This window comes from Cherax quadricarinatus, chromosome 49, assembly GCF_038502225.1.
Source record: "Cherax quadricarinatus isolate ZL_2023a chromosome 49, ASM3850222v1, whole genome shotgun sequence".
NCBI classification, from domain to species: domain Eukaryota; kingdom Metazoa; phylum Arthropoda; class Malacostraca; order Decapoda; family Parastacidae; genus Cherax; species Cherax quadricarinatus.
The window spans coordinates 9052925-9122924 of record NC_091340.1 but is presented as its reverse complement, the minus strand read 5'-3'; the positions used below and the strand labels follow the sequence as shown (position 1 = coordinate 9122924).

The 70000-nt window shown below is 40.8% G+C and overlaps 1 protein-coding gene across 1 annotated transcript; it reads right to left on the bottom strand.

Annotated features, from left to right (window-relative positions):
- Positions 1-28695: 28695 nt before the first annotated feature.
- LOC128704581 (uncharacterized) lies at positions 28696-41357 on the bottom strand. The gene is made up of 6 exons (XM_053799701.2): positions 41264-41357; positions 36860-37004; positions 35483-35667; positions 34324-34494; positions 33857-33947; positions 28696-29829 (listed from the first exon to the last, which is right to left on the bottom strand). Exons 1-6 carry the CDS (start codon positions 41348-41350, stop codon positions 29747-29749), a joined length of 762 nt encoding a protein of 253 aa, XP_053655676.1. The 5' UTR covers positions 41351-41357; the 3' UTR covers positions 28696-29746.
- Between the last annotated feature and the right edge of the window lie 28643 nt (positions 41358-70000).

The following is a 70000-nucleotide window of genomic DNA, read 5'->3' as shown; positions in this document are numbered from 1 at the left end:
CATCCATGACAAGAACATTACATCCATGACAAGAACAGTACATCCATGACAAGAACAGTACATCCATGACAAGAACATTACATCCATGACAAGAACATTACATCCATGACAAGAACAGTACATCCATGACAAGAACATTACATCCATGACAAGAACAGTACATCCATGACAAGAACAGTACATCCATGACAAGAACAGTACATCCATGACAAGAACAGTACATCCATGACAAGAACAGTACATCCATGACAAGAACAGTACATCCATGACAAGAACATTATATCCATGACAAGAACATTACATCCATGAGAAGAACATTACATCCATGACAAGAACAGTACATCCATGACAAGAACAGTACATCCATGACAAGAACATTACATCCATGACAAGAACGTTACATCCATGACAAGAACAGTACATCCATGACAAGAACATTACATCCATGACAAGAACATTACATCCATGACAAGAACAGTACATCCATGACAAAAACAGTACATCCATGACAAGAACAGTACATCCATGACAAGAACATTACATCCATGACAACAACATCACATCCATGACAACAACATCACATCCATAACAACAACATCACATCCATGACAACAACATCACATCCATAACAACAACATTACATCCATGACAAGAACATTACATCCATGACAAGAACATTACATCCATGACAAGAACAGTACATCCATGACAACAACATCACATCCATAACAACAACATCACATCCATAACAACAACATCACATCCATAACAACAACATCACATCCATAACAACAACATTACATCCATAACAACAACAGTACATCCATGACAACAACATCACATCCATAACAACAACAGTACATCCATGACAACAACATCACATCCATAACAACAACATTACATCCATAACAACAACATTACATCCATAACAACAACATTACATCCATAACAACAACATTACATCCATGACAACAACAGTACATCCATGACAACAACATCACATCCATAACAACAACATTACATCCATAACAACAACATCACATCCATGACAACAACATCACATCCATGACAACAACATCACATCCATGACAACAACATCACATCCATGACAAAAACATCACATCCATGACAAGAACATCACATCCATGACAACAACATTACATCCATGACAACAACATCACAACCATGACAACAACATCACATCCATGACAACAACATCACATCCATGACAACAACATCACATCCATGACAACAACATCACATCCATGACAACAACAGTACATCCATGACAACAACATCACATCCATGGCAAAAACATCACATCCATGACAACAACATTACATCCATGACAACAACATTACATCCATGACAAGAACATCACATCCATGACAACAACATTACATCCATGACAACAACATCACATCCATGACAACAACATCACATCCATGACAACAACATTACATCCATGACAACAACATCACATCCATGACAACAACATCACATCCATGACAACAACATCACATCCATGACAACAACATCACATCCATGAGAACAACATCACATCCATGACAACAACATCACATCCATGACAACAACAGTACATCCATGACAAGAACATCACATCCATGACAATAACATCACATCCATGACAACAACATCACATCCATTACAACATCACATCCATGACAACAACATCACATCCATGACAACAACAGTACATCCATGACAACAACATCACATCCATGACAACAACATCACATCCATGACAACAACATCACATCCATGACAACAACAGTACATCCATGACAACAACAGTACATCCATGACAACAACATCACATCCATGACAACAACAGTACATCCATGACAACAACAGTACATCCATGACAACAACATCACATCCATGACAACAACAGTACATCCATGACAACAACAGTACATCCATGACAACAACATCACATCCATGACAACAACAGTACATCCATGACAACAACATCACATCCATGACAACAACATCACATCCATGACAACAACAGTACATCCATGACAACAACAGTGACAACAACATCACATCCATGACAACAACATCACATCCATGACAACAACATCACATCCATGACAACAACAGTACATCCATGACAACAACAGTATCATCAACAACATGACAACAACATCACATCCATGACAACAACATACATCCATGACAACAACATCACATCCATGACAACAACATCACATCCATGACAACAACAGTACATCCATGACAACAACATCACATCCATGACAACAACATCACATCCATGACAACAACAGTCACATCCATGACAACAACAGTACATCCATGACAACAACATCACATCCATGACAACAACAGTCACCATCCATGACAACAACATACATCCATGACAACAACATCACATCCATGACAACAACATCACATCCATGACAACAACAGTACATCCATGACAACAACATCACATCCATGACAACAACATCACATCCATGACAACAACAGTACATCCATGACAACAACATCACATCCATGACAACAACATCACATCCATGACAACAACAGTACATCCATGACAACAACAGTACATCCTTGACAACAACAGTACATCCATGACAACAACATCACATCCATGACAACAACAGCACATCCATGACAACAACATCACATCCATGACAACAACATCACATCCATGACAACAACAGTCACATCCATGACAACAACATCACATCCATGACAACAACAGTACATCATCAACAACATGACAACAACATCACATCCATGACAACAACATCACATCCATGACAACAACATCACATCCATGACAACAACAGTCACATCCATGACAACAACATCACATCCATGTACATCCATGACAACAACATCACATCCATGACAACAACATCACATCCATGACAACAACATCCATGACAACAACAGTACATCCATGACAACAACATCACATCCATGACAACAACATCCATGACATCCCATGACAACAACATCACATCCTTGACAACAACATCACATCCTTGACAACAACATCACATCCATGACAACAACATCACATCCATGACAACAACATCACATCCATGACAACAACATCACATCCTTGACAACAACATCACATCCATGACAACAACATCACATCCATGACAACAACATCACATCCATGACAACAACATCACATCCATGACAACAACATCACATCCATGACAACAACATCACATCCATGACAACAACATCACATCCATGACAACAACATCACATCCATGACAACAACATCACATCCATGACAACAACATCACATCCATGACAACAACATCACATCCATGACAACAACATCACATCCATGACAACAACATCACATCCATGACAACAACATCACATCCATGACAACATCACATCCACAACAACATCCATGACAACAACATCACATACATGACAACAACATCACATCCATGACAACAACATCACATCCTTGACAACAACATCACATCCATGACAACAACATCACATCCATGACAACAACAGTACATCCATGACAACAACATGACAACAACATCACATCCATGACAACAACATCACATCCATGACAACAACATACATCCATGACAACAACATCACATCCATGACAACAACAGTACATCCATGACAACAACATCACATCCATGACAACATCACATCCATGACAACAACATAACATCCATGACAACAACAGTACATCCATGACAACAACATTACATCCATGACAACAACATCACATCCATGACAACAACATCACATCCATGACAACAACATCACATCCATGACAACAACATCACATCCATGACAACAACATCACATCCATGACAACAACATCACATCCATGACAACAACATGACAACAACATCACATCCATGACAACAACATCACATCCATGACAACAACATCACATCCATGACAACAACATCACATCCATGACAACAACATCACATCCATGACAACAACATCACATCCATGACAACAACATCACATCCATGACAACCACATACATCCATGACAACAACATCACATCCATGACAACAACAGTCACATCCATGACAACAACATCACATCCATGACAACAACATCACATCCATGACAACAACATCACATCCATGACAACAACAGTACATCCATGACAACAACATCACATCCATGACAACAACATCACATCCATGACAACAACATCACATCCATGACAACAACATAACATCCATGACAACAACAGTACATCCATGACAACAACATCACATCCATGACAACAACAGCACATCCATGACAACAACAGTACATCCATGACAACAACAGTACATCCATGACAACAACAGTACATCCATGACAACAACATAACATCCATGACAACAACATCATGACATCCATGACAACAACATCACATCCATGACAACAACATCACATCCATGACAACAACATCACATCCATGACAACAACAGTACATCCATGACAACAACATTACATCCATGACAACAACATCACATCCATGACAACAACATCACATCCATGACAACAACAGTACATCCATGACAACAACATCACATCCATGACAACAACATCACATCCATGACAACAACATCACATCCATGACAACAACATCACATCCATGACAACAACAGTACATCCATGACAACAACATCACATCCATGACAACAACATCACATCCATGATCCAACAACATCACATCCATGACAACAACAGTACATCCATGACAACAACAGTACATCCATGACAACAACATCACATCCATGACAACAACATCACATCCATGACAACAACATCACATCCATGACAACAACAGTACATCCATGACAACAACATCACATCCATGACAACAACATCACATCCATGACAACAACAGTACATCCATGACAACAACAGTACATCCATGACAACAACATCACATCCATGACAACAACATCACATCCATGACAACAACAGTACATCCATGACAACAACATCACATCCATGACAACAACATCACATCCATGACAACAACAGTACATCCATGACAACAACATCACATCCATGACAACAACAGTACACATCCATGACAACAACATCACATCCATGACAACAACATCACATCCATGACAACAACAGTACATCCATGACAACAACATCACATCCATGACAACAACATCACATCCATGACAACAACAGTACATCCATGACAACAACATCACATCCATGACAACAACATCACATCCATGACAACAACAGTCATCCTTGACAACATAATAACATCCATGACAACAACATAACATCCATGACAACAACAGTACATCCATGACAACAACATCACATCCATGACAACAACAGTACATCCATGACAACAACATCACATCCATGACAACAACATCCATGACAACAACAGTCACATCCATGACAACAACATCACATCCATGACAACAACAGTACACCATGACAACAACATCACATCCATGACAACAACAGTACATCCATGACAACAACATCACATGACAACAACATCACATCCATGACAACAACAGTACATCCATGACAACATCACATCCATGACAACAACATCACATCCATGACAACAACATCACATCCATGACAACAACATCACATCCTTGACAACAACATCACATCCATGACAACAACATCACATCCATGACAACAACATCACATCCATCCATGACAACAACATTACATCCATGACAACAACATCACATCCATGACAACAGCATCACATCCATGACAACAACATCACATCCATGACAACAACATCACATCCATGACAACAACAGTACATCCATGACAACAACAGAACATCCATGACAACAACATCACATCCATGACAACAACATCACATCCATGACCACAACAGTACATCCATGACAACAACATCCATCCATGACAACAACATCACATCCATGACAACAACAGACAACAACAGTACATCCATGACAACAACATCACATCCATGACAACAACATCACATCCATGACAACAACAGTACATCCATGACAACAACATCACATCCATGACAACAACATCACATCCATGACAACAACATCACATCCATGACAACAACAGTACATACATGACAACATCACATCCATGACAACAACAGTACATCATGACAACAACATCACATCCATGACAACAACATCACATCCATGACAATAACATCACATCCATGACAACAACATCACATCCATGACAACAACAGTACATCCATGACAACAACATCACATCCATGACAACAACATTACATCCATGACAACAACATTACATCCATGACCAGAACATCACATCCATGACAACAACATTACATCCATGACAACAACATCACATCCATGACAACAACATCACATCCATGACAACAACATTACATCCATGACAACAACATCACATCCATGAGAACAACATCACATCCATGACAACAACATCACATCCATGACAACAACATCACATCCATGACAACAACAGTACATCAATGACAAGAACATCACATCCATGACAACAACATTACATCCATAACAACAACAGTACATCCATGACAACAACATCACATCCATAACAACAACATCACATCCATGACAACACCATCACATCCATCACACCAACATCACATCCATGACAACAACATCACATCCATGACAACAACATCACATACATGACAACAACATAACATCGATGACAACAACATCACATCCATGACAACAACATCACATCCATGACAACAACATCATCCATGACAACAACATCACATCCATGACAACAACATCACATTCATGACAACAACATCACATCCATGACAACAACATCACATCCATGACAACAACATCACATCCATGACAACAACACATCCATGACAACAACAGTACATCCATGACAACAACATCACATCCATGACAACAACAGTACATCCATGACAACAACATCACATCCATGACAACAACATCACATCCATGACAACAACATCACATCCATGACAACAACATCACATCCATGACAACAACATACATCCATGACAACAACAGTACATCCATGACAACAACATCACATCCATGACAACAACATCACATCCATGACAACAACAGTACATCCATGACAACAACATCCACATCCATGACAACAACATCACATCCATGACAACAACATCACATCCATGACAACAACAGACACATCCATGACAACAACAGTACATCCATGACAACAACATCACATCCATGACAACAACATCACATCCATGACAACAACATCACATCCATGACAACAACATCACATCCATGACAACAACATCACATCCATGACACATCCATGACAACAACATCACATCCATGACAACAACATCACATCCATGACAACAACAGTACATCCATGACAACAACAGACAACAACATCACATCCATGACAACAACAGTACATCATCCATGACAACAACATCACATGACAACATGACAACAACAGTCACATCCATGACAACAACATCACATCCATGACAACAACATCACATCCATGACAACAACAGTACAACAACATCACATCCATGACAACAACATCATCCATGACAACAACATCACATCCATGACAACAACATCACATCCATGACAACAACAGTACATCCAACATCACATCCATGACAACAACAGTACATCCATGACAACAACATCATCCATGACAACAACATCACATCCATGACAACAACATCACATCCATGACAACAACAGTACATCCATGACAACAACATCACATCCATGACAACAACATCACATCCATGACAACAACAGTCACATCCATGACAACAACATCACATCCATGACAACAACAGTACATCCATGACAACAACATCACATCCATGACAACAACATCACATCCATGACAACAACATCACATCCATGACAACAACATCACATCCATGACAACAACATCACATCCATGACAACAACATCACATCCATGACAACAACATCACATCCATGACAACAACATCCACAACAACATCATCCATGACAACAACATCACATCCATGACAACAACATTACATCCATGACAACAACATCACATCCATGACAACAACATCACATCCATGACAACAACAGTACATCCATGACAACAACATCACATCCATGACAACAACATCACATCCATGACAACAACATCACATCCATGACAACAACATCACATCCATGACAACAACAGTACATCCATGACAACAACATTACATCCATGACAACAACATCAACAACAGTACATCCATGACAACAACATCACATCCATGACAACAACATCACATCCATGACAACAACAGTACATCCATGACAACAACATCACATCCATGACAACAACATCCATGACAACAACAGTACATCCATGACAACAACATGACAACAACATCACATCCATGACAACAACAGTACATCCAGGACAACATCACATCCATGACAACAACATCACATCCATGACAACAACATCACATCCATGACAACAACATCATCCATGACAACAACATACATCCATGACAACAACATCACATCCATGACAACAACATCACATCCATGACAACAACAGTACATCCATGACAACAACATCACATCCATGACAACAACATCACATCCATGACAACAACAGTACATCCATGACAACAACAGTACATCCATGACAACAACATCACATCCATGACAACAACATCACATCCATGACAACAACATCACATCCATGACAAAAACATCACATCCATGACAACAACATCACATCCATGACAACAACATCATCATGACAACAACATGACAACAACAGTACATCCATGACAACAACATCACATCCATGACAACAACATAACATCAACAACATCACATCCATGACAACAACAGTACATCCATGACAACAACATCACATCCATGACAACAACATCACATCCATGACAACAACATCACATCCATGACAACAACATCACATACATGACAACAACATCACATCCATGACAACAACAGTACATCCATGACAACAACATCACATCCATGACAACAACATCACATCCATGACAACAACATCACATCCATGACAACAACATCACATCCATGACAACAACATTACATCATGACAACATGACAACAACATCACATCCATGACAACAACATCACATCCATGACAACATCACATCCATGACAACAACAGTACATCCATGACAACAACATACATCCATGACAACAACATCACATCCATGACAACAACATCACATCCCATGACAACAACATCACATCCATGACAACAACATCACATCCATGACAACAACATCACATCCATGACAACAACATCATCATCCATGACAACAACATCACATCCATGACAACAACATCACATCCATGACAACATCACATCCATGACAACAACATCACATCCATGACAACAACAGTACATCATCATGACAACAACATTACATCCATGACAACAACATCACATCCATGACAACAACATCACATCCATGACAACAACAGTACATCCATGACAACAACATCACCATCCATGACAACAACATCACATCCATGACAACAACATCATCCATGACAACAACATCACATCCATGACAACAACATACATCCATGACAACAACAGTACATCCATGACAACAACATCACATCCATGACAACAACAGAACATCATGACAACAACATCACATCCATGACAACAACATCACATCCATGACAACAACAGTACATCCATGACAACAACAGTACATCCATGACAACAACATCACATCCATGACAACAACATCACATCCATGACAACAACAGTACATCCATGACAACAACATCACATCCATGACAACAACATCACATCCATGACAACAACAGACAACAACATCACATCCATGACAACAACATAACATCCATGACAACAACATCACATCCATGACAACAACATAACATCCATGACAACAACAGTACATCCATGACAACAACATCACATCCATGACAACAACATCATCCATGACAACAACATCACATCCATGACAACAACATCACATCCATGACAACAACAGACAACAACATACATCCATGACAACAACATCACATCCATGACAACAACATCACATCCATGACAACAACATCACATCCATGACAACAACATCACATCCATGACAACAACATCACATCCATGACAACAACAGTACATCCATGACAACAACATCACATCCATGACAACAACATCACATCCATGACAACAACATCACATCCATGACAACAACATCACATCCATGACAACAACAGTACATCCATGACAACAACATCACATCCATGACAACAACAGTACATCCATGACAACAACAGTACATCCATGACAACAACATCACATCCATGACAACAACATCACATCCATGACAACAACATCACATCCATGACAACAACAGTACATCCATGACAACAACAGTACATCCATGACAACAACATCACATCCATGACAACAACATCACATCCATGACAACAACAGTACATCCATGACAACAACATCACATCCATGACAACAACATCACATCCATGACAACAACAGTACATCCATGACAACAACATCACATCCATGACAACAACAGTACATCCATGACAACAACATCACATCCATGACAACAACATCACATCCATGACAACAACATCACATCCATGACAACAACATCACATCCATGACAACAACAGTACATCCATGACAACAACATCACATCCATGACAACAACATCACATCCATGACAACAACAGTACATCCATGACCATGACAACAACATCACATCCATGACAACAACATCACATCCATGACAACAACATCACATCCATGACAACATGACAACAACATCACATCCATGACAACAACATCACATCCATGACAACAACAGTACATCCATGACAACAACATCACATCCATGACAACAACATCACATCCATGACAACAACAGTACATCCATGACAACAACATCACATCCATGACAACAACATCACATCCATGACAACAACAGTACATCCATGACAACAACAGTACATCCATGACAACAACATCACATCCATGACAACAACAGTACATCCATGACAACAACATCACATCCATGACAACAACAGTACATCCATGACAACAACATCACATCCATGACAACAACAGTACATCCATGACAACAACATCACATCCATGACAACAACATCACATCCATGACAACAACATCACATCCATGACAAACAACATCCATGACAACAACATCACATCCATGACAACAACATCCATGACAACATCCATGACAACAACATCACATCCATGACAACAACATCACATCCATGACAACAACAGTACATCCATGACAACAACATCACATCCATGACAACAACATCACATCCATGACAACAACATCACATCCATGACAACAACAGTACATCCATGACAACAACATCACATCCATGACAACAACATCACATCCATGACAACAACAGTACATCCATGACAACAACATCACATCCATGACAACAACAGTACATCCATGACAACAACATCACATCCATGACAACAACATCACATCCATGACAACAACAGTACATCCATGACAACAACATCACATCCATGACAACAACATCACATCCATGACAACAACATCACATCCATGACAACAACAGTACATCCATGACAACAACATCACATCCATGACAACAACATCACATCCATGACAACAACAGTACATCCATGACAACAACATCACATCCATGACAACAACATCACATCCATGACAACAACAGTACATCAACAACATGACAACAACATCACATCCATGACAACAACATCACATCCATGACAACAACATCACATCCAACATGACAACAACAGTACATCCATGACAACAACATCACATCCATGACAACAACATCACATCCATGACAACAACAGTACAGCCATGACAACAACATCACATCCATGACAACAACAGTACATCCATGACAACAACATCACATCCATGACAACAACATCACATCCATGACAACAACAGTACATCCATGACAACAACATCATCCATGACAACAACATCACATCCATGACAACAACATCACATCCATGACAACAACATCACATCCATGACAACAACAGTACATCCATGACAACAACATCACATCCACAACAACATCACATCCATGACAACATGACACAACATCACATCCATGACAACAACATCACATCCATGACAACAACATCACATCCATGACAACATCACATCCATGACAACAACAGTACATCCATGACAACAACATCACATCCATGACAACAACATCACATCCATGACAACAACATCACATCCATGACAACAACAGTACATCCATGACAACAACATCACATCCATGACAACAACATCACATCCATGACAACAACATCACATCCATGACAACATCACATCCATGACAACAACAGTACATCCATGACAACAACATCACATCCATGACAACATCACATCCATGAAAACAATAGTACATCATGACAACAACATCACATCCATGACAACAACATCACATCCATGACAGCAACATCACATCCATGACAACAACAGTACATCCATGACAACAACATCACATCCATGACAACAACATCACATCCATGACAACAACACCACATCCATGACAAGAACATCACATCCATGACAACAACATTACATCCATGACAACAACATTACATCCATAACAACAACATTACATCCATAACAACAACATTACATCCATGACAACAACAGTACATCCATGACAACAACAGGACATCCATGACAACAACATCACATCCATGACAACAACAGTACATCCATGACAACAACAGTCACATCCATGACAACAACATCACATCCATGACAACAACAGTGACAACAACATTACATCCATGACAACAACATCACATCCATGACAACAACATCACATCCATGACAACAACAGTACATCCATGACAACAACATCACATCCATGACAACAACATCACATCCATGACAACAACATCACATCCATGACAACAACATCACAACCATGACAACAACATCACATCCATGACAACAACATCACATCCATGACAACAACATCACATCCATGACAACAACATCACATCCATGACAACAACAGTACATCCATGACAACAACATCACATCCATGACAACAACATCACATCCATGACAACAACATCACATCCATGACAACAACATCACATCCATGACAACAACATCACATCCATGACAACAACATCACATCCATGACAACAACATCACATCCATGACAACAACATTACATCCATGACAACAACATCACATCCATGACAACAACATCACATCCATGACAACAACATTACATCCATGACAACAACATCACATCCATGACAACAACATCACATCCAAGACAACAACATAACATCCATGACAACAACATCACATCCTTGACAACAACATCACATCCATGACAACAACATCACATCCATGACAATAACAACATCACATCCATGACAACAACATCACATCCATGACAACAACATCACATCCATGACAACATCCACATCACATGACAACAACATTACATCCATGACCAGAACATCACATCCATGACAACAACATTACATCCATGACAACAACATCACATCCATGACAACAACATCACATCCATGACAACAACATTACATCCATGACAACAACATCACATCCATGAGAACAACATCACATCCATGACAACAACATCACATCCATGACAACAACAGTACATCATGACAACAACATACATCCATGACAACAACATCACATCCATGACAACAACAGTCCATCCATGACAACAACATCACATCCATGACAACAACATCACATCCATGACAACAACAGTACATCCATGACCATGACAACAACATCACATCCATGACAACAACAGTACATCCATGACAACAACATCACATCCATGACAACAACATCACATCCATGACAACAACAGTACATCCATGACAACAACATCACATCCATGTCAACAACATCACATCCATGACAACAACAGTACATCCATGACAACAACATCACATCCATGACAACAACATCACATCCATGACAACAACAGTACATCCATGACAACAACATCACGTCCATGACAACAACAGAACATCCATGACAACAACATCACATCCATGACAACAACATCACATCCATGACAACAACACCACATCCATGACAAAAACATCACATCCATGACAAGAACATCACATCCATGACAACAACATCACATCCATGACAACAACAGTACATCCATGACAACAACATTACATCCATGACAACAACATCACATCCATGACAACAACATCACATCCATGACAACAACAGACCATCCATGACAACAACATCACATCCATGACAACAACATCACATCCATGACAACAACATCACATCCATGACAACAACATCACATCCATGACAACAACAGTACATCCATGACAACAACATCACATCCATGACAACAACATCACATCCATGACAACAACAGTACATCCATGACAACAACATCACATCCATGACAACAACATCACATCCATGACAACAACATCACATCCATGACAACAACAGCACATCCATGACAACAACAGTACATCCATGACAACAACATCACATCCATGACAACAACAGTACATCCATGACAACAACATCACATCCATGACAACAACATCACATCCATGACAACAACATCACATCCATGACAACAACATCACATCCATGACAACAACAGTGACAACAACAGTACATCCATGACAACAACAGTACATCCATGACAACAACATCACATCCATGACAACAACAGTCACATCCATGACAACAACATCATCCATGACAACAACATCACATCCATGACAACAACAGTACATCCATGACAACAACATCACATCCATGACAACAACATCACATCCATGACAACAACAGTACATCCATGACAACAACATCACATCCATGACAACAACATCACATCCATGACAACAACATCACATCCATGACAACAACATCACATCCATGACAACAACATCACATCCATGACAACAACAGTACATCCATGACAACAACATCACATCCATGACAACAACATCACATCCATGACAACAACAGTACATCCATGACAACAACATCACATCCATGACAACAACAGTACATCCATGACAACAACATCACATCCATGACAACAACATCACATCCATGACAACAACAGTACATCCATGACAACAACATCACATCCATGACAACAACAGTACATCCATGACAACAACATCACATCCATGACAACAACATCACATCCATGACAACAACAGACAAGAACATCACATCCATGACAACAACATTACATCCATGAGAACAACAGCACATCCATGACAAAAACATCACATCCATGACAACAACATACATCCATGACAAACAGTACATCCATGACAACAACATCACATCCATGACAACAACATCACATCCATGACAACAACAGTACATCCATGACAACAACAGCACATCCATGACAGCAACATCACATCCATGACAACAACAGCACATCCATGACAACAACAGTACATCCATGACAACAACATCACATCCATGACAACAACATCACATCCATGACAACAACAGTACATCCATGACAACAACATCACATCCATGACAACAACATCACATCCATGACAACAACAGTACATCCATGACAACAACATCACATCCATGACAACAACAGTACATCCATGACAACAACATCACATCCATGACAACAACATCACATCCATGACAACAACAGTACATCCATGACAACAACAGTACATCCATGACAACAACATCACATCCATGACAACAACATCACATCCATGACAACAACAGTACATCCATGACAACAACATCACATCCATGACAACAACATCACATCCATGACAACAACAGTACATCCATGACAACAACATCACATCCATGACAACAACAGTCACATCCATGACAACAACAGTCACATCCATGACAACAACATCACATCCATGACAACAACATCACATCCATGACAACAACATCCATGACAACAACATCACATCCATGACAACAACATACATCCATGACAACAACAGCACATCCATGACAACAACATCACATCCATGACAACAACAGTACATCCATGACAACAACATCACATCCATGACATCAACAACATCACATGACAACAACAGTGACAACAACATCCATCCATGACAACAACATCACATCCATGACAACATCACATCCATGACAACAACAGTACATCCATGACAACAACATCACATGACAAACAACATCCATGACAACAACATCACATCCATGACAACATCAACAACATCACATCCATGACAACAACAGTACATCCATGACAACAACATCACATCCATGACAACAACATCACATCCATGACAACAACATCACATCCATGACAACATCACATCCATGACAACAACAGTACATCCATGACAACAACATCACATCCATGACAACAACATACATCATCAACATCCATGACAACAACAGTCCATCCATGACAACAAGTACATCCATGACAACAACATCACATCCATGACAACAACAGTACAACCATGACAACAACATCACATCCATGACAACAACATCACATCCATGACAACAACAGTACATCCATGACAACAACATCACATCCATGACAGCAACATCACATCCATGACAACAACATGACATCCATGACAACAACAGTTCATCCATGACAACAACATCACATCCATGACAACAACATCCATGACACATACATCCATGACAACAACATCACATCCATGACAACAACATCACATCCATGACAACAACAGTACATCCATGACAACAACATCACATCCATGACAACAACAGTACATCCATGACAACAACATCACATCCATGACAACAACAGTACATCCATGACAACAACATCACATCCATGACAACAACATCACATCCATGACAACAACATCACATCCATGACAACAACAGTACATCCATGACAACAACAGTACATCCATGACAACAACATCACATCCATGACAACAACATCACATCCATGACAACAACAGTACATCCATGACAACAACATCACATCCATGACAACAACATCACATCCATGACAACAACATCACATCCATGACAACACTACATCCATGACAACAACATCACATCCATGACAGCAACATCACATCCATGACAACAACATGACATCCATGACAACAACAGTTCATCCATGACAACAACATCACATCCATGACAACAACAGTACATCCATGACAACAACATCACATCCATGACAACAACATCACATCCATGACAACAACAGTGACAACAACAGTACATCCATGACAACAACAGTACATCATCCAACATGACAACAACAGTACATCCATGACAACAACATCACATCCATGACAACAACATCACATCCATGACAACAACATCACATCCATGACAACATCACATCCATGACAACAACAGTACATCCATGACAACAACATCACATCCATGACAACAACATCACATCCATGACCACAACAGTACATCCATGACAACAACATCACATCCATGACAACATCACATCCATGAAAACAATAGTACATCCATGACAACAACATCACATCCATGACAACAACATCACATCCATGACAACAACAGTACATCCATGACAACAACAGTGCATCCATGACAACAACATCACATCCATGACAACAACATCACATTCATGACAACAACAGTACATCCATGACAACAACATCACATCCATGACAACAACATCACATCCATGACAACAACAGTACATCCATGACAACAACATCACATCCATGACAACAACAGTACATCCATGACAACAACATCACATCCATGACAACAACATCACATCCATGACAACAACAGTACATCCATGACAACAACAGTACATCCATGACAACAACATCACATCCATGACAACAACATCACATCCATGACAACAACAGTACATCCATGACAACAACATCACATCCATGACAACAACATCACATCCATGACAACAACATCACATCCATGACAACAACATACATCCATGACAATAACAGAACATCCATGACAACAACAGTACATCCATGACAACAACATCACATCCATGACAACAACATCACATCCATGACAACAACAGTACATCCATGACAACAACATCACATCCATGACAACAACATCACATCCATGACAACAACAGACAACAACATCACATCCATGACAACAACATCACATCCATGACAACAACATCCATGACAACAACATCCCATGACAACAACATCACATCCATGACAACAACATCACATCCATGACAACAACAGTACATCCATGACAACAACATCACATCCATGACAACAACATCCATGACAACAACATCACATCCATGACAACAACAGTCACATCCATGACAACAACAGTACATCCATGACAACAACATCATCCATCCAACATGACCATGACAACAACAGTACATCCATGACAACAACAGTACATCCAACAACATGACAACAACATCACATCCATGACAACAACAGTACATCCATGACAACAACATCACATCCATGACAACAACATCACATCCATGACAACAACAGTACATCCATGACAACAACATCACATCCATGACAACAACATCACATCCAAGACAACAACATCACATCCATGACAACAACAGTACATCCATGACAACAACAGTACATCCATGACAACAACATCACATCCATGACAACAACAGTACATCCATGACAACAACAGTACATCCATGACAACAACATCACATCCATGACAACAACATCACATCCATGACAACAACAGTACATCCATGACAACAACATCACATCCATGACAACAACATCACATCCATGACAACAACATCACATCCATGACAACAACATCACATCCATGACAACAACAGTACATCCATGACAACAACATCACATCCATGACAACAACAGTACATCCATGACAACAACATCACATCCATGACAACAACAGTACATCCATGACAACAACATCACATCCATGACAACAACAGTACATCCATGACAACAACATCACATCCATGACAACAACATCACATCCATGACAACAACAGTACATCCATGACAGCAACATCATGACAACAACATCACATCCATGACACAACATCCATGACAACAACATCACATCCATGACAACAACATCACATCCATGACAACAACATCACATCCATGACAACAACATCACATCCATGACAACATCACATCCATGACAACAACAGTACATCCATGACAACAACATCACATCCATGACAGCAACATCACATCCATGACAACAACATGACATCCATGACAACAACAGTTCATCCATGACAACAACACATCCATGACAACAACAGTACATCATGACAACAACATCACATCCATGACAACAACATCACATCCATGACAAAAACATCACATCCATGACAAGAACATCACATCCATGACAACAACATCACATCCATGACAACAACATCACATCCATGACAACAACAGTACATCCATGACAACAACATCACATCCATGACAACATCACATCCATGACAACAACAGTACATCCATGACAACAACATCACATCCATGACAACAACATCACATCCATGACAACAACAGTACATCCATGACAACAACAGTACATCCATGACAACAACAACATCATCATCCATGACAACAACATCACATCCATGACAACAACAGTACATCCATGACAACAACATCACATCCATGACAACAACATCACATCCATGACAACAACAGTACATCCATGACAACAACATCACATCCATGACAACAACATCACATCCATGACAACAACATACATCCATGACAACAACATTACATCCATGACAACAACATCACATCCATGACAACAACATCACATCCATGACAACAACATCACATCCATGACAACAACATCACATCCATGACAACAACATCACATCCATGACAACAACATACATCCATGACAACATCACATCCATGACAACAACATCACATCCATGACAACAACATCACATCCATGACAACAACATCACATCCATGACAACAGCATCACAACAACATCATCATGACAACAACATCACATCCATGACAACAACATCACATCCATGACAACAACAGTACATCCATGACAACAACAGTACATCCATGACAACAACATCACATCCATGACAACAACAACACAACCATGACAACAACATCACATCCATGACAACAACAGTACATCCATGACAGCAACATCACATCCATGACAACAACATGACATCCATGACAACAACAGTTCATCCATGACAACAACATCACATCCATGACAACAACAGTACATCCATGACAACAACATCACATCCATGACAACAACATCACATCCATGACAACAACAGTACATCCATGACAACAACATTACATCCATGACAACAACATCACATCCATGACAACAACATCACATCCATGACAACAACAGTACATCCATGACAACAACATCACATCCATGACAACAACATCACATCCATGACAACAACAGTACATCCATGACAACAACAGTACATCCATGACAACAACATAATCCAACAACAACAGTACATCCATGACAACAACATGACAACAACATCACATCCATGACAACAACATCACATCCATGACAACAACAGTACATCCATGACAACAACAGTACATCCATGACAACAACATCACATCCATGACAACAACATCACCATGACCAACATCACATCCATGACAACAACAGTACATCCATGACAACAACATCACATCCATGACAACAACATCACATCCATGACAACAACAGTACATCCATGACAACAACATCACATCCATGACAACAACAGAACATCCATGACAACAACATCACATCCATGACAACAACATCACATCCATGACAACAACGGTACATCCTTGACAACAACAGTACATCCATGACAACAACATCACATCCATGACAACAACATCACATCCATGACAACAACAGTACAGCCATATCAAAAACATCACATCCATGACAACAACAGTACATCCATGACAACAACATCACATCCATGACAACAACATCACATCCATGACAACAACAGTACATCCATGACAACAACATCACATCCATGACAACAACAGTACATCCATGACAACAACATCACATCCATGACAACAACATCACATCCATGACAACAACATCACATCCATGACAAACATCACATCCATCAACAACAGTACATCCATGACAACAACATCACATCCATGACAACAACATCACATCCATGACAACAACATCACATCCATGACAACAACAGTACATCCATGACAACAACATCACATCCATGACAACAACATCACATCCATGACAACAACATCACATCCATGACAACAACAGAACATCCATGACAACAACATCACATCCATGACAACAACATCACATCCATGACAACAACAGTCACATCCATGACAACAACAGTACATCCATGACAACAACATCACATCCATGACAACAACATCACATCCATGACAACAACATCACATCCATGACAACAACATCACATCCATGACAACAACATCACATCCATGACAACAACATCACATCCATGACAACAACAGTACATCCATGACAACAACAGTACATCCATGACAACAACATCACATCCATGACAAACAGTACATCCTTGACAACAACAGTACATCCAAGACAACAACATCACATCCATGACAACAACAGTACATCCATGACAACAACAGTACATCCATGACAACAACATCACATCCATGACAACAACAGTACATCCATGACAACAACAGTACATCCATGACAACAACATCACATCCATGACAACAACATCACATCCATGACAACAACAGTACATCCATGACAACAACATCACATCCATGACAACAACATCACATCCATGACAACAACAGTACATCCATGACAACAACATCACATCCATGACAACAACATCACATCCATGACAACAACATCACATCCATGACAACAACATCACATCCATGACAACAACAGTACATCCATGACAACAACATAACATCCATGACAACAACATCACATCCATGACAACAACAGTACATCCATGACAACAACAGTACATCCATGACAACAACATCACATCCATGACAACAACAGTACAACCATGACAACAACATCACATCCATGACAACAACAGTACATCCATGACAACAACATCACATCCATGACAACAACATCACATCCATGACAACAACAGTACATCCATGACAACAACATCACATCCATGACAACAACATCACATCCAAGACAACAACATCACATCCATGACAACAACAGTACATCCATGACAACAACAGTACATCCATGACAACAACAGTACACATCCAACAGTACATCCATGACAACAACATCACATCCATGACAACAACATCACATCCACGACAACAACAGTACATCCATGATAACAACATCACATCCATGACAACAACATCACATCCATGACAACAACATCACATCAATGACAACAACATCACATCCATGACAACAACATCACATCCATGACAACAACATCACATCAATGACAACAACAGTACATCCATGACAACAACAGTACATCCATGACAACAACATCACATCCATGACAACAACATCACATCCATGACAACAACAGTACATCCATGACAACAACATCACATCCATGACAACAACAGAACATCCATGACAACAACATCACATCCATGACAACAACATCACATCCATGACAACAACACCACATCCATGACAAAAACATCACATCCATGACAAGAACATCACATCCATGACAACAACATTACATCCATGACAACAACATTACATCCATAACAACAACATTACATCCATAACAACAACATTACATCCATGACAACAACAGTACATCCATGACAACAACATCACATCCATGACAACAACATCACATCCATGACAACAACATCACATCCATGACAACAACATCACATCCATGACAACAACATCACATCCATGACAACAACATCACATCCATGACAACAACATCACATCCATGACAACAACATCACATCCATGACAACAACATCACATCCATGACAACAACATCACATCCATGACAACAACATCACATCCATGACAACAACATCACATCCATAACAACAACATTACATCCATAACAACAACATCACATCCATGACAACAACATCACATCCATGACAACAACATCACATCCATGACAACAACATCACATCCGTGACAAAAACATCACATCCATGACAAGAACATCACATCCATGACAACAACATTACATCCATGACAACAACATCACAACCATGACAACAACATCACATCCATGACAACAACATCACATCCATGACAACAACATCACATCCATGACAACAACATCACATCCATGACAACAACAGTACATCCATGACAACAACATCACATCCATTGGCAAAAACATCACATCCATGACAACAACATTACATCCATGACAACAACATTACATCCATGACAACAACATTACATCCATGACAACAACATCACATCCATTGGCAAAAACATCACATCCATGACAACAACATTACATCCATGACAACAACATCACATCCATGACAACAACATCACATCCATGACAACAACATCACATCCATGACAACAACATCACATCCATGACAACAACATTACATCCATGACAACAACATCACATCCATGAGAACAACATCACATCCATGACAACAACATCACATCCATGACAACAACAGTACATCAATGACAAGAACATCACATCCATGACAATAACATCACATCCATGACAACAACATCACATCCATGACAACATCACATCCATGACAACAACATTACATCCATGACAAGAACAGTACATCCATGACAACAACATTACATCCATGACAACAACATCACATCCATGACAACAACATCACATCCATGACAACAACAGTACATCCATGACAACAACATCACATCCATGACAACAACATCACATCCATGACAACAACATCACATCCATGACAACGACAGTACATCCATGACAACAACAGTACATCCATGACAACAACATCACATCCATGACAACAACAGTACATCCTTGACAACAACAGTACATCCATGACAACAACATCACATCCATGACAACAACAGTACATCCATGACAACAACAGTACATCCATGACAACAACATCACATCCATGACAACAACAGTACATCCATGACAACAACATCACATCCATGACAACAACATCACATCCATGACAACAACAGTACATCCATGACAACAACATTACATCCATGACAACAACATCACATCCATGACAACAACATCACATCCATGACAACAACAGTACATCCATGACAACAACATCACATCCATGACAACAACATCACATCCATTACAACAACATCACATCCATGACAACAACATCACATCCATGACAACAACAGTACATCCATGACAACAACATCACATCCATGACAACAGCATCACATCCATGACAACAACATCACATCCATGACAACAACATCACATCCATGACAACAACAGTACATCCATGACAACAACAGTACATCCATGACAACAACATCACATCCATGACAACAACAGTACAACCATGACAACAACATCACATCCATGACAACAACAGTACATCCATGACAACAACATCACATCCATGACAACAACATCACATCCATGACAACAACAGTACATCCATGACAACAACATCACATCCATGACAACAACAGTACATCCATGACAACAACATCACATCCATGACAACAACATCACATCCATGACAACAACAGTACATCCATGACAACAACAGTACATCCATGACAACAACATCACATCCATGACAACAACATCACATCCATGACAACAACAGTACATCCATGACAACAACATCACATCCATGACAACAACATCACATCCATGACAACAACAGTACATCCATGATAACAACATCACATCCATGACAACAACATCACATCCATGACAACAACATCACATCCATGACAACAACAGTACATCCATGACAACAACAGTACATCCATGACAACAACATCACATCCATGACAACAACATCACATCCATGACAACAACAGTACATCCATGACAACAACATCACATCCATGACAACAACATCACATCCATGACAACAACAGTACATCCATGACAACAACATCACATCCATGACAACAACAGAACATCCATGACAACAACATCACATCCATGACAACAACATCACATTCATGACAACAACAGTACATCCATGACAACAACAGTACATCCATGACAACAACATCACATCCATGACAACAACATCACATCCATGACAACAACAGTACAGCCATGACAAAAACATCACATCCATGACAACAACAGTACATCCATGACAACAACATCACATCCATGACAACAACATCACATCCATGACAACAACAGTACATCCATGACAACAACATCACATCCATGACAACAACAGTACATCCATGACAACAACATCACATCCATGACAACAACATCACATCCATGACAACAACATCACATCCATGACAACATCACATCCATGACAACAACAGTACATCCATGACAACAACATCACATCCATGACAACAACATCACATCCATGACCACAACAGTACATCCATGACAACAACATCACATCCATGACAACATCACATCCATGAAAACAATAGTACATCCATGACAACAACATCACATCCATGACAACAACATCACATCCATGACAACAACAGTACATCCATGACAACAACATCACATCCATGACAACAACATCACATCCATGACAACAACAATACATCCATGACAACAACAGTACATCCATGACAACAACATCACATCCATGACAACAACATCGCATCCATGACAACAACAGTACATCCATGACAACAACATCACATCCATGACAACAACAGTACATCCATGACAACAACATCACATCCATGACAACAACATCACATCCATGACAACAACATCACATCCATGACAACATCACATCCATGACAACAACAGTACATCATGACAACAACATCACATCCATGACAACAACATCACATCCATGACAACAACATCACATCCATGACAACAACATCACATCCATGACAACAACATCACATCCATGACAACAACAGTACATCCATGACAACAACATCACATCCATGACAACAACATCACATCCATGACAACAACAGTACATCCATGACAACAACAGTACATCCATGACAACAACAGTACATCCATGACAACAACATCACATCCATGACAACAACATCACATCCATGACAACAACAGTACATCCATGACAACAACAGTACATCCATGACAACAACAGTACATCCATGACAACAACATCACATCCATGACAACAACATCACATCCATGACAACAACATCACATCCATGACAACATCACATCCATGACAACAACAGTACATCCATGACAACAACATCACATCCATGACAACAACAGTACATCCATGACAACAACATCACATCCATGACAACAACAGTACATCCATGACAACAACATCACATCCATGACAACAACAGTACATCCATGACAACAACATCACATCCATGACAACAACAGTACATCCATGACAACAACATCACATCCATGACAACAACATCACATCCATGACAACAACATCACATCCATGACAACAACATCACATCCATGACAACAACAGTACATCCATGACAACAACATCACATCCATGACAACAACAGTACATCCTTGACAACAACATCACATCCTTGACAACAACACCACATCCTTGACAACAACAGTACATCCATGACAACAACATCACATCCATGACAACAACAGTACATCCATGACAACAACATCACATCCATGACAACAACAGTACATCCATGACAACAACAGTACATCACATCCATGACAACAACAGTACATCCCTGACAACAACATCACATCCCTGACAACAACAGTACATCCATGACAACAACATCACATCCATGACAACAACATCACATCCATGACAACAACAGTACATCCATGACAACAACATCACATCCATGACAACAACAGTACATCCATGACAACAACATCACATCCATGACAACAACATCACATCCATGACAACAACATCACATCCTTGACAACAACATCACATCCATGACAACAACATCACATCCATGACAACAACATCACATCCTTGACAACAACAGTACATCCATGACAACAACAGTACATCCATGACAACAACATCACATCCATGACAACAACATCACATCCTTGACAACAACATCACATCCATGACAACAACATCACATCCATGACAACAACATCACATCCATGACAACAACAGTACATCCATGACAACAACATCACATCCATGACAACAACATCACATCCTTGACAACAACATCATCCATGACAACAACAGTGACAACAACATCACATCCATGACAACAACATCACATCCTTGACAACAACAGTACATCCATGACAACAACAGTACATCCATGACAACAACATCACATCCATGACAACAACATCACATCCTTGACAACAACATCACATCCTTGACAACAACATCACATCCATGACAACAACATCACATCCATGACAACAACATCACATCCATGACAACAACATCACATCCTTGACAACAACATCACATCCATGACAACAACATCACATCCATGACAACAACATCACATCCTTGACAACAACATCACATCCATGACAACAACATCACATCCATGACAACAACATCCATGACAACAACATCACATCCATGACAACAACAGTACATCCATGACAACAACATCACATCCATGACAACAACAGACAACAACATACATCCATGACAACAACATCACATCCATGACAACAACATCACATCCATGACAACAACAGACAACAACATACATCCATGACAACAACATCACATCCATGACAACAACAGTACATCCATGACAACAACATCACATCCATGACAACAACAGTACATCCATGACAACAACATCACATCCATGACAACAACATCACATCCATGACAACAACAGTACATCCATGACAACAACATCACATCCATGACAACAACAGTACATCCATGACAACAACATCACATCCATGACAACAACAGTACATCCATGACAACAACATCACATCCATGACAACAACATCACATCCATGACAACAACAGTACATCCATGACAACAACAGTACATCCATGACAACAACATCACATCCATGACAACAACATCACATCCATGACAACAACATCACATCCATGACAACAACATCACATCCATCTTACCCTCGTCCTGCAAGAAGAATAACTACTAATATCAGTTATTATCAAGTTAACCATCGCTGCTTCAAGCGTCTCCGAACACTAGTAATTAATAATCAAATTGAAATTTTGGGGTTCCTGTAAAATTATTATTTTTTTTTGAAAAAAAAAATGGATTAATCTAGAGTAAATGTGGCTGATTTTATTATTTTTATTGAAACTGTCACTCACTCATGAATATATATATATATATATATATATATATATATATATATATATATATATATATATATATATATATATATATATATATATAATGTACATTATTGTTGTTATTTTAACATCTGGAACTTGTTCCTTCAGGGACATTGTCTCCTCAAAGGAAGGTGTCTTGATGCCGGAAATGAGGGTCTTGATCCAAGAAAGTGCTGCTTAGCCCCATACTGCTTTAGTGCTTTCCTCACTAATGGAAAAAAACATGCATCGCCACCGTGTAATCTGCAAACAGCGTGAGTCTCGTCGCTTCCACTGCCAACGTTTCGCCCGAATTGTGGGGCCCACTGCGTGGGCGAAACAGTGCTGCATTAACATCTGTCGAGGTGCGTATTGCATGGGAGACAGGACTCAGTTGCTTAGATTCACATGGGAGAGAGGGAAATTTAAAATTTTTAGGAATTACTTAGTGTACCTGAACAGACACATGGCCAGGTGTCTGTTCAGTTAGGCTGTGGTTCCTACGTCGGTTTACGTGCAGCTAGCAATGACAGTCTGGTTGATGAGGTTCTGGTCCGCAGCGAGCCTGGTCATGGACCGGGCCGCGGGGGGCGTTGACCCCCGAAACCACCTCCAGGTATACTCCAGGTACACTCCAAGTATAGTAGGCTGGTTCCTGGTTATTATGTCCTCCCACACTACTCTTAATAACTCTTCATGGAGGGTCGTTAAGAGCCCTGTGAGAGGCTCTTGATCCAAGAAACTGTAGCGACAATTCCCTTCAGTTTTTTCAATGTAAAAATTCGGTATTCTAGTCATTTTCGCAGGTGTTGAGAAGAACACTCAACACCTGTTACATGAACACCTTCCACAGATGTTGAAAGTAGAACCTTCCACAGACACAGGTGTTGAAGGCTGCACTGGTAAATAAGCACCCTCAGACACATGTGTTGAGAGTAGCACCCTACACAGACACAGGTGTTGAGAGTAGCAACCTACACAGACAGGTGTTCCAGGCAGCACTTTCCACAAACACAGGTGTTGAGAGTAGCAACCTACACAGACACAGGTGTTGAGAGTAGCAACCTACACAGACACAGGTGTTGCAGGCAGCACTTTCCACAAACACAGGTGTTGAGAGTATCACCCTACACAGACAGGTGTTCCAGGCAGCACTAGTCATAAATAAGTACCCTGCACAAACACAGGTTACTGCCATCGTTCCTGTAAAACGTGATGTACTGAGCTGTCTTGCCCACTGAAACAAAGACAGTAATAATGTTAGTAACAATCACAATCACATCAATGTTAGTAACAATCACGTCAATGTTAGTAACAATCACGTCAATGTTAGTAACAATCACGTCAATGTTAGTAACAATCACGTCAATGTTAGTAACAATCACGTCAATGTTAGTAACAATCACATTAATGTTAGTAACAATCACGTCAATGTTAGTAACAATCACGTCAATGTTAGTAACAATCACATTAATGTTAGTAACAATCACGTCAATGTTAGTAACAATCACGTCAATGTTAGTAACAATCACGTCAATGTTAGTAACAATCACATAAATGTTAGTAACAATCACGTCAAAGTTAGTAACAATCACGTCAATGTTAGTAACAATCACGTCAATGTTAGTAACAATCACGTCAATGTTAGTAACAATCACATTAATGTTAGTAACAATCACGTCAATGTTAGTAACAATCACATCAATGTTAGTAACAATCACGTCAATGTTAGTAACAATCACATCAATGTTAGTAACAATCACGTCATTGTTAGTAACAATCACGTCAATGTTAGTAACAATCACGTCAATGTTAGTAACAATCACATTAATGTTAGTAACAATCACGTCAATGTTAGTAACAATCACATCAATGTTAGTAACAATCACGTCAATGTTAGTAACAATCACGTCAATGTTAGTAACAATCACATTAATGTTAGTAACAATCACGTCAATGTTAGTAACAATCACGTCAATGTTAGTAACAATCACATTAATGTTAGTAACAATCACGTCAATGTTAGTAACAATCACGTCAATGTTAGTAACAATCACGTCAATGTTAGTAACAATCACGTCAATGTTAGTAACAATCAAATTAATGTTAGTAACAATCACGTCAATGTTAGTAACAATCACGTCAATGTTAGTAACAATCACATTAATGTTAGTAACAATCACATCAATGTTAGTAACAATCACGTCAGTGTTAGTAACAATCACGTCAATGTTAGTAACAATCACGTCAATGTTAGTAACAATCACGTCAATGTTAGTAACAATCACGTCAATGTTAGTAACAATCACGTCAATGTTAGTAACAATCACGTCAATGTTAGTAACAATCACATTAATGTTAGTAACAATCACATTAATGAAAAATCTTAGTCGTCAAATGTTTTAATTGTCACTCTTGTTTAAGATGTCACTGTTTGAGTCAAGAAGACAATTTCAATTAGTTAACCCTTTAATATGGACCAGTTTAAGAAGGGGTAACCATAACAAATAGAATATAACTTTTTTTGCTACATCATTCAGAAGCAAATGAGAATATTAAATCCACTTTTGTTCACCCCTCTGGGAAAATGCTATTTTTGGGCTGGAATGCTAAGTATTACAAAAAGTAAATATGCAACAGAGACTTAAAAAAAAAAGTGAAAACACTGCAAACCTTTAATAACTTTTATGTAAAAAATATGTTTTTATATATACATTTTCTCCTAATATGCTCCAATGTAAACACTTGGTTTCCACATTCCCTAACCTTTATAAAGTCTCCCTCATCGACACCATGCCCAGCCCTTCTAGGGCAGGGTAGGTGCCTGAGCCAGACCTTGTAGCTCATAAGACTGTCATTCCCATTAGCCCCCTTGGGGCGGGGATGGCAGACCAGAGAGGCCTAGCTTGTGGCTAGGCCTGGGGACAGTTGGTTCCAAAGATGAGGAGGTACTTGTGCCTCCTCTCATTAGAGACTTAGGTCTCAGACACTCCCTAGACAGGGAGCCAAGGCCGGGCCACCACTTGGAAAAGGCCCGGGCCGGGAGAATATCGGCGAATCTTTAATAATAATAAGTCTCCTTGTTCATCTGCGATCCTTAATACTTTCAGTAATAGTGTTAGTATACACTTTACCTCTCATGGAGTACATTTGGTGTGTCTTGACTCACGAAATCGTAATGACACGACTTCAAACTACTGTACTTGCCGCGAGTTCAATCCCCACCCGCACCGTGGTTTGTTGTGTCTTGTAAATACACTGAGAAACTTCCTTCTTAATACTTCTTAGTCTTTGCATCCGGTTCGACCCACAATTCCCTTTTACACAAATAACCTGCATAAGTCATATCGATGCGTCGGTCCGACTTTGACCATTTACAAGTCACACTAACACACGAAGGTTAGGAAACCAGTACATGTGCGGGTTATTTGTCTGTTGTTCCAGTCACGGTATTGTGGCTATTGTTCTTTATCTTTTATTTCATTAATTTTCATCCTCGACCTGAATTCTTTTAATTGTGAAGAGTTCCAGAGGGACTGACTACCTCAAAGTCCATCTATCAACTTCCCATTGGACTGGTTCAGCTGCTGGTTGACCGAAATGTTCCCTCAATAAAGATACCCAGGTGTTTCGCTCGTCTCTCCTTCAACTAATTTACTCTATTTGCAACTTTAAATAAAGGACTTAATACCACCTCTCTCTCTCTCTCTCTCTCTCTCTCTCTCCTTTACTAATTATTCTTGTTATTAAAATTCCTCTCTGCCTCACTCCTTGTTTCTGTATTCAAGTCTGGCTTGTTTGTATCTCCGAGAGTCTTTGGCTTGGCTTGCTTCTTACGTGTGTACATACCTGTATAAGCACGTGTGTACATACCTGTATAAGCACGTGTGTACATACCTGTATAAGCAAGTGTGCACATACCTGTATAAGCATGTGTGTACATACCTGTATAAGCACGTGTGTACATACCTGTATAAGCAGGTGTGTATGTACCTGTATAAGCACGTGCGTAAGTACCTTTATAAGCACGTGCATACGTACCTTTATAATGTTGCAACCCCTGAATGGGTTACAATTTATATGATGTATGTATATTACCTTTTTCATATAATTTTATATTGCTTACATTTGCGATAATAGCTAAATCGTGAATATATTGCTTTATAATATTATTTGACTTAGTTATGTTGTTAGGTAGGATGTAACATATTATTATGTGCACAGTTCAAGTCTTGATTGTCTAACTACTGTAATTATCGCTCTTTGCTGAGCTGCAGCTGTCCACGGAGCTATCACGTGATCGAGGGGGGGTGTCCTCACCTCGCCTGAAGTATTCAGTCTGGTCTAGACTCTCTTGGTGGTTGGACGTATTCCTGACAAGTGCCTAAATCTCCCTTATTGGCTCTTGTTGGAAGATCATCTCTGTCTCATTATTATTCTTCTTAGTTCTGGAGACTCTGTTCACAGAACTTTGGATAGACTTAGTGATTTTCGACGTTGTACTTAGGTTGTGTGTCGCTTAGACACTCTGAGTAACTCAGGTCCTGAGCTGCAGCTTCTGACCTAATTTGTACTGGTATCTGTGTACTGTCACAGTCGGGTATTTTCTTATGCTGAACTTAGATTCAGTAGTATGGGAGTTTTGTGACTTTTGTAGAGGATCTGCTGATGGTCCCTACTTAGTGTCGTTATATTATCTCCTTGTTCCTGATCCTGTCGCAGTTGCTTGTAATATTGCTATTGGGCTTAGCATTCTTTTTATTGTTCAAGAAGACTGTTCTGATTGCCAGTTGGTCAAGAAGTTAGTTTATTGGAGGACTTTGTCAGTCACTTGTTTAAGTCTAGTCGAGTCGTGAGACATAGCGAACTACTTAGAGCACTTACACACATACACATAAACTTATTTGTATATTATCTTATTAAATGTTAATGTACCAGACGGTACTTAAGAATTATAAATGTGATATGTGCTTTCAGCACAATAATATTGTACACGAGAGAAGTGATTATTATTATACGCCTAGACAACTTAATAAATTTATTAAATTTTAATTTCTCTAGTTAGTAGCCTACCAGTTGTAATCCTTAAGCACTATTGAATGATACTGAATTCTAATGGATAATTGGACAAGGATACTGACTAATTGTTACGAAAACCCAGTAACAGGCTGGATGCTAGAAGGGCAGTCCTTTCTAGTATTCACTGGAGATCTCTAAGCTTTTAGAATCGCGTTTTATGTAACAATAAGCACGTGTGTACGTACCTGTATAAACACGTGTAGTCTCCACTGAGGTGTAAGGTCTGTTTTCTTGGTAGAGAAGTGGATCAGTGAGACGACTACCAGTGTTTCCCACCTGCAATAGCAAAATTCTTGATCCAAGGCACTGGAGTTACAACCACACCTAGCGTTAAGTAATCTTATTACGTAAATATAATTTCAAACACCTGACAAATGAAAGTATGATTTTCTTGAATAGATGAGATACTAATATAACTCAGTTATTGTTCATATCAGTTATTATTGGTAACACTAATGCACAATTAGGAACTTGATTATCATAATTACTTAAAATATAACGCAATGTAACTGTTACACTGGATAATAACTGGCAGTACCTTGCAGACGTATCCAAATTTTACGGGCGCCTGCCCATTCTCAATTTAACAATCACCTGATTTATGCTTTGCTAAAAAAAATTAATATGGAAAAAACAGGTGGAAAATCCTCACGTAAATCGATATAGAGGTGGAGAGGCTAGAGTAGCTGCTGACGGTGCGATAGACCAGAATTTGACTCATGTACTGAGGTGAGCCCAGGTTGATAGTCACTACCTGGTTAGCCTTGTTCAGAGTGCAGGAACAGTCACTTACTTGCTGCCAGCACCAAATGTTTCCTTGAACCTATAAGAAAATGTTACTGTTATATGCACTGAGTGATTTTATGATATATATATATATATATATATATATATATATATATATATATATATATATATATATATATATATATATGTGTGTGTGTGTGTGTGTGTGTGTGTGTGTGTGTGTGTGTGTGTGTATAAAACCACAAAACAAGTAATTTTGAATTATCAACAGAACTGCGGCTAGCCGGGAATCGATCCTGCGTCACCATGACCACTGATGATATGTTTGTGAACTTTGTTTGGAAACACGGGGTAGAAAAACAGATTGAGGCCTTTCAGTTTCTTAATGAAAACTTTATCAGAAGCTAGTAGGTTCGTTAATTGAAGAATCGTGAGAGCAAGAGTGAGAAGAAGAAAAGAGAGAAAGAGAAGAAAGAAAAAATAACAGGAAAAAAAATTGATAACATTACAAGGGTTATTAACCCAAGAAAACCAAGTCCTGTGATTTATTTACATTGTAGTTCTTGGCCCCTCAAGGGAGGTTCCTTGATGCTAGTGAGGGGCTTTTGATCTATGGAATTGGATTTGTGCTCCAGTTCCCTGAATTAAGCCTGAATACCTTCCATGCCCCCCTTCCACAGGCGCTGTATAATCCCTACGGGTTTAGCGCTCCCCATGATTATAATAATAATAATAATGTGATCCTTGGGTCTTCTTCCCCCGGGATGCGACCCACAACAGTCGACTGACACTCACGTGCCCACTTACTGGTACATAAACAGGAACAACAGGTGTTAAGAAACTGGCTTACTAGTCCCGTCCCAGAATGCTGTCATCAACATGGAAATCTACTGAGGTACCTGAGTAACATGGTTACTGTGGTAACCATACACAATACACAAATTACCCGCTTTTTTCTACTATGTGCGGGTTATATGTGTATTGATCTAGTCAGGGTATTGTGCCTTTTTTGTTGTTTTATATTGAATAGCCTCGGCAAGTAACAAGAAGCCGAGCAGACTCACCAGCGCTGATGCGAAGGTCGGGAAGCCAGGGTAGTCTGTTGTGGCTGTGACTGTGGCTGTGGTCGCGATGTTGACTGGTGGGATAGACTGGCCTGATGATCTGTAAGCTGGGTACACAGAGGGACCACTGGTGTTAACATTGTAACCGCTGGCTAGCACCACTGTGTGTAGCAGACAGGACGCTCCTGCGTGGGCAAGGAAAAGGACCTGAATAACAGCCACATTGCAATAACTGGAACATGCAGACGACACTAAAAAAAAATATGTCGCCTCGTCTCGAGTCTCCGTCATATTTAACCTTCAATTAGTTGGTTAGTTATGACAGAAGAAGAGTTTATCTGAACCCTAATGAGTTATAATAATAATTTTTACTACACGGGGCGCCTCCCTCCAATGTATGAAAGCTATTAAAGGGAAACATTCACCATCATTCTATCCAGAGCTGTCTTACCAGAAGTGTAAAAATGCCGCAGTTCAAACGAACCTCCGAAATACAGTATCCCAACGCCTCTTTCAGAGTGCACGTTCTGTACTTCCAGTTTCCAGGACTCTTGTCCTGCTGACCCGTTTCCCTGAATCCCTTCATAAATGATGCCCCTCGCTTACACTAAACAGCACATCAAATCCTAAATGTCACTTGCCTCCACTCACTCCGATCTAACACGTTCACACAAACCTGTTGGATGATCAAGCCTCTATCACTTAGAACCTCCTTCATATCCTCTCTCAAGCACTTCCCAGGACGAATCCTACTCCTCATTCCCTCCACCCAGGATTTATACGCCTTTCTAGTAATCTCATTCTGCTCCATGCTCTCCAAATACCACCACCATCTTAACCTCTCCTCAGCCCTCCGAATTATACATTTTGTCTTCACATCGTCTTCTGATTTATATGCCCAGAAATCTTTGCATATTTGCTCAACAGATTGCTTTCAAACCTGACATCTCCACTGCCTCCAGTCTTTTCTTTTTCCTTAAATTCCTCCCTTCGGCTTCCATAGATAAACTTGAGTCCACACACCCAGACACACACACCTCAACACTCCGCCTACCTCTTTTTCTTCGTCTGTTCACCTCGTCTTTCATAGACCCATCTGAAGTCATGTTTACTCTCAAACACCTGAACACATTCACTTCCTCCAGTACAAGTGCCAGTCTTTTATTAGACATTTTCTTACTCTCATCACTCTGCTCTTTTCAATGTTTACTTTAATTTCCTTCTTTTACACACATCTTTCCAGATTCGTCCACCAACCTTCACTTCTTATCAGAATCATTATCATTTTATGATGTCAAGATCACAAAGGTGACAGAGGATCACCTGGCACTTACTATCGCACGTAACAGAAGTGACAGTGGTTCATCTGATACTTACCGTCGTACGTAACAAAGTTACAACTGGGATCTGCGGAACACAAGATGATGCAGTACATTATAGGTGACGATTGTGTCCCGTTGCCCATTTGCATCACCCTGGGCAAGCAGTTAGTGAAGACAGACAGTGACGTGTCTACCTGGAACTGTCAATAAAGAATCCCTCTTATGAACATAAGAATGCAGCGAATGGCGAGTAGATAACATATCATTTATGCGACTCACTAGTTGCTTGAAAACCTAGTTATGAGTAAAACACCTAGGAAAACTAGCTATTTTTATTAGCCGATGCGTCGGCTTAGGAAAAAAGGGGTGACCTTCAAGCATGCTAAGACTTTTTTTTGATTACTAAAAGTTTTTTCTAGAAAGACTGACTTTCCTGCACGCATTTCATATTCTTGAGCACAGGGAGAAAGTTACACTGTAGTATGCATGGCACTACTCTTAGGATGCTACTGGGTAACAACCCTCTTTGAAATGATGAGCGGGAGCTAGTTGGGATGAACCAGAGGATGCTTAAACATTTACGGTTCATCATCTGCCAAAGATCCGCGTCAGATGAAACTCTTCCTGGTTCCCTCGACGCCCACAGGAAAAGGTAACAGGAGGCAATTGTTACTTTTGAAATTTCACACTTAAACATATCCGCCCACTGGCCTCACAAGGAATGAAAACATCGCCTATTGTAGGCTATAGTTACTTAACTTTCAGGTAGAGTGGCATGTACTTATTATCTGATGACAACAAGCTAATTTTCCCGTCTGTGAGTGCCTATGGCCACCACCGTCTACCATATTGTTCACAACCAACTAAGTATTAGCTTATAGAGTTCCTCTAAGTGTTTCCTTCATAGTGAACCTCCACAGAAGGCCATAAATTGCAAATAAAATTTAAACTTCTTTTCTGTCCGTCCTGAACCACTATCAAATTACTCGTTTTATAATTGTTCCATCCATTAATAAATATATGAATAGATAAAGTCCCATGTCAGTAAAGCGTTTTTTCTATAAAACTGCTTAAACAACACATTTATACGTATTCTTGTTTATATGTTCTACCAGTGATATACACTGCGGAGGCTGTGATAAAGCGTACGTGGGAGAGCTGCCATGAACGTGGCGCAGCTCACCAGGAAGAATCGATACGAAGAGAGCGTGGGAAATCCACCCAAGTTAAGGTGGTCATCTAATGTAGTGTGTGAGAGGCCAGACACATAATTAAGGAGACCAAGTTGGACCAGACGCAATGGTCGAAGCTGAGGCGAAACGTTGTCGTAAGTTTAAGTCCCCTACGTACGGGTTAGTTGTATAATGAATCGTCAATGACCGACATTCCAATACTGTTGATTTTTTTTTACAATTTTAGCATATCAGACGTACTAGTCATGTCTTTTTTTTATTTTGCGAGCCTGACCAATGCACCATTGACCTGATGCCTTCCACACCTCACTTCTTCGTTCCTTTATATACTTAACCAAGCTGCCTGTGAGCGAAACGTTTCCTAATAAAATATTCCAGTGTTACATATGTGTTTTACTTACATACTGTCAGCATACATAAACCATATTCCTGTGACTTACACCCAGAGGCCTGACACTCTTTCAGGTGACTGCAATAATAATAATAATAATAATAATAATAATAATAATAATAATAATAATAATAATAATAATAATATTTTTTTTTTCAACAAGTCGGCCGTCTCCCACCGAGGCAGGGTGACCCAAAAAAGAAAGAAAATTCCCAAAAAGAAAATACTTTCATCATCATTCAACACTTTCACCACACTCACACATTATCACTGTTTTTGCAGAGGTGCTCAGAATACAACAGTTTAGAAGCATATACGTATAAAGATACACAACATATCCCTCCAAACTGCCAATATCCCAAACCCCTCCTTTAAAGTGCAGGCATTGTACTTCCCATTTCCAGGACTCAAGTCCGACTATATGAAAATAACCGGTTTCTCTGAATCCCTTCACTAAATATTACCCTGCTCACACTCCAACAGATCGTCAGGTCCTAAGTATCATTCGTCTCCATTCACTCCTATCTAACACGCTCATGCACGCTTGCTGGAAATCCAAGCCCCTCGCCCACAAAACCTCCTTTACCCCCTCTTTCCAACCCTTTCGAGGACGACCCCTACCCCTCCTTCCTTCCCCTATAGATTTATATATGCTTTCCATGTCATTCTACTTTGATCCATTCTCTCTAAATGACCAAACCACCTCAACAACCCCTCTTCTGCCCTCTGACTAATACTTTTATTAACTCCACACCTTCTCCTAATTTCCACACTCCGAATTTTCTGCATAATATTTACACCACACATTGCCCTTAGACAGGACATCTCCACTGCCTCCAACCACCTCCTCGCTGCTACATTTACCACCCAAGCTTCACATCCATATAAGAGTGTTGGTACTACTATACTTTCATACATTCCCTTCTTTGCCTCCATAGATAACGTTTTTTGACTCCACATATACCTCAACGCACCACTCACCTTTTTTCCCTCATCAATTCTATGATTAACCTCATCCTTCATAAATCCATCCGCCGACACGTCAACTCCCAAGTATCTGAAAACATTCACTTCTTCCATACTCCTCCTCCCCAATTTGATATCCAATTTTTCTTTATCTAAATCATTTGATACCCTCATCACCTTACTCTTTTCTATGTTCACTTTCAACTTTCTACCTTTACACACATTCTCAAACTCATCCACTAGCCTTTGTAATTTTTCTTTAGAATCTCCCATAAGCACAGTATCATCAGCAAAAAGTAACTGTGTCAATTCCCATTTTGAATTTGATTCCTCATAATTTAATCCCACCCCTCTCCCGAACACCCTAGCATTTACTTCTTTTACAACCCCATCTATAAATATATTAAACAACCATGGTGACATTACATATCCCTGTCTAAGACCTACTTTTACCGGGAAGTATTCTCCCTCTCTTCTACACACCCTAACCTGAGCCTCACTATCCTCATAAAAGCTCTTTACAGCATTTAGTAACTTACCACCTATTCCATATACTTGCAACATCTGCCACATTGCTCCTCTATCCACTCTATCATATGCCTTTTCTAAATCCATAAATGCAATAAAAACTTCCCTACCTTTATCTAAATACTGTTCACATATATGCTTCAATGTAAACACTTGATCTACAGATCCCCTACCCACTCTGAAGCCTCCTTGCTCATCCGCAATCCTACATTCTGTCTTACCTCTAATTCTTTCAATTATAACCCTACCGTATACTTTTCCTGGTATACTCAGTAAACTTATTCCTCTATAATTTTTACATTCTCTTTTGTCCCCTTTCCCTTTATATAAAGGGACTATACATGCTCTCCGCCAATCCCTAGGTACCTTCCCCTCTTTCATACATTTATTAAATAAAAGTACCAACCACTCCAACACTATATCCCCCCCTGCTTTTAACATTTCTGTCTTGATCCCATCAGTTCCAGCTGCTTTACCCCCTTTCATTCTACGTAATGCCTCACGTACCTCCACCACACTTACATTCTGCTCTTCTTCACTCCTAAAAGATGGTATACCTCCCTGGCCAGTGCATGAAATTACCGCCTCCCTTTCTTCCTCAACATTTAAAAGTTCCTCAAAATATTCTCGCCATCTACCTAATACCTCCATCTCCCCATCTACTAACTCCCCTACTCTGTTTTTAACTGACAAATCCATATGTTCCCTAGGCTTTCTTAACTTGTTTAACTCACTCCAAATTTTTTTCTTATTTTCATTAAAATTTCTTGACAGTGCCTCTCCCATTCTTTCATCTGCTCTCCTTTTGCACTCTCTCACCACTCTCTTCACCTTTCTTTTACTCTCCATATACTCTGCTCTTCTTATAACACTTCTGCTTTGTAAAAACCTCTCATAAGCTACCTTTTTCTCTTTTATCACACCCTTTACTTCATCATTCCACCAATCACTCCTCTTTCCTCCTGCCCCCACCCTCCTATAACCACAAACTTCTGCCCCACATTCTAATACTGCATTTTTAAAACTATTCCAACCCTCTTCAACCCCCCCACTACTCATCTTTGCACTAGCCCACCTTTCTGCCAATAGTCGCTTGTATCTCTCCCGAACTTCCTCCTCCCTCTTACTTGTTGTTGCCATCTTCCTCTTTTCCCATCTACCTCTTACTCTAACTGTAGCTACAACTAAATAATGATCCGATATATCAGTTGCCCCTCTATAAACATGTACATCATAATAATAATAATAATAATAATAATAATAATAATAATAATAATAATAATAATAATAATAATAATAATAATAATAATAATAACAATAATAATAATAATAATAATAATAATAATAATAATAATAATAATAATAACAACTAGTGACTAACCTTGTAGTTTAAGGAAGAATATGTGTTTACTGAGGGTGGTAGCAGACCGCAGCTTACAGCCAGGATGAGGTAACGAACACACATCATTGTTGCCCTTGATTCCATCATCGTCAGTCTGTCGAGATTATCCCAAGAACGTGAATAAAGAGGAACACTGCAGTAGGTCCTGTTAGTCCATGCTAGGCAGGCCCTGCTAGTCCATGCTTGGCGGGTCCTGCTAGTCCATGCTAGGTAGGTCCTGCTAGTCCATGCTATACAGGTCCTGCTAGTCCATGCTAGACTGGTCCTGCTAGTCCATGCTAGGCAGGTCCTGCTAGTCCATGTTTGGCGGGTCCTGCTAGTCCATGCTATGTAGGTTCTGCTAGTCCATGCTAGGCAGATCCTGCTAGTCCTTGCTAGGCAGGAACTACTGGCCTATGCTAGACTGGTTCTGCTAGTACATGCTAAGCAGGTCCTGCTAGTCCATGCTAGACAGATCTTGGTAGTCCATGCTAGGCAGGTCCTGCTAGTCCATGCTAGGCAGGTCCTGCTAGTCCATGTTAGGGAGGTCCTGCTAGTCCATGCTAGGCAGGACCTGCTAGTACATGCTAGGTAGGAACTACTGACCCATACACAAATAACCCGCACAGAGGAGAGAGAAACTTATGAAGACCTTCGGGTTCGACTTGGACCATAGACAGGTGACTTGTAAATGCTCTACTCTAACATGTGCGAGTTATTTGTGTGTTGTTCCAGTCACAGTATTGTGCCTTTTTTGTTTTTTACTGGCCCATGCTAGATATCAACCTTTCTGCATCTCCTGATACATGAACTGCAAGAGGCTGGTACAGGGTCTGTAGGAGGCTGGTACTTGTACAAAGTCTGTAAGAGGCTGGTACATGAACTGTAAGAGGCTGGTACAGGGACTGTAGGAGGCTGGTACTGGTACAAGGTCTGTAAGAGGCTGATACATGAACTGTAAGAGGCTGGTACAGGGACTATAGGAGGCTGGTACTGGTACAAGGTCTGTTAGAGGCTGGTACATGAACTGTAAGTGGCTGGTACAGCTATTAAGGCTATGCCCGGTTCAGCTATCCCCGACTCCTGCAACACTAAGAGTCTATCCAGAGTTCTTGAAAACTTACTCTTACCGTAAAGGGAACCTACCGAGAGCTTCTGAGCACCTATTCTTGCAGCAACGAGAGCTTAATGAGATCTCATGAACCAAGAACCTCACCGGAGCCCCACACACGACATCCTACTACCATTGGTTACCCGCACTCACGCTCCTGACCAATGAGCATAGCCTGATCGTTCCCCGCTTCTCCTTATTGGTCGCCGCCATCGTAATAATGACCAATCAGTCTCATATGTGTGTCCACTGTTTCTTCTTACCAGCCACCAGTACAATGACGAATGGCACTTCGTGATTCAACAACATCACTCGTGGCACCTCACGGCCCCATTAAAGCAAATGAAACTATAACTAGAACTGCTTTTGAGGCATGATTCAATGACAACGTGGGTAAATGGGTTTATAATAATAATAATAATAATAATAATAATAATAATAATCTTTATTTCTATAAGTACATGTAGCTGACATCAGTGACATACTACTATATAGAAAGCCCCTTGTTATACCTGGAGTATACCTGGAGAGGGTTTCGGGGATCAACGCCCCCGCAACTCGATCTGTGACAAGGATTAGGGCCTGATCAACCAAGCAGTTACTGCTGGTCGCACGTAATCTGATGTACGAACCACAGCCCGGCTGATCAGGTACTGACTTTAGGTGTCTGCCCAGTGCCTTCTTGAAGACAGCCAGGGATCTACTGGTTATCCCCCTTATGTATACTGGGAGGCAGTTGAACAGTCTTGGGGCCCCTGACACTTATTGTGTTGTCCCTTAATGTACTTGTAGCGCCTCTGCTTTTCATTGGGCGGATGTTGCATCTCCTGCCTAGATTTTTGCTTTCGTAGGGAGTGATTTTCGTGTGTATATTTGATACAAATCCCATCTAGGATTTTCGAAGTGTATGTTATCAAGCATCTTTTTCGCCTGCGTTCCAGGGAATACAGATCAAGGGACTTCAACCGTTCCCAGTAGTTATCGGATCAAGGTAAAACACCTAGCTCTGCTAGATGCTTGATTCTTGTAGGATTGTGTGGTCCAGTGGGTTAGAACATCATGAGATTTTCGCTCACCACGAGGCAGGACCAAAACGACATGGGTTCGAACCCACGGCTAGTCGCAGTGCTGATATATATATATATAATATATATATATATATATATATATATATATATATATATATATATATATATATATATATATATATATATATATATATGTATATATATATATATATTCTAGGTAGTAGGTTGGTAAACAGCAACCGCCCAGGGAGGTACTACCGTCCTGCCAAGTGAGTGTACAACGAAAGCCTGTAATTGTTTTACATGATGGTAGGATTGCTGGTGTCTTTTGTCTGTCTCATAAATATGCAAGATTTCAGGTATGTCTTGCTACTTCTACTTGCACTTAGGTCACACTACACATACATGTACAAGCATATATATACACACACACCCCTCTGGGTTTTCTTCTATTTTCTTTCTAATTATATATATATATATATATATATATATATATATATATATATATATATATATATATATATATATATATATATATATATATATATATATATATAAAAAAAGTATTTAGTTTTCAGTTTTTGAGATACTTTTTATACTATTTAGTTCGGTGTCTCATACAGTAAAATATTTCCTCCTGGTACACTTACATATACAGAGCATTTCGGGCAAATTTGGTTAATTTTGTCCCCAGGATGCAACCCAAAACAGCAGGTGTCGTAAGGAAACACGTCCTAATGTTTCCACTCGTACCGGGGATCCAACCACGGACTTCAGTGTGTGAGCTGAGGGCGCTAACAATCGAGCTACGGGACAACTGGATATGGATCACAGCTTCTTTTGAAGCTCGGTATTTGGTCCCATCGTTCCCATGCTCGATGGTGTCAGAAAGTACACTCAGTTCACACACTGGATGTCAGGGGTTCGATAACTGGTACGAGTGGAAATATTGGGGGGGGGGGCGGGGAAGTGTTTCCTTACACCTGCTGTCCCTGTTCACCTAGTAGCAAGTAGGTACCAGGGTGTTAGCTGATTGGTGTGGGTTGCATCCTGTGGGACGGCAGTATACGTGAGATAGAGCTGGGCTTTTGAAATGAGCTGAGGTAAGATAACAGCTCTTGGCCTGTAAAACTGATTTGTTTAAGAAAAAAATGTGGGTCGTGGCTGCTTCTGGAGCTCAGTGTTTGGTCCTGTCGTTCTCCTGGCATAACTGTTGACCTCCTCTCTCAGTCCATCACGTACCATTATGATGAGCCTCGTATGAGTTGTTTTCCATCCTGCAGGTGTATTTGTGTTCTTGAAGGCGTGTCTGAAGGTCTTAGCCTATCTCCCCGACATATAAGTCAAGTGGAACACTGAACGTACAGATGTAACGTTCCTTCTTGTTTTGGTGGTATGGACTGTCACGTTCATACTGATAATTAATCAAAAGCATTTCACCGGAATCAAATGATAATTTTAATCAAAAGACTTCACCGGCATCAAAAAACCTTCACCGGCTTTAATTAAAAGACCTTCGATCACGAATAAGGAACCTCCTGTGCTGCTCTTAGTAACCTTTACCATCGAAGGCTTTCGTCTGCTCAGCAGACTTCTTCAGTCACCAGCTAAACAGGCGAAGCACTTTAACAATAGACACCTAAGTGTCACATATGTATTTTATTGATCAACTTATCAGTAATGTGCACCATTTATATGAGACAAAAGACGCCCTGGAGTATACCTGGAGTATACCTGGAGTATACTTGGAGTATACATGGAGTATACTTGGAGTATACCTGGAGTATACTTGGAGTATACATGGAGTATACTTGGAGTATACCTGGAGTATACTTGGAGTATACATGGAGTATACTTGGAGTATACATGGAGTATACCTGGAGTATACTTGGAGTATACCTGGAGTATACTTGGAGTATACATGGAGTATACCTGGAGTATACCTCGAAGTGCGTGAACATTAGATGGTCCTGGGGATAATACAACGTGTCACAGTCTTACACAGACAGTACTAAGATCATTCCTGCATCATCAGGTACAAACGTTCAGATTTCAACGTTGTATTCTTTTCTTCAGTCACACTGTTATATAACGTATTATAGTACTGATTATGTTATGCGCCAATTTGTGATTAAAATACGTTTACGTAGGTTCATTAACGAAACTCTGCCCAAGCTAAGTTATCCTAAGCAAATCTAGCCTAGCTTAGTCTAACCTAACCTAACCTAACCTAACCTAACCTAACCTAACCTAACCTAACCTAACCTAACCTAACCTAACCTAACATAACCTAACCTAACCTAACCTAACCTAACCTTACCTAACCTAACCTAACCTAACCTAACCTAACCTAACCTAACCTAACCTAACCTAACCTAACCTAACCTAACCTAACCTAACCTAACCTAACCTAACCTAACCTTACCTAACCTAACCTAACCTAACCTAACCTAACCTAACCTTACCTAACCTTACCTAACCTAACCTAACCTAACCTAACCTAACCTAACCTTACCTAACCTAACCTAACCTAACCTAACCTAACCTTACCTAACCTAACCTAACCTAACCTAACCTAACCTAACCTAACCTTACCTAACCTAACCTTACCTAACCTAACCTAACCTAACCTAACCTAACCTTACCTAACCTAACCTAACCTAACCTAACCTAACCTAACCTAACCTTACCTTACCTTACCTTACCTTACCTTACCTTACCTTACCTTACCTTACCTTACCTTACCTAACCTAACCTAACCTAACCTAACCTAACCTAACCTTACCTAACCTAACCTAACCTAACCTAACCTAACCTAACCTAACCTAGCCTAGCCTAACCTAACCTAACCTAACCTAACCTAACCTAGCCTAACCTAACCTAACCTAGCCTAGCCTAACCTAACCTAACCTAACCTAACCTAACCTAACCTAACCTAGCCTAACCTAACCTAACCTAACATAGCCTAACCTAACCTAACCTAACCTAAAATAACCTAACCTAACCTAACCTAGCCTAACCTAAAATAACCTAACCTAGCCTAACCTAACATAGCCTAACCTAACCTAACCTATCCTAACCTAGCCTAACCTAACCTAACCTAACCTAACATAGCTTAACCTAACCTAACCTAACCAAGCCTAACCTAACCTAATCTAACATAGCCTAACCTAACCCAACCTAACCTAACCTAACCTAACCTAACATAGCTTAACCTAACCTAACCTAACCTAGCCTAACCTAAAATAACCTAACCTAGCCTAACCTAACATAGCCTAACCTAACTTAACCTAACCTAGCTTAACCTAACCTAACCTAACCTAACATAGCTTAACCTAACCTAACCTAGCCTAGCCTAACCTAACCTAACCTAACCTAACATAGCCTAACATAACCTAACCTAACCTAACCTAACCTAGCCTAACCTAACCTAACCTAACCTAACCTAACCTAACCTAACCTAACATAGCTTAACCTAATCTAACCTAACCTAGCCTAACCTAACCTAACCTAACCTAACCTAGCCTAGCCTAACCTAACCTAACCTAACCTAACCTAGCCTAACCTAACCTAACCTAACCTAACCTAACATAGCTTAACCTAATCTAACCTAACCTAGCCTAACCTAACCTAACCTAACATAGCCTAACCTAACCTAACCTAACTTAGTCTAACCTAACCTAACCTAACCTAACCTAACCTAACCTAACCTAACATAGCTTAACCTAACCTAACCTAACCTAACCTAACCTAACCTAACATAGCTTAACCTAACCTAACCTAACCTAACCTAACCTAACCTAACCTAACCTAACCTAACCTAACCTAACCTAACCTAACCTAACCTAACATAGCTTAACCTAACCTAACCTAACCTAACCTAACCTAACCTAACCTAACCTAGCCAAACCTAACCTAACCTAACCTAACCTAACCTAACCTTACATAGCCTAACCTAACCTAACCTAACCTAACATATCCTAACATAGCTTAACCTAACCTAACCTAACCTAACCTAACCTAACCTAGCCTAGCCTAACCTAACGTAACCTAACCTAACCTAACGTAACCTAACCTAACCTAACCTAACCTAGCATAACCTAACCTAACCTAACCTAGCCTAACCTAACCTAACCTAGCCTAAACTAACCTAGCCTAAACTAACCTAACATAGCCTAACCTAACCTAACCTAACCTAACCTAACCTAACCTAACCTAACCTAACCTAACTTAACCTAACAGAGATAGCAGGATCTGAAAACTAATTATAAAAGACAGTCAAGAAACTGACGATTTAGAAGAATATACATAAACTTGTGGACTACCACAAACAAGACTAGAATCCACTGGCAGAAAGTACTTAAGTTTTCATGGAATATTTAAGCAGTCTTGAGATCTATTAAGGAAACACGCTATGTGCCAGGTAAGGAACCCAAGACGCATTTTTAACAGTGCTGAGTTATTTAACCTCATTGATGAGGAGGGTTATGGGGGGGTTATGATGTTGGTGGAGGGATCTCGATCCTTGGAAGTAGAGCTACCTTTATTTCAACTTTTGAGTAAATTTGGTTCACTTAAGACTCCTTCGGTTTTAGTGCTTTCCCATAATGAAAATAATAGTAATTATAAAAATATCCTCTATTTCCTTAAACACACACACACACACACATACACACACACACACACACACACACACACACACACACACACACACACACACACACACATATACACACATACACAATCACATGGGGGCCCAGAAACGTAAGGCACACTACCAGAGAGAGAGGAGAGGATGAACCAGAAAGGCTGGACCTAGTATTCACCTTGAGTAGTGCAGATATTCAGGACATCACATATAAAAGATCCCTCAGGGCCAGTGACCATGTGGTTCTAAGCTTCGAATACATAGAACTACAAGTAGAGAGGGTAACAGGAAGGTCACGACGAATGAAGCCAAACTACAAGAGAGGGGACTACATATGCATTAAGAATTTCCTGTATGGGGTTCAGTGGGACAGAAAACTGGCAGTAAATTCAGTAAACAAGATGTTGAAATATGTGACAACAATATGGAAATAAACTGAGGAGTGGTTTGTACCCAAGGGTAACAGAAATAACGAGAAAGCCAGGGTGAGCCCTTGGTTCACCCAAAGGTGTAGAGAGGCCAAAACTAAGTGTGTTAGAGAATGGAAGAAGTGTAGAATGCAAAGGACCCAGGATAATAAGGAGAGCAGTCGCAGAGCCAGAAATGAATATGCACAGGTAAGACGGGAGACCAAACGACAATACGAAAATGACATAACAGCGAAAGCCAAATCTGATCAGAAGTTGTTGTACAGCCACATCAAGAGGAAAACATCAGTCAAGGACCAAGTAATCAGGCTGAGGAAGGAAGGAGGAGAGATCACAACAAACGACCACAAAGTATGTGAGGAGCTCAACGTGAGATTCGGAGAAGTGTTCACAGAGGAGACAGAACGGACTCCAAAAAGACAGAGAGGTGGGGGGTACACCATCAAGTGATGGAAACAATACATACAACCGAGGAAGAAGTGAAGAGTTAGATACCTCAAAGGCAGTGGGGCCGGATAACATCTCTCCATGGGTCCTGAGAGAGGGAGCAGAGGTGCTAAGTGTATCACTAACAACAATATTTAACACATCTATAGAAAAAGGGCGACTACCTGAGGTATGGAAGACAGCAAATGTAGTCCCAGTTTTAAAAAAAAGAGACAGACATGAAGCACTAAACTACAGACCAGTGTCACTAACGTGTATAGTATGCAAAGTCATGGAGAAGATTATCAGGAGAAGAGTGATGGAACACCTAGAAAGGAATGAACTTATCAACAACAGCCAACACGGTTGCAGGGACGGGAAATCCTGTGCCACAAACCTACTAGTGTTCTATGGCATGGTGACAGCAGTAAGACCACAGAAAGAGGGGTGGGTAGATTGCGTTTTCTTGGACTGTAAGAAGGCGTTTGACACAGTTCCACACAAGAGATTAGTGCAAAAACTGGAGGACCAGGCAGGTATAATAGGGAAGGCACTGCAATGAATCAGGGAATACCTGTCAGGAAGACAGCGAGTCATAGTACGTGCCGAGGTGTCAGAGTGGGCGCTTGTGACGAGCGGGGTTCCACAGGGGTCAGTCCTAGGACCAGTACTGTTTCTAGTATTTGTGAACATGACAGAAGGAATAGACTCAGAAGTGTCCCTGTTTGCAGATGATGTGAAGTTGATGGGAAGAATTCAATCGGACGAGGACCAGGAAGAACTACAAAGGGATCTTGACAGGCTACAGGCCTGATCCAGCAACTGGTTCCTGGAGTTCAACCCCACCAAGTGCAAAGTCAGGAAGACTGGGGAAGGGCAAAGAAGACCTCAGACGGAGTACAGTCTAGGGAGTCAGAGACTACGAACCTCACTCAAGGGGTAAAGCGTTGTGTGTGTGTGTGTGTGTGTGTGTGTGTGTGTGTGTGTGTGTGTGTGTGTGTGTGTGTGTGTGTGTGTGTGTTTGTTTGTGTGTGTGTGTGTGTGTGTGTGTGTGTGTGTGTGTGTGTGTGTGTGTGTGTGTGTGTGTGTGTGTGTGTGTGTGTGTGTGTGTGTGTGTGTGTGTGGGTGTACTCACCTATTTGTAGTTGGAGGGGTCGAGTCTTAGCTCCTGGCCCCGCCTCTTCACCGGTTGCTACTGGGTCCTCTCACTCCCTGCTCCATGAGCTTTATCAAACCTCGTCTTAAAACTATGTACGGGTCCTGCCTCCACTACGTCACTTTCTAGGCTATTCCACTGCCTGACAACTCTATGACTGGAGAAATACTTCCTAACAACCCTTTGACTCATCTGAGTCTTCAACTTCCAATTGTGACCTCTTGTTTCTGTGTCCCCTCCCTGGAACATCCTGTCTTTGTCCACCTTGTCTATTCTGTGCAGTATTTTATATGTCGTTATCATGTCTCCCCTGACCCTCCTGTCCTCCAGTGTCGTCAGACCGATTTACCTTAACCTTTCTTCATAGGACATTCCCCTTAGCTCTGGAACTAACCTTGTCGCAAACCTTTGCACTTTCTCTGATTTCTAGACGTGCTTGATTAAGTGCGGGTTCCGAACAGGTGCTGCATACTCCAGTACGGGCCTGACGTACACGGTGTACAGTGTCTTGAACGATTCCTTCGGAACGCTGTTCTCAGGTTTGCCAGGCGCCCATATGCTGCAGCAGTTTATCTGGTTGATGTGTGCATCCAGAGACATGCTCGGTGTTATACTCACCCCAAGATCTTTTTCCTTGAACGAGGTTTGGAGTCTTTGACCACCTAGCCCATACTCCGTCTTCGGTCTTCTGTGCTCTTCCCCTATCTTCATGACTTTGCATTTGGCGGGGTTAAATTCGAGAAGCCAGTTGCTGGACCAGGTGTCCAGTCTGTCCGGGTGTCTTTGAAGTCCTGCCTGATCCTCATCTGATTTAATTCTCCTCATTAACTTCACATCGTCTGTGAACAGGGACACTTCTGAGTCTAACCCTTCCATCACGTCGTTCCTCCTTGCGTCTCTGTACCCTCTCTTTCAGTGTAGTCCTTTCTTCTTGTGTTCTGTCGCGATCGAGGTATACTCTCTGGTACCCCTGTTTGTCCCTCAGTCGTGCTTTCTCTTGCAGGGTCCTGGTTCGAAAACATTCGCAAACCACCCAATTCTCCAAAAATTTGTCACCTGGGTCATATCGCCCTCACCTATTGTTTTCATGATGCCTTCAATCATTTTTTCCCCTCCTCCTGTTTTATTTCTTCGAAGTTGTCCCCTTTGGCTTCTTGGAGCCCGTAGACAAAAACTGACCTCTCTCTTTCCTCCTCCCACTGAGTCTCCATTTGCATCCTCTGAGGTGTTTTAGTTCCTTCCATTGAAATATGTGTGTGTGTGTGTGTACTCACCTAGTTGAGGTTGCAAGGGTCGAGTCCAAGCTCCTGGCCCCGCCTCTTCAATGGTCGATACTAGGTCACTCTCCCTGTGTGTGTGTGTGTGTGTGTGTGTGTGTGTGTGTGTGTGTGTGTGTGTGTGTGTGTGTACTCACCTATTTGTACTCACCTATTTGTGGTTGCAGGGGTCGAGTCCTAGCTCCTGGCCCCGCCTCTTCACCGGTTGCTACTAGGCCCTCTCTCTCCCCGCTCCATGAGCTTTATCAAACCTCGTCTTAAAACTGTGTATGGTTCCTGCCTCCACTACGTCATTTTCTAGGCTATTCCACTGCCTTACAACTCTATGACTGAAGAAATACTTCCTACTATCTCTCTGACTCATTTGTGTCTTCAACTTCCAATTGTGGCCTCTTGTTTCTGTGTCCCCTCCCTGGAACATCCTGTCCTTGTCCACCTTGTCTATTCCACGCAGTATTTTATATGTCTTTATCATGTCTCCCCTGACCCTCCTGTCCTCCAGTGTCGTCAGGCCGATTTCCCTTAATCTTTCTTCATAGGACATTCCCCTTAGCTCTGGAACTAACCTTGTTGCAAACCTTTGTACTTTCTCTAGTTTCTTGACGTGCTCTATCAAGTGCGGGTTCCAAACAGGTGCTGCATACTCCAGTATGGGCCTGACATACACGGTGTACAGTGTCTTGAATGATTCCTTACTAAGGTATCGGAATGCTGTTCTCAGGTTTGCCAGGCGCCCATATGCTGCAGCAGTTATCTGATTGATGTGTGCTTCCGGAGACATGCTCGGTGTTATACTCACCCCAAGATCTTTCTCCTTGAGTGAGGTTTGCAGTCTTTGGCCACCTAGCCTATACTCTGTCTGTGGTCTTCTGTGCCCTTCCCCTATCTTCATGACTTTGCATTTGGCAGGATTAAATTCGAGAAGCCATTTGCTGGACCAGGTGTCCAGTCTGTCCAGGTCTCTTTGAAGTCCTGCCTGGTCCTCATCAGATTTAATTCTCCTCATTAACTTCACATCATCTGCAAACAGGGACACTTCTGAGTCTAACCCTTCCGTCATGTCGTTCACATATGTGTGTGTGTGTGTGTGTGTGTGTGTGTGTGTGTGTGTGTACTCACCTAATTGTGGTTGCAGGGGCCCAGACTCAGCTCCTGGCCCCGCCTCTTCACTGATCGCTACTAGGTCCTCTCCCTCTCTGCTTCCTGAGCTTTGTCATACCTCTTCTTAAAACTATGTATGGTTCCTGCCTCCACTTCTTCTCTTGCTAGGCTATTCCACTTCCTGACGACTCTATGACTGAAGAAATACTTCCTAACGTCCCTGTGACTCGTCTGAGTTTTCAGCTTTCAATTGTGACCCCTTGTTTCTGTGTCCCCTCTCAGGAACATCCTGTCTCTGTCCACCTTGTCTATTCCCCACAGTATATTGTATGTCGTTATCATGTCTCCCCTGACCCTTCTGTCCTCCAGTGTCGTCAGTCCGATTTCCCTTAACCTTTCCTCGGACGACATTCCCCTGAGCTCTGGAACTAGCCTTGTTGCAAACCTTTGTACTTTCTCTAATTTCTTGACGTGCTTGACCAGGTGTGGGTTCTAGAATGGTACTGCATACTCCAGGATGGGCCTAACATACACAGTGTACAGTGTCTTGAACGATTCCTTATTAAGGTATCAGAACGCTATTCTCAGGTTTGCCAAGCGCCCGTATGCTGCAGCAGTTATTTGGTTGATGTGTGCCTCCGGTGATGTGCTCGGTGTTATGGTCACCCCAAGATCTTTCTCCCTGAGTGAGGTCTGTAGTCTTTGTCCACCTAGCCTATACTATATCTGCGGTCTTCTTCGCCCCTCCCCAATCTTCATGACTTTCCATCTGGCAGGGTTGAATTCGAGAAGCCAGTTTCTGAACCACGTTTCCAGCCTGTCCAGGTCTCTTTATGGAAAATTCTAGTCCTTCAAGCTAATCAATATAAACGTGAACCAGCAAAATTTTGGAGTAAGATCCGACAACTTTTAGGGGCAAAGCACAAGGCTCCTAACTACCTAGTTCATACCTTCACTGATGAGGATGATGAAGATGTTGAAATTAAACTTGACGATCCACAGGACCAGGCTAATTTGATGGGTGATGTATGGGAGAAAATTCTCTCTCACAATAACAGTCGTCAATTTAATAATAATCATTATCAGTTAGTAAATGAATGGAGAGATGAGAACTTGGATGATCTACAACCACTACCTACCATCGATACTTCAACTCTTGAAGATACCCACCCGCTTACTAGACCTATTACATTACTAGAGATAAGTCAGGTTATTGGAAGAATGAGAAATAGAGCCCCTGGCCTCTCTGGAATAACAATGAAACAAATAAAGTACCTACCTAGAAATTGCAAACAGTCCTTGGTAAATATCTTTAATGCCATCTTGGCCTCAGGACATTTTCCAGTTGTTTTTAAGACTGCTAGAATGATCTTTCTTGCAAAGCCCAATAAAGACATCCACCAACCTGGGAACTATAGACCTATATCTTTACTTGAAGTCACTGGAAAAGTTCTTGAGAAAGTCATTTCCAACAGATTGAATTACTATATGGAGTTTAATCACTTGTTTACTGAAAAACAATTTGGCTTTAGAACACATAGAGGTACCAATCATGCAATAAATGTTATTTTTGACACTGTAGCAAGTCTAAAACAGCAGGGCAATCTTGCCTTAATTGCCACCAGAGATGTTCATAAAGCTTTTGATAGCTTATGGCATGATGGCCTTATATACAAACTCATTGACCTACCAGACCATAACTGGACTTTTCTCAGAGTAATTTATAATTTCTTAACTCAAAGAAAAATCATTCCCACCTTTCATGGCAAGTCGACAGAACCTTTTATACCGACGGCTGGTGTCCCACAAGCTTCTTGTCTCAGTCCACTTCTGTTTAACATTTATGTGAATGACCTTCCTCATCCAGAGTTTAATGACACAATTGTGATACAGTTTGCAGATGATGTTATTCATGTCGTTTCATCAACTCCAGTAACAGGAAAATACAAGTATGAGAGAGTCATAGAAAAAATGAATATTGAACTTCGTCGAACATCTAATTGGGAGAAGAAATGGAGAATTAAGACTAATCCTGACAAGGTCCTTGTTAGCACGATAGGATGTTTTGCATCAACCATTGAAGATAAAGGGGGTATCTCCATCAGAGGTACACCTGTAGCCATTAGAAACCCTAACAAGATCTTGGGATATGAAATAGACAGGCTGCTCCACTCAACATCTCATGTAACTAAAAAGATCAACACAGCCAAAGCCGGTCTTAGCAGACTCTTTCGATTCAATCAAGCCCCTCAACATGTCAAAAAACATCTGTATAAAATGATAATAAGACCTATACTTGAATACCCTTGTGTCCCAATGTCATTAACAACAAAGACCAACATGCTACGGTTACAAAGGGTCCAGAATAGAGCTCTTCGCTTTATTACCAATAACAAGAGGAGAGACAGAGTTAAAATGCCAGATTTACACACACAACAAGATATCACTGCCATAAATGTACGCCTTGACACCCTAAAAAAGAAACAACTTTATACAATGCAAGAATTATACATGCCAGATAGAGAACATCCTATACAAGTGATAAATACCACCGATTACACCATCAATACTCCGCCTTACAGGACTCAAAGAATGACTCTCCCACAGAGGGTTCGTCGTTTTATTCATAAAGATGATTACCCTCGACCCATGATTTTGAGCAACTTACCTGACGAAGAAGATTGGATACTACCAGAACCCTTCTATGTATACTGAGAAAATCATCGCCCCCAATTAGGGAGACATCTTAAATAACTTTCTAATGTAAAATTATGCTATTGACTATTGTTGGACACCACCATTAAGAAGCTATTGTCACGAGCTCATAAACTGGCCAGAAAATATTGCCTTTCCTGTCGTATAAATATCCGTTGTGCAATCGCGAAAAAAAAAAAAAAAAAAAAAAAAAAAAAAAAAAAAAAGCAATTGCAAATTGTATAATTACTGCCAATTCAGAGTCATGTAGTTATATACCTATTATATCTATGTGACTCTGATGGGTTAGTATTATACCGCTTAAAGAATATCTTATTAATTCACATACACTTTTTTAATTGCACCAAAGTGGTTGGGCCACTTACCTTTTATATCCTACCTCTCCCCCCCTCCAACCCTTTTCCAATATTTCCATCCTTACCCATCCTTCTTCCTTACCCATCTTACCAAAGCTCTGGTCATCAAATTCAATTCCAGGTCTCTTTGCAGTCCTGCCTCATCCTCATCCGATTTAATTCTTCTCATCAGCTTCACATCATCTGCGAATAGGGACACTTCAGAGTCTATTCCTTCCATCATGTCGTTCGCATATATCAAAAATAGCACTGGTCCTAGAACTGACCCCTGTGGGACCCCTCTCGTCACAGGCGCCCACTGTGATACCTCTTCACGTACCATGACTCGTTGTTGCCTCCCTGTCAGGTATTCCCTGATCCATTGCAGTGCCCTCCCTGTTATATGCGCCTGATCCTCCAGCTTCTGCACTAATGTGAGGAACTGTGTCAAAGGCCTTCCTGCAGTCCAGGAAAATGCAATCAACCCACCCCTCTCTCTCGTGTCTTACTTCTGTTACCTTGTCATAAAACTCCAGAAGGTTTGTGACAGGATTTGCCTTCCATGAATCCATGCTGGTTTTCATTTATAATCTTGTTCCGTTCCAGGTGTTCCACCACTCTCCTCCTGGTAATCTTCTCCATGGCTTTGCATACTATTCAAGTCAGAGACACAGGTCTGTAGTTTAGTGCCTCGTTTCTGTTTCCTTTCTTAAATATGGGGACTACATTTGCTGTCTTCCATTTCTCAGGTAGTTGCCCAGTTTCAAGGGATGTGTTGAAGATTGTGGTTAGGGGCACACACAGCATCTCTGCTCCTTCTCTAAGGACCCATGGGGAGATGTTGTCCGGTCCCATCGCCTTTGAGGTATCAAGGTCACTTAGCAGCTTCTGCACCTCCTGTGTGTGTGTGTGTGTGTGTGTGTGTGTGTGTGTGTGTGTGTGTGTGTGTGTGTGTGTGTGTGTGTGTGTGTCAGCCAGGGAAGTAACTTGCCTGGAGACATCCATCACTCTTCAACAGAGTCAACTATACATATCCTAAACCTATATCCATAATAAAACCAATTTTGACGATATATGAGGAAGTGTGATGAACATGATGAACGCTTGAACAATTTACAACATGTGGTGAACATGATGAACACTTGAACACTTTACAACAGACACAGGCTGTACAACAAGCTCTTACTGAGACAATATCTGGCTGTGAAGAGCTTATCATGTTATGACTTTAGTAAAGCTCTACAAAGAGCGAAACGTTGCCCCAATAAGAGATTGTTCCGAAACGTGTGTCCTTTCCTCACTAAAGTTTGCAGTATGACGTCTGCAGCCCAGAAAGCTTTATTTTGTTGAATTTAGAGACTGTTAACCTGCCTCAGCTCATTTACAATCGCCGGTCTGTTTAATTTATACTACCAGCTTTCAAGATGCCCCACACGCACATACGTCACCTAACACCTAGGTACCTATTTTACTGTTAGGTGAATATGGGCAATAAGTATTAGGACACATCTTCTAACGTTTCCACCCACCTCATGATTGAACCCGGGTGTTTCAATTGCTAGCCAAAGATGCCACTCTGAGCAGGATGCGACCCATAACAGTCGCTTCACTGAGGAGGGGCCAGTAGCTACAAATCGACCCCTTCAGCCACAAATAGGTGAGTACACCTGTACCTATTTACTGATAAGTGAACTGGGGAAATAGGTGTTAGGACTGGTGGCTATACGTCTCGCCTGACCGGGATTGACCCCGGGTTCATCGAGTGTGATCCGAATGCGCTAACAAAAAAAAGTAATGTATGACAGCGGTTTTCATAAACCCGGTGGGGCTAAATGGTTTTATAGCAAAGGAGGTATTTTGTCCTAATTAACATTCCCGTAATTTTTTTTTCCATTTTTCTTCCGAATAAGACACATGTTGTATTTTCACAGAGACTAGTTTTTGCTACCACTGTTTTATTGGCTTAAGAGGTTTCGTGGAGGGTGTTTTTGTGTGTCAAGACAGGAATTCGGCGACGGTGTAAAAACCTTTGCTCGGTCACACAGCGTCTGTGATGATAAACCTGGAAGCTTTACACGAATGTTGTTATAATGCAGGTTGTTGATGTACACACACACACACACACACACACACACACACACACACACACACACACACACACACACACACACACACACACACACACACACACACTAGGCTCCGAGAACCCCAGTGTTTTTAAGGCGTGCAGTAAATGCTAGCAGTAATCAGTGGTAGTGACATCGTCAGTGAACAATAATACGAGTGATAACTAAAGTTATTATTTAAAAATAGTCGAGAGGAAGCTGAAATTATCAATATTTCAAAGCGCCAAGCCGTTGTGAGTCTATAGGCGCTGTTGCCACACAGATTCAAACATACAAAGATCAAAGTGAGTGTGGAAGCGGCTGTTCAAGAATTATCAGAGTTTGGCTAACAAGTGAAATGTTGGGCACCATACAGTGAGAGTGAAAAAAGTTAATAAGCAAAAGGGGAAAGGAAAAATAAAATATAAAACAAGGGAAGGTGGCAGCAGTAGGCCTGCTTAAAGCAGTGACGTCACGACAAGTTGTGTGCCATTATACATATAAAGTGAAGTGTATATAATGTGAAGTGTATGCTATCATAAGTGAAAAGTGAAATTGCGTGAGGAACGAGGGATGTATGAGCACATGTGGTTATAATCAACACGGGTGAAGGATCTCCAAAATAGGGATTTAAGGCCTACATACGACGACTTCGTCATCAGCATCTGGCAACTTGTCACGACCGTTGCCAGCGCAAGTATCACTCACCTATTTTGTGGTTTGCATGTTGCAGGCTTGTTCTGTCCTTGCATTGCTGTTAGATACTGGTCACTCACTCCTGCAAGCTATTACAGTAGTTATTAGTAGTAAGAATACTTAGGAAGTCCTCTCTCAAAGTGAACAAGGAATAGGATAATAACCAGCAATAATTGATACTTATTTATTTATTTATTTATTTATTTATTTTCAATTTGTGCACACATACAGAGGTACAAAAAAATACAGGTAAGAGCAGTATGCCAAAGCCACTTATACTATGCATAGCATTACGGGCTGGCTTAAAATTAACTTAAGATTAACTAAGCAATGATGAAATCAGTGATAAAACATTAATGTAAACAGATTACTATAAAGCACAAGTGAGTATTACAAAGACAGGTCATATTGTTGCATTCAGTTAGGTAGTGATTCTGTTAGGTAGTGTATTTAAAAAATAATAAAGTTAGATTCGGTTTTAGGTTTAACATTTATATGATATAATTGTGAGAAACATTTAAGATATACAATTTATAAGGTTCAGTTATTCAGTATTTATTTGGTTTTGGGTGAGTAAGTGATCTTTGAGAAGAGACTTGAATTTATAATCAGGTAGTGTTTCTTTTATATTTACAGGTAATGAATTCCAGATTTTAGGGCCTTTTATGTGCATTGAGTTTTTGCATAGTGTGAGATGGACACGAGGAACATCAAAGAGTGATCTGTGCCTTGTGTTATGGTCATGTGTTCTGTTGAGGTTGGCAAGGAGATGTTTGAGGGGAGGGTTAATATCAGAGTTAAGTGTTCTATGTATGTAATAGGTGCAGTAATAAGTATGGATGTTTTGTATGGTGAGTAGGTTTAGTGTATTGAATATTGGTGGAGTGTGCTGCCTGTAGTGAGAATTTGTTATCATTCTAACTGCAGCCTTTTGTTGAGTAATTAGTGGTCTGAGATGGTTAATTGTTGTTGAGCCCCATGCACAAATTCCATAGGTGAGATAGGGGTAAATAAGAGAGTGATATAGGGCCAGGAGGGCTGACTGTGGAACATAGTACCGTATCTTCGATAGTATGCCTACAGTCTTGGAAATTTTCTTAGAGATGTGTTGTATATGTGTATGAAATTTGAGTCTATTATCAAGGTGGATTCCTAAGAATTTTCCCTCTGTTAGTTTTGTGATAGGTGATCCGTTTATCATTATGTTAAGAGGGACATCTGTAGCTCTGTTACCAAACTGAATGAAGTAGGTTTTGTCAATGTTTAGTGTAAGTTTGTTAGTCCTCATCCAGGTAGATATTTTCTGTAATTCGGTATTTACAGTATTGGCTAGCGTGACTGGGCTCGGGTGAGAGAATACGTATGTAGTGTCATCTGCAAATAGTGTGGGTTTGAGTAATTGCGAAGCATTTGGAAGGTCATTTATGTATAGGAGAAAGAGAAGAGGGCCAAGGACACTTCCCTGTGGGACACCAACTGTAATTGGTTGCGCAGAAGAGTTTGCCCCATTTGCGTACACATATTGGCTTCTGTTGCTGAGGTATGACTTGAGGTAGTTGAGGGAGTGCCCTCTTATACCATAGTGTGACAATTTTACGTGGAGCAAGTCATGGTCAACTGTATCAAAAGCTTTACGTAAGTCAATGAAGATCCCCAGTGGGACTTCTTTTTTCTCTATTGCAGTGTATATATGTTCTAGCATGTGTATAATAGCATCATTAGTATTTTTATTAGGCCTGAATCCAAATTGGCAGGGGTTGAGTATGTTTTGGGAGATAAGGTAGGAGTAGATTCGTTTATGAATTAATTTTTCAAAGATTTTTGAGAGAGGGTGTAAGTTGGATATTGGCCTATAGTTATTCAACTCTGTTTGGTCTCCTCCTTTGTGGATCGGGGTGACCCTTGCTATTTTGAGTACTGTAGGGAAGGTGGAGGATTCAATGGATTTGTTAAAGAGTGTTGCAATGATTGGTGATAGCACTTGTGACACTTTTTTGTATATAAAGGGTGGTAAGGTATTTAAATCTCCTGCCTTGTTTTTTAGTGCGTTGATAATAAGGGAGACTTCATATGGGTTAGTCGGAGCTAGGAACAGAGTGTTCGGGTAGTTGCCGGTGAGGTAGTCATTTGGTGGGGTATCTGAGCTTGGGATTTTATTGGCAAGGTTTTGTCCTATAGTGGAGAAGAAATCATTGAGTCTGTTTGCTGTTTCTGTTGGTGGGAGTTGGGGTTCATCTGATTTTGCTAATTTTATTTCGCTATTTCGTGATATCTTTTTTGTTCCCAGAATTTCTGATAGGGTTTTCCAGGTCTTTTTTATATCACCTCGTAAGTTGGATAATCTGTTCTCATAATACAATTTTTTTGCCCTTCTTATCAGGCTGGTTAGGATTGACGAGTAACGTTTTGTTTGGTCTCTGGTTATGTGACCCATTCTGTACTGTTTTTCATATTGGTGTTTTGTATTTATGGATTTGAGAATGCTGGGTGTTAGCCAGGGACTGTTCAGTCTCTTTGCTGTCATCTGTTTAGTTTTTTTAGGGCAGTGCTTGTTATAGAGGTATTGGGTCTTTTTTAGAAAATTATTAATACATTCGTCAATATCTGTATAGGTTTCTAGCTCAGTGTGCCAATCGATGTTTGCTATTGCTGTTGTGAAGTTATTAATGGCTGCCTCATTGTGAAGTCTGAAGGTGACTTTAGTAGTGTCTTGGGGTAGTTTACCAAGAGTTGTTATGAGGAAAGTAGGGTAGTGGTCTGTGGTATTATCTGTAATTATGCCTGATTTTAAAGGGGATATGGTGTTGGTCCAGATGTGGTCAAGTAGGGAAACACTAGTCTCTGTAACTCTTGTAGGTTTTGTTACTGTTGGTAGTAACATACAGTTATTCATTGTGTTTGTGAATTCAGTAACGTGTGGGTCCTGGTCTTGCAGGAGATTTATATTGAAGTCACCTGAGAGTAGTAAGTGATCTTTGTTCATGCGTGCATCAGTTATCATACTTCCTAGATTTTGACTAAATTGGCTAATGTTTGACTGTGGAACTCTGTAGATGTTTATCAATGTGAGAGGTTTTTGTAGGTACTTGGATTTGAATTTAGCTATTATATATTCCCCAGAAAGGGCAATAAGTGGAGAGAGTAGCATTTCTAGGAAAGACAGTTGGAACAGAGAGGTATAACGGATCTTTAAACCACAAAATCTACCCCCCCTAACCATCCCTCCCTCACACACACACACACAAGGGCAGACACTCATAGAAGCTTTAGACCCTAGTAGCAATTTCCACTTTTTTTAACCCAGAATTACTGGTATGTATTAACAGTATCTACCCCTCATACCTCCCCATACACACGAACACAAATGTATGCACACATACACACACAGCTTTTAATGGCAACATTGTAAGTAGGTGGGGTCAAGCCCCAGGAGAGCGGCAGTCAGGTCACAAGAAGTTGCGGCCAGTCAAGGACCACTGACACACACACACACACACACACACACACACACACACACACACACACACACACACACACACACACACACACGCACACACCCGAAACATGCACACACCCCAAACACACACATGCACCACACACACACACACACACACACACGGAAGGGATAGACTCAGAAGTGTCCTTGTTTGCAGACGATGTGAAGTTAATGAGAAGAATCGAATCGGACGAGGATCAGGCAGGACTACAAAGAGATCTGGACAGGCTACAAGCCTGGTCCAGCAACTGGTTCCTAGAATTTAACCCTGCCAAATGCAAAGTCATGAAGATTGGGGAAGGGCAAAGAAGACCGCAGACACAATATAGTTTAGATGGCCAAAGACTGCAAACCTCACTAAAGGAAAAAGATCTGGGGGTGAGTATAACACCGAGCATATCTCCTGAGGCGCACATCAATCAGATAACTGCTGCAGCATACGGGCGCCTGGCAAACCTACGGATAGCGTTCCGATACCTCAGTAAGGATTCGTTTAAGACTCTGTACACCATCTACGTCAGGCCCATACTGGAGTATGCAGCACCAGTTTGGAATCCACACCTAGTCAAGCACGTCAAGAAATTAGAGAAAGTGCAAAGGTTTGCAACAAGACTAGTCCCAGAGCTACGGGGATTGTCCTATGAAGAAAGGTTGAGGGAAATCGGCCTGACGACACTGGAGGCCAGGAGGGTCAGGGGAGACATGATAACGACATATAAAATACTGCGCGGAATAGACGAGGTGGACAAAGACGGGATGTTCCAGAGATGGGACACAGACACAAGAGGTCACAATTGGAAGTTGAAGACTCAGATGAATCAAAGGGATGTTAGGAAGTATTTCTTCAGTCATAGAGTAGTCAGGCCATGGAATAGCCTAGAAAGTGATGTGGTGGAGGCAGGAACCATACATAGTTTTAAGGCGAGGTATGATAGAGCTCATGGGGCAGGGAGAGAGAGGACCTAGTAGCAACCAGCGAAGAGGCGGGGCCAGGAGCTGTGACTCGACCCCTGCAACCACAAATAGGTGAGTACAAATAGGTGAGTACACACACACACACACACACACACACACACACACACACACACACACACACACACACACACACACACACACACACACACATTCCTCACCGCAGGAGGAGTGCAGAAGATAAAGAAGGAACCCCACCTAAACCAAGAAAGGATAGTGAAAACGAGGATGATGATGAAGAGCAAGTTATTGCAAAAAGTCCTCCAAGAGCTCCAGTAGTGGTGTCTGGTGTAGTTGGGAAAGTAGAGAGAGACTTCCCCACAGCAGCAGTCAAGCACACTCATGAGAAACCAGTACCCACTCATGAAGTACGTTCTTCCCATAACAGCAAACCTCCCATCATCCAGCAGCCCAGGAAGTAGATGAGATAGTGTTCATACACATCCATGTCATTCAGGATGTCAGCCTGTTTCTAGCTCCATATGACAATGAAACTACAAGAGCCATTAGCATTGGGGAATAGTCTAGTAGTTGGTGAAGACTGAAATATTTGAGTGATGTTAGAAAAGTAGGCTGATGCTGTATTGATGAAATTGTTTGGCCAAAAAGAATATAAAATTCTTGAATGATTTAGGTACTGGCAGTCATTTTCTATGATAAATATTTTTTTGAAAATAGTTTAACTGTTATAACACACTTAGATTCGCTCAAATATTCAGGGTATGATTGCCAGGTTGTTGTTGTTAGGAATGGTGATATAAAAATAGGTACTTTTTTATTATTTAATAGATGTATTATTCTCAGTGAGGAGGATTGATCATGCCAAGATGTTCTGAAGTGTTCACTGCCTAAGTGCATTTGGTGTGGGAGTGGGCACATTTATACTTGGTTAGGTTATTGTACTTAATATTACAGTAAATGATGTGACTTTCAAGAAGTACAAATACACTGGGTGCATCATAATTAAAAGGATCAACAAAACAGTTGTTCAGCTATCGCTAATAATTTAAGATTTTATTAGTTTTAAAGGAAATTTTGGACTTATTGGTGCACACTCAAGTATGGTGCAAAAATGTTAGCAATAATGAATTCAAACTCTATCCTCAGTGGAATATTATGGATAAATTTATTATGTTTGGATGACAAAGTATTGTTTATTGCAGTACAGTATATAGTAATTTGATTAGATACCTGTATATACAAATGTATTTGTTAAAATGAGGTCAGCATTATCATCTGTTAATGACACTTATAAATAACATACAGTATTAAAGTGGCTGAGACATCTTTCATTTGTATTACATTTGAAGTATGATTCACTTTATTATATGAAAGTCAAAATGGAAATAGCTTAAGATTACTTATTTTGTGTTACTTGAGTAGCAAGGCCAAAATTAGTTATTAATTTGGGCTGTGAAAAAAAAAATTTTTTTTTTTATTTTATTTAAAACAACACAATACATTAAATAGATAAAAGAACACAGTATCAGTTCTTACACAAAATTACAAATTTCGTTGTCTAAATGAACACAGACGATTAACGTTGTGTTGCCACAAACTGTCCCTCATCCCCTATACATTATATCCCATGTTACTATGTTAAGATTACACAAGATGACATAATATTCATCATTATTATTATTATAGCCAAAGATGACCCCAAAACTACAATCTGCATTATTTTTTCCACTTTGTTATTTATATATCCTTCATACAGAATCCTTACAAATGACATAACTGATTCTGTAACGCTGTTAATTTTATATTTTCATACACTTGTCACGATTACCGTTAATTTTGATAGATCTGATCCTGACAGAAAAATTTTACTAATCTTCCCCCTTCACCCCGAAGCAAAGAAACTAATATCACCAACAGATTGGGATATATATAAACTTTTACTAGAGTTCATCAAATGTTACATTGCTATTTTGACAATGGAGTGTATCACCACCCCTAAAGAATGTACATTATTATATTTCCCTAATAAAAAATAACAGAAATTTACTATACATGAGAGTTGTTTAATAACCACTAACGTGTTTATCTGATATATTATGAACTCAGCCATAAAGATAATTTAACCCTAGTCACCAGTTTACTGTACATTGTATCATGTTTTCCTCATAATAACTCCAAACACAGGGAGCTTTCATATCGTTGAGAAAATTACATTCATACACCACACACTACATTTACACACATGCACCTCCATACCCAGAGCCATTCACACTTGAACACCCAGGTGTTCTTGTGCCATCCCTGCACCAACTAAACGTTGAACCATTACATTCACACTTGAACACCCAGGTGTTCTTGTGCCATCCCTGCACCAACTAAACGTTGAACCATTACATTCACACTTGAACACCCAGGTGTTCTTGTGCCATCCCTGCACCAACTAAACGTTGAACCATTACATTCACACTTGAACACCCAGGTGTTCTTGTGCCATCCCTGCACCAACTAAACGTTGAACCATTACATTCACACTTGAACACCCAGGTGTTCTTGTGCCATCCCTGCATCAACTAAACGTTGAACCATTACATTCACACTTGAACACCCAGGTGTTCTTGTGCCATCCCTGCACCAACTAAACGTTGCACCATTACATTCACACTTGAACACCCAGGTGTTCTTGTGCCATCCCTGCATCAACTAAACGTTGCACCATTACATTCACACTTGAACACCCAGGTGTTCTTGTGCCATCCCTGCACCAACTAAACGTTGCACCATTACATTCACACTTGAACACCCAGGTGTTCTTGTGCCATCCCTGCACCAACTAAACGTTGAACCATAACACAAAAGTTAAAAAACAAGCTAAGTGAATACAAATTTAAATATTATCTATAAAACTGTGTACACAGAAACAAGACAACACTTGTTATTCGTAATTGTTTGTGGCATATATACAAACTTTTACCATCATCCATCAGATGATACATTACTAATTTGACACAGGAGTGTCTCATCACTCCAAAAAAAAAAAAACACAAATTACTGTACATGAAAATTTAAGAACCACGAAATCATTCATCTGATATATTATGATCTAAGCCAGAAAGTTAAATTAACCCTGAACATCATTTTACCTAACATATCTTGAGTTTCTCATAATAACGCCACACACCGGGAGTTTTCCTATCTTATAATACATAACTTTTAACACAAACACTACATTCACACACATTCACCTCCATACCCAAAGCAATTCACACGTGCACACAGTTTTACGTGTTCCATTCCTACAACAGCAACCGGAATCAGACTAGTTACCACCCAACCATAATCCATTACACTACATACCATCCACCCTTCTCATTCGCTAAAACCATTCCCATATACGCCACCACCACTGAAAACTCCTGAAAACCCGACTACCAAAGAATACCAGTCCCCTACATGGTTATTACTGTACCAATTGCTGGAGACGACTGACTGTAATCTCTCTGTAGTTCTCTGGAAAACAAGCTCCCCACTGACTCCCATAAATAAGTTTGTTCCTACGAGCAGTCCTGTATATACGCGCTGCAATTGCCTTAATTCGAATCCTACCCCCAGCATCTCTCATTCCCCAGGAAATATACAGAAAATCCACTACCACATACATAATCGCCCTTTTTACCTCCCGTGATACCCCTTTTACCTCTAATGTTAAAGCTCGCAGGGTCTCTACATTACCCCCACCTAACAGACGAAAAACCCTCGCCAACCACATCCGTACCTCCCTCAATTCTTCACAAAAATAAACCGCATGAAATGCCGTTTCCAGCTCACCACACTGACTGCAGGACGGTTCCCTCACCAAACCCATTAAACTCAAAACTGCTTTTGAAGCTAGGATCCCCATCATGAATCTGTATACCAACTCACGTACCCTAGGCATTAACCTGAGCCTCCTGAAGTCTTCCCATATTGTCCCCCAATCATACAATGGATAGACCGATACGCCCTGCAGGATTTCCTTCCTCCCACTCAATGATACCAAACGCCCCACTTTAAGTCGCTCAACATCTTTAACCAATAACAAAACCCTCAGCATATCCTCACATTCAATTAACTCTTTACCTCCCCACCATCTCCGCACATCCCCCATCACCTTCCCCACTCTTACCCCTCTTTCCCTTCCAGCCCTAACGAATGACTGTTTTACATATATCGCTTTCACCCTCGGCCCCAGTGCTAAAAGACCCACACCCCCTCTGCGTACATTCGACATCACCACTTCCTTGCTCAGCCATGCTCTCCCAAAACCCCAAACATAACGTAGAGCATGTCTCTGTATTTCTTGTACGTCCTGTGTTCTCAAAGGATACACTTCCGCTATACCCCAAACCTTACTGTAAACCAGCGAATTAACTATTACCGCCCTCTGCTGTAATGTGACATCTCCCGCCCGTAAACCCCTTAATCTACTCACTACTTTCTCCACTACCCTCTCTGAATTTACCTGCCTAGCCTCCTGCGCATTCGCCATGTATAAAACTCCACAAATCTTCAAATTATCCACCACTGCCCACCCAAACTCCAACCCCAAGCCCCCCCCCACCCAAGCACCCACCTCCAGTAAACACGATTTCGCCCTATTTACTCTCATTCCCGACACCTCCCCAAAAATCCCCAACACCCTCCCCACCATACGCAATTCCTCCACCCCTTCTATCAGGATAGTGGTATCATCCACATACCCCACAATGCCTGAGCGCCCTTCCCTCTCCCCATTTAAAGCTCCCACCCCCTCAACGAGCCCATAGAACGGATGTTGCATGCACGCAAACAGAATTTGTGAAAGAGGGCACCCCTGCCGTAATCCCCTCTCCATTTTAACCAGCCTTCCCAATCTGCCATTAACTTGGACCCGTACCATAGCCGCTGAGTATAGCGTATCAACCCACCTCGCCACTCCCAGTCCAAACCCCAGACGCAACAAACAAGCCCTCAAAAATTTTCTATTCACACAGTCATATGCATTCTCCCAATCAATACCCAAAAGTCCTCCCCCCTCGCAACCCTCCAAAAAGTCCCTTATGCGCCCATGCCCAACTCTCATACTTCGTCCCGGTATACCCATCTGTCCCCTATGTACAACTGCACCAATTACCTTTTTCATCCTATTACCTAATATCTTTGCAAAAATCTTGTAGTCAGAACACATTAGTGAGATAGCTCTATACGCACTTAAAACATTTCCCACTTGCTTTTTCTGAACCAACACCACCACTCCAATACTTTGTGTCTGACTTAGCTTGCCCTCCCGCAGCATACAATTCATGACCTCCACCAGACAAGTCTTAATATGCTCCCAATGAACTCTGTAAAAATCATTTGAAATCCCATCGATGCCCGGCGCTTTTCCAGTACTCATGTTAAACACTGCCTCCTCAACTTCCCCCACACTAATCGCTCCTCCCATCTCCATCCCCTCCACTTCTTTCTGCCCTAACCCACACCCCCCCTCCAACACTTCCTCAAAAGCATTGCCCTCCCTGCCCTTTCTCCATTTCTCTCGAAACCAGAAATCAGTATAATTACTCATGCCTTCTGTAGTAGTAAGCACCTGTCCCTTATGATATCCACCCATATCCTCACTAACCTCTAATTGCAAAATAGTTGACTCCTTCTGCCTTACCCTAAAACGTCTTAAAACATTTCCCGAAGGTTTATCCCCCCACAATACAGCCTCCAATCCTGCCCTCACACGCACAGCATCAAATCTGTCATTGTGTATCTCCGCCAGTCTACCTCTAAGTTGCTCCACGGTCCCATACTGCTTCCCCACTTCCTCCTCATAACACTCGTTCAGCTGACATTCCAAATAATTCTGTAACCCATACCTCCACCTGGCCTCTTCCCGTCCCCTATTTTTAAAGAATCCAGCAATACCCGGCTTAGCTCGCTTCTCCCACCATTCCAAGACACACGACCCCACATCCCTTGATCCCAAAAAAGAGTGCCACCAATCCCCAAAAGCCTCATTCACCCCCTCCCCCTTCACAAGTCTCGCATTTAATTTCCAATAACCAGTGTGTATCCTAACCATACCCTCCCAGTCAAGATCCGCAATAACCGCCCTGTGGTCCGAAAACCCCACATCGAAGGTCCTAACTCCCAGAACTCTTATTGCCTCCGTAGCATAGAGCCTATCCAGACGTGCAGCATAACCCCTTCGTACAAATGTATACTCAATCCTCCAACCACCCCTCCCCACTACATCTAAAACTCCCACATCCCCCAACACATTGCGTAAAAACCCCAACACACACCCCGCCCCCCTCGGTTCCACATCACCCTGTCGTATGACACAATTCCAATCTCCTCCTATCACAGTAACTAAAGGCAATCCCCTCAAATAAAAAAGCAAAACATCCCTCACGAAAGTTACCTTAACTGCTGCATTTCCATCCGCCGGCATGTATACTCCTATAAAACAAACCCTTGTCTCACCCCACTCTCCCTCTACCCGCACCACCCTTCCACCCCCACCCTCCTCCCACCCCAACACATGCAAGGGACTGGTTTCCTTCACAGCCACAGCAACCCCCCCTTTTAACCTCACCGATCCACTCACATATAACTTATAACCCTTCAAGCGCAACTCACATCCAAACTTGTAATTATGCTCCTGTATGAAACATATATCCACATCAAATCTCCTTAAAAACCATTCCATCCACACTCTCTTAATCTCAGCTCTCAGGCCGTTAACATTAATGGTGACCACCTTGAATTATTACAATAAAGGCGGCTTTCCCCGCCGCTTTTGAAGGTTGCTTGAAAGACGTGGTTGTTGACTATAGCCACGTTTGTCACTTGGTCTATCCAGACCTCCGTTTCCCCCCTTTTCCTTCGACCCTTGCAGCACCACAGAACCGGTGCCACCATTCCCCGGTAGCTCTAGCCCAGTCTTCCAAGGTTTCTTTCCAGATCTCTGCCCTGGCGTTAAGACATCTTCCATATCAGACGTCCCAGCTGCTCGCTTACGTGTGCCACCTCCACACGTTGCCTCAGCATCCATGTCCTCCTGGTGCACCTCAACCTCCACCGTGTGCTGCTTACTCTCGTTGCACAAGGTGTTCTCACACTTTTGTGCAGCTGCTACCCCCTCCAATACCCTCCCGTCCTTCTCCCCTTCCTGACTGTCTTCCACCTCCCCCAAGAAGTCTTTCAAGACCTCGTCCAACAGACCATCCTGTTGTAAGGCACTTCTGTCAACAGTCTCATCCGTAGATGGTCG

Excerpts from the sequence above, each read along its gene's own strand:
- LOC128704581 (XM_053799701.2), bottom strand. The coding sequence starts at position 41,350 with ATGATGTGTGTTCGTTACCTCATCCTGGCTGTAAGCTGCGGTCTGCTA. Across the intron at positions 37,005-41,263 it reads ATTCTTCCTTAAACTACAAG|TTCCAGGTAGACACGTCACT; the intron begins GTTAGTCACTAG and ends CTTTATTGACAG. Across the intron at positions 34,495-35,482 it reads CGACCTTCGCATCAGCGCTG|GTTCAAGGAAACATTTGGTG; the intron begins GTGAGTCTGCTC and ends ATTTTCTTATAG.